Source organism: Ranitomeya imitator, chromosome 7 (assembly GCF_032444005.1).
Source record: "Ranitomeya imitator isolate aRanImi1 chromosome 7, aRanImi1.pri, whole genome shotgun sequence".
NCBI classification, from domain to species: domain Eukaryota; kingdom Metazoa; phylum Chordata; class Amphibia; order Anura; family Dendrobatidae; genus Ranitomeya; species Ranitomeya imitator.
Genome location: NC_091288.1, coordinates 104,415,352 through 104,487,440, shown reverse-complemented (window position 1 = coordinate 104,487,440; position 72,089 = coordinate 104,415,352).

Below are 72,089 nucleotides of genomic sequence, written 5' to 3'. Positions count from 1 at the left end.
ACTGTTCCGTGTTTGGTAAAATGGATAAAGCAGTTTTATTCTTCGGGTCAGTACGATTACAGCGATACCTCATTTATATCTTTTTTTATGTTTTGGTGCTTTTATATGATAAAAACTATTTTATAGAAAAAATAATTATTTTTGCATCGCTTTATTCTGAGGACTATAACTTTTTTATTTTTTCGCTGATGATGCTGTATGTTGGCTCGTTTTTTGCACTATAACATTGCCCGGGGGGGGGGGGGCATCATGTTATAGTGTAAGATCGCTGATCTGACACTTTGCTGTGCACTGTGTCAGATCAGCGATCTGTCATGCACAGCTCTAGGCTTCACAGTGCCTGCTCTGAGCAGGCGCTGTGAAGCCACCTCCCTCCCTGCAGGACCCGGATGCCGCGGCCATTTTGGATCCGGGCCTGCAAGGAGAAGGAGGAGGTAAGAGACCCTCGCAGCAACGCGAGCCCCCTCCCTGCGCGATGCTTCCCTATACCACCGGCACACCGCGATCATGTTTGATCACAGTATGCAGGGGGTCAATGTGCCGGGAGCGGTCCGTGACCACTCCTGGCACATTGTGCCAGATGTCAGCTGCGATAGTCAGCTGACACCCGGCTGTGATCGGCCACGCTCCCCCCGTGAGCGCAGCCGATCGCTATGACGTACTATCCCGTCGGTGGTTATACGTGCCCACCCCACCTTGACAGGATAGTATGTCATATGTCAGAAAGGGGTTAATGTGGTCTTGCTTTTAATTCATTTAGGAGGCCGTAATGGCACAGCAAATATAAAAAAACTTAGAGTAGGACTGCCACATTATTAGAATGCCTTGGCGTGGCGGGGTGGCTTAAACAATTGATCAATTATTTGCTAAATGTCTCATTTTGATATACAGTTAGAAATCAATATGTGCATGTGCACTTTATGTAATGCGTTCTGACCATAAGCAGCGCTGGCTTCTCCCCGTTTTATTTTCAAGTATATCTGGTACATCTTTTTAATATCATGAGTGACTGAATGTACTGGGCCTTTTAGTGTAAAAGAATCAAACACATAGCAGAATTTGTTCGGATGATTGATACACTATCGGGACATACTTCTCCTTTAAATCAGATGAAACAGTAGAGTAAGTTCAGGTCAATGGTGGTGACAAACTAAAAAAAATGCGATGAGCCAACAGACTATATGTAGATATTTCTCCAGAGATGACAGAGGCAGCTTGTATTTAGAACTGATTTTACTGGAGGTAATCTGGTAGATAACTATATACAGGTGTGTGAGGTAAACGGGTCAGCCTATTCCTTACAGATGAACATTTGCAGACAGGCAGTTTCTCAGTGTGATGTTGGCTGCTTTCAGGTTCTCTCTCTGTGGAGACCCTCACCCAGTTATATCTCAGTGGCTGAGCTGTTTTCTTCCTTCTGAGGCGACTTGCCCTCCCAGAAATGCAGTGAAAATCCTCTCACAATGGCGGCTGTCCGCTGCCTTCCCTTCTATCTCCCTGTGGCAGTGCTCAGATCCCTATAAAGGCCTGTCTCCTGTCAGAGTCTCACATACTAGTCCTTGCTGCCATCACCATCCTTTTCTGACGGACTCAAATCTTACGGCCTCATAACATTTAGCTCCTCCCCATAACATGTGACTTTCCGAGAAGCAGTCATTGGTTGACTGCACTGTCAATACTCCTTCCGATAAAACTCACTAAAACCTTTACTCATGTTGTCCCTGTAAGAAAATTCACAATTAAGTAAGACAAGCAAAGAAATGGGAATAACATATGAAAAACCACATACATTGAAAATGTAGAATAATGTAATAACAAAAATACTTCTATCTCAGAAACTTTATGTGATAGAGCAAAACTAAGCATATTTTTGGAATCAACTCATCAAACTCCATGAAATAGATATATAACCTTTGCTGATGATTTTTTTGTGTTGACCATTATAATTAATCAGATATAATTACTGGAAATTTTATTCCAAAATACCATTTGACTCTACAATCTTTTTCCAGCAGAAACTTGGACACCTTAATTAACCCCTTTCTGACATATGACGTACTATCCCGTCGAGGTGGGGTGGGCCCGTATGACCACCGATGGGATAGTACGTCATACGCGATCGGCCGCGCTCACGGGGGAGCGGGGCCGATCGCAGCCGGGTGTCAGCTGACTATCGCAGCTGACATCCGGCACTATGTGCCAGGAGCGGTCACGGACCGCCCCCGGCACATTAACCCCTGGCACACTGCGATCAAACATGATCGCAGTGTGCTGGCGGTATAGGGAAGCATCGCGCAGGGAGGGGGCTCCCTGCGGGCTTCCCTGAGACCCCCCGAAGCAACACGATGTGATTGCATTGCTGCGAGGGTCTCTTACCTCCTCCTCCCCGCAGCAGGCCCGAATCGAAGCTGGCCACTGCATCCGAGTCCTGCAAGGAGGTGGCTTCACTGCGCCTGCTCAGAGCAGGTGCCGGGAAGCCAGGAGAAGTGCACGTCAGATCGCTGATCTGACACAGTGCACAGCAAAGTGGCAGATCAGCAATCTTACACTATTACATGATGCCCCCCCCCCCGGGCAATGTTATAGTGTGAAAAAAAATATTCACATGTGTAAAAAAAATGTAAAAAAAATTAAAAAAATATATATATTCTTCCTATAAATACATTTCTTTATCTAAATAAAAAAAGAATAAAAGTACACATATTTAGTATTGCCGTGTCCATAACGACCCCACCTATAAAACTATATCACTAGTTAACCCCTTCAGTGAACACCGTAAAAAAATAAATAAAAAAAAACGAGGCAAAAAACAACGCTTTATTCTCATACCGCCAAACAAAAAGTGGAATAAAACGCAATCAAAAAGACTGATGTAAATAACCATGGTACCGCTGAAAACGTCATCTTGTCCCGCAAAAAACGAGCCACCATACAGCATCATCAGCGAAAAATTAAAAAGTTTTAGTCCTCAGAATAAAGCGATGCAAAAATAATTATTTTTTCTATAAAATAGTTTTTATCGTATAAAAGCGCCAAAACATAAAAAAAGATATAAATGAGGTATCGCTGTAATCGTACTGACCTGAAGAATAAAACTGCTTTATCCATTTTACCAAACGCGGAACGGGATAAACGCCTCCACCAAAAGAAATTCATGAATAGCTGGTTTTTGGTCATTCTGCCTCACAAAATTCGGAATAAAAAGCGATCAAAAAATGTCACGTCCCCGAAAATGTTACCAATAAAAACGTCAACTCGTCCTACAAAAAACAAGACCTTACATGACTCTGTGGACCCAAATATGGAAAAATTATAGCTCTGAAAATGTGGTAATGCCAAAAATATTTTTTGCAATAAAAAGCGTCTTTCAGTGTGTGACGGCTGCCAATCATAAAAATCCGCTAAAAAAGCCACTATAAATAGTAAATCAAACCCCCCTTCATCACCTCCTTAGTTAGGGAAAAATAAAAAAATTAAAAAATGTATTTATTTCCATTTTCCCATTAGGGTTAGGGCTAGGGTTAGGGTTAGGGCTAGGGCTAGGGTTAGGTTTAGGGCTAGGGTTAGAGCTAGGGTTAGGGTTAGGGCTAGGGTTAGGGCTAGGGTTAGGGTTAAGGTTAGGGCTAGGGTTAGGGTTGGGGCTAGGGTTAAGGCTACAGTTAGGGTTGGGGCTAAAGTTAGGGTTAGGGTTAGGGCTACATTTACGGTTGGGAATAGGGTTGGGATTAGGGTTAGAGGTGTGTCAGGGTTAGAGGTGTGGTTAGGGTTACCGTTGGGATTCGGGTTAGGGGTGTGTTTGGATTAGGGTTTCAGTTATAATTGGGGGTTTCCACTGTTGAGGCACATCAGGGGCTCTCCAAACGCGACATGGCGTCCGATCTCAATTCCAGACAATTCTGCGTTGAAAAAGTTAAACAGTGCTCCTTCCCTTCCCAGCTCTCCCGTGCGCCCAAACAGGGATTTATCCAAACATATGGGGTATCAGCGTACTCAGGACAAATTGGACAACAACTTTTGTGGTCAAATTTCTCCTGTTACCCTTGGGAAAATACAAAACTGGGGGCTAAAAAATAATTTTTGTGGAAAAAAATGATTTTTTATTTTCACGGCTCTGCGTTATAAACTGTAGTGAAACACTTGGGGGTTCAAAGTTCTCACAACACATCTAGATAAGTTCCTTGGGGTGTCTAGTTTCCAATATAAGGTCACTTGTGGGGGGTTTCTACTGTTTAGGTACATCGGGGGCTCTGCAAACGCAATGTGACTCCTGCAGACCATTCCATCTAAGTCTGCATTCCAAATGGCGCTCCTTCCCTTCTGAGCTCTGCTATGTGCCCAAATGGTGGTCCCCCCCCCCACATATGGGGCATCAGCATACTTGGGACAAATTGGAAAACAACTTTTGGGGTCCAGTTTTTCCTGTTACCCTTGGGAAAATATAAAACTGGGGCTAAAAAATAATTTTGGTGGAAAAAAAAGAAGATTTTTTATTTTTACGGCTCTGCGTTATAAACTGTAGTGGAACACTTGGGGGTTCAAAGTTCTCACAACACATCTAGATAAACAAAAGCAGGTATAGCGGGCACCACATCAATGTACACAACAGGGATCTACCAAGTGCATGTAAAACAGTACAGAGGAAAAAGAAGATAAAGGATATGCACACACAAGGAATCAACCTGAATATTATACTTTATTTAAATGACTTGTACAAAGAAAACAAAGGAAGGTAACAGATTTAAAAACATTTAAAAACCAAAAAAAGGGGCTAGATAGCCCAACCATAATCACCCCAAACGGACCCAACAATGCAATGATGGCAGTGCTAATACATGATATAAATAGGTTGAGTACAAATCTCCAAATATAGAAACTGTCATATATATCAAAAAAATACAATACAAAAGACTGCCAGCTGACCCATAAAAAAAAAATACTTTTTGCGTAGGACATAGGAGATATAGTGGTGGGTATCCTGTCCCCACAGAGTAAAACACCTATACGTCCTGCCAACCCTATATTATGTACAATTAAAGTGCACTACCAACAAAGCACAAGCAAAGTTGGGGCCACTGCGTGGAGCATCCTAACTGCCAGCATCTGGGTAAGGTTTATCTGGGCGCATTTGTATGTATGAATATATTCTTACTAGAGGCCCCCTGAGCCTTTGCGCATGGCTCAGCGTATTTGAAAAAACAATTGTTATGATTTATTTCGGACACCTTATAGTGCCTTGATCCTAGCCCAGGTTTGATTTGCACTAAGCACTTTAGGAAAGGATTTTTTGGCATTGGGTATATCTACGCAGTGTCTTTCCATCTTTTTGCTACCACCATCCCTCTTACTGTTGTTTTATGTTTATATGTAGTGTTTAAACTTGATGTACCAATATTAGTATTTGTGGTTGATAATTAATAAAAATTTGATAAATATTTATGGACATTAACTCCGATTCTTCATGGTTATTTCTGTATTGTGGAGTGTCCAGTCTATAATTGTGGCTCTCTCTGTGAGGCTCCCCCACTAGGGTTGTGAGCATGGTAGAGAAATCTGTTAAATATTTCAATTTGGTCTTTTTCTGTTGTACCAACAAAGCACCCCCTGGCATATAAGAAATAAAGAGTCATACTGACCCCAAATGTCACACAGATATTATGCCCAGTGAAATATGTCACAACCTTCCTGTGCACTAATAAGCACATGTGTATACCTAAACATAGTCCATGCGCCGGAATCAAGTGCGCTTGCGCATAGAATATTGGAACCAGTACCACAGCCATCACATACAGGGCAGATGACACAGCCCAAACTGAGCGCGCCTGTGTTCCAACAATAGGGGCAGATAAAGGCACTGCAATAAAAGAGACAGCACGCATCAAAGCAGTGGGAGGAAAAGAATATATAAAGGAGTATAAATGGTTTGTAACGCCTGGTCCATCCACTGCACACACACCGGGTCGACTAAAATAACCAATGCAAGCTTGAGTATTCAAATTCACATATCATGCAGCGGTCCCCCAAAGATATATACCTTGAGGTGCACTGTCCAGGACAATACAAATCCCCATGTGTAGTATAGAATCCTAATGACTATCAGTAATGAGGGCCCTGTAAGGATGCACTGGAATACCATTCATCCATGCAAACAGAGTCCCCATGGTGATGGAGGGCATCAGATTTTGCACCAATTGTGCCAAGAGGCACAACCATGCACATGTATACCACAAAGGCGACGCCATTAGACATTTGCTATTGCAGCGCCCCAGAGATCTGGTAGTTGCATTATGACACTCTGCCGCTAAGGGGAGTGATGGTACGTCTGATGGCACTGAAGGAATTCTACTGACCAGGTATCACCAGCACACATTACACTTCATACTCCGGCCACTAGGGGGAGAAAAAGGCTTTATTTATTGGGCCATTCCTCCCACTGGTAAAACTCGGGATTGGATAGGAAGTTAGTCAGAAGCTGACTGGGTTGGATTCAGGCAACATCCCGTGGCAGGGGGTGTTGCAGGGAGAAGACACAGGGGGTCCCTGTCAGGCGTGGGAACCTGGCAGGTGCCTAGCGAACAGAGCAGAATGTAACGGAACCGCGCCTGCACACCCCGTGGCGGTATCCTAAGAGAGAGACACGAAGGGAAGGATATTGTGGAACAGTGAGAAACGAGATCAAGCACAAAGGAGAACCAGTAGGAGTCGTGCCGTGAGACCGAGGCAACATCCTACTGAGGCGCGTAGCCGGTGGCCGGAACACCGCGGGACTAACTGACTAAGACATAGGGGGCAACGCGTGGAGAGGGGCGTCTCTAGGGTCCCGGAAGAGCTTCGAGCCTTCCCGTCATATGGGTGCGTCCTAGCCATAACATACTGGGGGACGAGAAACTAGTCCTTACTTCGAACTCCGCAGGACAGTTAATTATAGGTTGGCTGTCTACCTTAAATTTCCTACGAACATCTGGAACAAGCGAGAGAGAATTAGAAAGAACGAACGAACGAGAACAGCAGTTGTGAGGACTATTCTGAATGCTCAGCAGGGTAGCACTACAATACACAGGCGCTAGTGGTAGGCACTGATTTCCACCTGCAAAGGGAACTCTGGAAGTGCCCATCGGACCGGCCAGTCTCAGATAGCCCTGTTAAGCGTGCTCTGGATCGAGGATCCTGAAGTCTTCAGTAAAGAGGTAAAGAGACTGCAACCTTGTGTCCTCGTTATTGACTGCACCTCACACCATCACCATCCACCTTACTGGGAAGCCCTGGGGACATACTTCACCTGTGGGAAGGTATACCATCCAGCTGCCATTCCATCACCCCAGCAGACCCCACAGCAGCGTCGGTCACCTTGACCGAACACCACAGGTGGCGTCACAAAACCTTGACAGACTCCTATCACCTTTTATTGGACGCCCCTTAGCAGGGTCATGGACCGGGTCTAGCCACCGTGACAGCCTCAGAACCGAACCAGAGAGGCCCGGTACCGAGAACTCGTGGCCCTGTGTCTGGGGGAGCTCTAACTTGGCGTCACGAACAGGATCGTACTTAAGCCTGAGAAGCATGTCATGTGTGCCTTGGAATTGTGATTGAAACATGTTTGGACTGTGATTTATTGCAATGACTGTGTATTGCTATCTGCTGCGAGATTCCCGCCAAAACTGCCGCCATTGCCGTGCCACAGGGAGCGCAGGAGAAGAAGAAGGGCCTGGAAGTGGGCGTGAAAGAACTGAAGAGCGCGAAAGATAATGGCCGCCCAGTCTAAGTATTGTTGTATCCTGAGGGCGGGCCCGTCAGTCGCTGAGGTCCGCCTTCTAATCCTCTATGGAGGGTGGGGACAGTGGGGACGGAGCCGCCCCTGAAAAAGAGCCCGGGAAGAAGATCCAGAGGAGGGGACAAAGATGGCGACTTCCCGGCCACCACATGGAGACGACCCGGCCAGGCGCAGGCCTGCATCACCCGCAGCAACTCCGGAGTCACCGCCGCTGCAGAGATTGACAGTTGCAGAGTAGGGTTGAGCGACTTTCCTTTTTATAGGATCGGGTCGGGTTTCACGAAACCCGACTTTTTCAAAAGTCGGGTCGAGTGAAATCGGCCGATCCTATAGAAAAGTCGGGATCGGGGTCGGCCGAAACACGAAACCCAATGCAGTGCATTGGGTTTCTAATGGTTCCCAGGGTCTGAAGGAGAGGAAACTCTCCTTCAGGCCCTGGGATCCATATTTAAGTGTAATATAAAGAATCAAAATAAAAAATATTGATATACTTACCCTCGAACGCGCCCTGGTTCTCACCGGCAGCCTTCCTTCCTAAGAATGAGCGCCTGAAGGACCTTCGATGACGTCACGGCTTGTGATTGGTCGCGTGAGCGGTCACATGGGCGTCACGCGACCAATCACAAGCCGCGACGTCATCTAAGGTCCTTCAGGTGCTGATTCTTAGGAAGGAAGGCTGCGGGTTAGAACCAGGGCGCATCCGAGGGTGAGTATATACCTATTAGGAATATACTCACCCTCGGACGCGCCCTCGGACGCTTCCTTCCTAAGAATTAGCGCCTGAAGGACCTTAGATGATGTCGCGGCTTGTGATTGGTCGAGTGACGCCCATGTGACCGCTCACGCGACCAATCACAAGCCGCGACGTCATCAAAGGCCTTTCAGGCGCTCATTCTTAGGAAGGAAGGCTGCCGGTGAGAACCAGGGCGCGTTCGAGGGTGAGTATATCAATATTTTTTTATTTTTATTCTTTATTTTACAATTAAATATGAATTCCGATACCGATTCCCGATATCTTAAACATATCGGAACTCGGCATTGGAATTCCAATTGCAGATCAGAAGATCGCCGACCTCATGGCCGATCCCACACAGGGGTCGGGTCAGGTTTCATGAAACCCGACTTTGCCAAAAGTCGGCGACTTCTGAATCTGGCCGACCCGTTTTGCCCAACCCTATTGTAGAGCTGCCTGAGGGAAAACCCGGCGGACGGATGCCTGATGGCTGGGTGGCCGCCGCTGAGGCTCGGTGTCTGGCGCGCTGCCTGGAGGCACGCTCTCGGGTGAGTTCCCGGTTGGGCCACCCGACAGAGATCCGTCTCTCCCCCGTGTCCCCTCCTCTACCCACTCCAGCCGCGTCAGATCCCCGCACCCGACTAGGGAATCGCGCTCCGCAGGAGCCGGACCTGAGGATCCTGCCGGTGACTGAACACTAGTGACGCCTAGTGGCGTCATGGAGGAAACAGCCTCGACCTGTGACCATGATTGACCTCACAGAAGAGGAGAAGGTTCCACCATCACAGTGGTGGGTGGTGGTCTTCTATAACCCCAAGGAGGAGAGGGGAGTCATCCAGGAGATTGGAGAGCCCTTGCAGGTCTGTGTCAACCGGAGCCAGGTGGAGCCCTGTTATGGAACGGTCGATGAGGATCGTGACCTGAGACCTGGGGATGCTGTGACCTACACCCGGTGACGGAGGGAGACCGGCTGGGTGGCCAGGGGTGTCCAGAGGTGCGCAGTCCTTCAGGTTGCAGCTGAGGTTCCAGAGGGTGAAGCCCCTGCTGTGGACCACCAGACAGACCAGGCCCCACGTGTCATTGGGGGTCCCACCCGTTCTCGGCCGAGAGGGGTGGTCTGCGAGGTAAGACCGCAACCGTCGCAGCAATAAACCTCGAAATCCCGACAAATGTAAATAGTTAACTGTTTCCTACTTTTGCTGCCTTAAACCCGTCCAGGGTTATTCTTTAAAGGGATCCCTTTGTTGACCCGGGATCCCTATTGTTTTACATTTCTTTTTCTATTTTTGCAAAGACTGCCGGATCATGAACAGTGAATGATTCCAAAACTGTTTTGTACATAGTTTGCACCTTCTTAAAGGTGCTCCCTATTGGTTTTACAAAAGAAAGAAGACTTTGCGAAGATAATACTTCTGGACATGACGCAGAAGGTCTTGCTTTCATTGGACTTGCAGGCAGAGAGAATCTGCACTCAATCTTCACTACCTCCTAGAGACTCGGCTCCCTCCTAAAGGGAATGTTTACATGTTGCCTTGGGAAAGGTTGAAATGTTGATAATGTTGAAATTTAGAACAGTTTGATAATGTTGATAGAGATTGAGGACAGGAAAGATTGAAAGTGAACCTGTAGGGGTTAGAGAGAGAGTCCTCCTGAGAACCGTAGAACGACAGTTGGTTGTTGGAAGAGAGACAATGACAGTAGGCCCAGCCCGGGAGCTAGGCGGTCCTGCATTGGTGAAGCTAGAAAGAAAAGTTGAGTTATTTTATAATATTTTATAGTAGGCCTTTAGTGGGTTCAGCTTATACGCCCTTAAAGGAAAAGTTAAATTATTGGTCAGAATTTGCACTTAGTAGAATACCCGGCTGGGTAATGAGAGTTATTTATAGGATGTTATTTAAAAATATTTAACCTTGTTTTGTTTGTAACGTTCAAGTGTCCACACCTCCCATAAAGGGAAGCATTGTTCTATTTACTTGTTTTAAGCATTTCAAAAATTTTGTATGTCTTTTGCTGAAATGTATTGTTGTTCTTCTTCCCAGTCCAGGAGTACTGGATTTAACCGGGGGGAGTGCAGCACCCCAGAGATCTGGTCGTTGCAGTATGACACTCTGCCGCTAAGGGGAGTGATGGTACGTCTGATGGCACTGAAGGAATTCTACTGACCAGGTATCACCAGCACACATTACAGTTCACACTCCGGCCACTAGGGGGAGAAAAAGGCTTTATTTATTGGGCCACTCCTCACACTGGTAAAACTAGGGGTTTGAAAGGAAGTTAGTCAGAAGCTGACTGGGTTGGATTCAGGCAACATCCCGTGGCAGGGGGTGTTGCAGGGAGAAGACACAGGGGGTCCCTGTCAGGCGTGGGAACCTGACAGGTGCCTAGCGAACAGAGCAGAACATAATGGAACCGCGCCTGCACACCCCGCAGCGGTATCCTGAGAGAGACACGAAGGGAAGGATATTGTGGAACAGTAAGAAACGAGATCAAGCACAAAGGAGAACCAGTAGGAGTCGTGCCGTGAGACCGAGGCAACATCCTACTGAGGCACGTAGCCGGTGGCCGGAACACCGCGGGAGTAACTGACTAAGACATAGGGGGCAACGTGTGGAGAGGGGCGTCTCTAGGGTCCCGGAAGAGCTCCGAGCCTTCCCGTCATACGGGTGCGTCCTAACCATAACATACTGGGGGATGAGAAACTAGTCCTTACTTCGAACTCCGCAGGACAGTTAATTATAGGTTGGCTGTCTACCTTAAATTTCCTACGAACATCTGGAACAAGCGAGAGAGAATTAGAAAGAACGAATGAACGAGAACAGCAGTTGTGAGGACTATTCCGAATGTTCAGCAGGGTAGCACTACAACACACAGGCGCTAGTGGTAGGCACTGATTTCCACCTGCAAAGGGAACTCTGGAAGTGCCCATCGGACCGGCTGGTCTCAGATAGCCCTGTTAAGCGTGCTCTGGATTGAGGATCCTGAAGTCTTCAGTAAAGAGGTAAAGAGACTGCAACCTTGTGTCCTCGTTATTGACTGCACCTCACACCATCACCATCCACCTTACTGGGAAGCCCTGGGGACATACTTCACCTGTGGGAAGGTATACCATCCAGCTGCCATTCCATCACCCCAGCGGACCTCACAGCAGCGGCGGTCACCCTGACCGAACACCACAGGTGGCGTCACAAAACCTTGACAGACTCCTATCACCTTTTATTGGACACCCCTTAGCAGGGTCACGGACCGGGTCTAGCCACCGTGACAGCCTCAGAACTGAACCAGAGAGACCCGGTGTTAGGACTGGCGGAACGCACCAAGAAAGATGTTATAGATGCGTTCGCAGTCCGGGGTCCACCGTGCAGGAGAAACCCTGCTGCTAGTAAATAGCAGACTATATGGCGGTACACTAAAGTATATACACGTGGGTTCAACCTCACCCAGCGTGAAGGGAGCAAACCTGCTGCGTCACAGGATCGCAGCACCGCACCTAAAGCGCGAGCGAGCAGTCAGCGTACTTAACCCCAACTGGGATTGAAGTCCGATTAGACCCTCGCTGGCACTACACCACAACTGGGTGTGTAAGGAAACTAAGAATAAATATATAAATGCACAGGAGTGCGAGCAATGCCGCACTGACGGACGCCACCAACCACACTGGCTTGGGTATGGAAAGCGCAAGGCAAGCGCACGGCGCCGTACAGGCGGACACAGCAAGAGGACGCTGCAATGTGTGTTTCGTGCTGTTGGACAAGTCGGGCGCTAGATAGCAAACATACACCTTCCGCGAACAGACATTCAATAGGGAGGGTTATTTAAAGAGCGAGTTTCACTCACAACACACACACATATTTACAAGACAATACTAGTGCATGGCCGTGCGGTCATGCGCAGTTTATATAGTTGCAGCACAGGAAGTGGCCACAGGACTTTTGCCCTTCCAAGACCTGTCAAGAGGACCAATGGAATGTGCCGCAGAGCCTGAGCACATGACCCTCGATCTCCAACGGGAGATCTTACCCTGGGCATGCTCAGTATGCGCAGACAAGGACTTAGTCCCAGAGAAGTCCGCTCGCTGCTGACCAGTACTGGCTTTTAAGGCAGAGACTGGAGAAACAGCAGTAACTCTCAGAACAGAGTGAGAATGAGCAAGACGCTGGGACCGACGTCTTTGCTGAGCAGACTCCACTGCGGCTGGATAAGAATGGGAGACCACAGTGGAGGTGGCTCGAGATTCCCCCTGTGCAGAAGCGGGAACTCGACCCCTAACATTACCCCCCCTCCTAGGGCTTCCCCCTCCTTGGGCCTCGCTACGTTCGAAGGCAGCAATGAGCTGCGGAGCCCGGATGTGCTCAGCAGGCTCCCAGGATCTATCCTCAGGACCGTAACCCCTCCAGTCCACCAAATAAAATTTTTTGCCACGAACCACCTTGAACCCCAAGATAGCGTTCACCTCGTAATCGTCCGTAGACGAACCCGACGTCCCAGTAGAAGACTCAGAAAACCGAGACATGTAGACGGGCTTAAGGAGGGACACATGAAAGGTGTCGGTGATACCAAGGCGTGGAGGAAGGGCCAGACGGTAAACCACAGGATTAACCTGTTCGAGGACCTTAAAAGGACCTAAGTAGCGAGGTGCAAACTTGGTAGACTCAACTCGCAGCCTGATGTTACGGGCGGAGAGCCACACCAAATCGCCAGGAGCAAAGGTTGGAGCGGGGCGCCGATGTGCGTCGGCGGAGGACCTCATTCTCTCCTTGGAAGCCCGAATGGCATCCTGAGTGTGATCCCAAATGTCCCGTGCCTCCACAGCCCAGTCTGCCACCCTGGAATCGGCGGAAGACACGGGCATGGGCACAGGTACCCGCGGATGCTGACCATAGTTAAGGAGGAATGGGGTCTGTCCAGTGGAGTCAGCTACAGCATTGTTAAGAGCAAACTCCGCCCACGGTAGCAAAGATGCCCAGTCATCTTGCTTAGCAGAGACAAAATGTCGCAGATATGTGACCAAGGTCTGTTTGGCTCTCTCCACCAACCCATTCGTCTCGGGATGATATGCCGAAGAGAGATTTAACTCAATAGTGAGAAGATGACAAAGCTCTCTCCAGAACCGAGACGCAAACTGGGGACCCCGATCACTGACAATTTTGTCTGGCATACCGTGAAGACGGAAGATGTGTTTAATAAACAACGCTGCCAAGGCCCGTGCAGAAGGTAGCCGAGGAAGCGGCACCAAATGCAACATTTTAGAAAAATGGTCGGTGATTACCCAAATAATGGTACAGCCACGAGACTTGGGCAGACCCACCACAAAGTCCATCCCGACCATCTCCCAGGGCCTGTCTGCCACCGGCAGAGGGTATAACAACCCAGCTGGCCGTTGACGGAGAGACTTATTCTTGGCACAAGAGACACATGCCCGAACGTAGTCTCCGACGTCACGAACCATATGTGGCCACCAGTACATTCTCGCCAGCAACTCTGATGTCCTCTTTGCCCCAAAGTGTCCACCCACTCTGGACGAATGAGCCCAGGAGAGAACCTCCGGTCGCAAATTGATGGGAACAAAAGTCTTGCCCGGAGGCACAGACTCAAGCGAAACCGGAGCTACGGTTCTCAGACTCTCTGAAGGGACAATGAGCCGAGGCTCGTCCTCCTCCTCCTCTTCAGTTGACACAAGGGAGCGAGAGAGAGCGTCAGCACGAATGTTCTTCTCCCCGGCGAGATAATGTAGAGTAAAGTGGAACCGGGAGAAAAACAAGGACCATCTGGCCTGACGAGAATTCAGCCGCTGGGCTGTCTGCAAATAGACCAAATTCTTGTGGTCCGTGAAGACTTGGAATGGGAACCGAGCACCCTCCAAGAGATGTCTCCACTCTGAAAAGGCCAACTCATTGCCAGCAACTCCCTATCCCCGATGGAGTAATTTCTCTCCGCTGGTGTGAAGGTCTTTGAGAAGAAGAAGCATGGGTGCTTCCGACCTTGAGCATCCTTTTGATAGAGGACTGCTCCAGCACCAACGGATGAGGCATCCACCTCCATAAGGAATGGCTTATCTACATCGGGACGATGTAAGATGGGAGCGCTAGCAAAATGGGACTTTATAGAAGCGAAGGCCTTGGAGACCCCTTCGGACCACAATTTGGGATTCGCTCCCTTCTTGGTGAGGGATACCAAGGGAGCTACCAAAGTTGAGAAGTGGGGGATGAACTGGCGATAGTAATTTATGAACCCCATAAAGCGCTGCACCGCTTTAAGAGAATGGGGTTCCTGCCAGTCCATCACAGCCTGTAGTTTGGCAGGATCCATAGCCAATCCCTGGGCCGAGATGATATAGCCCAGGAAAGGTAAGGACTCCTGCTCAAACACACACTTCTCCAACTTTGCATATAAGGAATTCGCCCGTAGGAGTTTGAAGACTCTGCCAACATCTCTCCGGTGGGAGTCAATATCTGGAGAGAAGATGAGAATATCATCCAGATAGACTACAACCGAGGTGGAAAGCATATCCCGGAAGATATCGTTGACAAAGTCCTGAAAAACGGCTGGGGCATTACAGAGCCCGAAGGGCATCACCAGGTACTCATAGTGCCCATCCCTGGTATTGAAAGCCGTTTTCCATTCGTCCCCCTCACGGATACGAATCAGATTATAGGCACCCCGCAGATCTAATTTGGTGAATATCTTAGCTCCCCTTAGCCTGTCAAAGAGCTCCGATATCAGGGGCAACGGGTATTTATTTTTAATGGTGATAGCATTGAGACCCCTGTAATCGATGCAAGGACGTAACTCCCCGTTCTTCTTCTGTACGAAGAAGAATCCCGCCCCTGCCGGAGACACCGACTTCCTTATAAACCCTCTTGCCAAATTCTCCTGAATGTATTGAGACATAGCCTCCGTCTCTGGGAGAGAGAGGGGTTATACTCTTCCCCGAGGAGGTTCAGCTCCAGGCAAGAGATCTATAGGACAGTCGTAGGGGCGATGAGGCGGTAGGGTCTCAGCAGCCTTCTTAGAGAATACGTCTGCATAGCACCAATAGCACCTAGGAAGAGATGAAAGGTCTGCGGGTACCTCAGTGGTAGAAACCTGTAGACACTCACTCACATACCTGCCCATACAAGACTTACTCCAACCCAATATTCTCCCTGAGGACCACTCAATATGTGGAGAGTGGAAACGGAGCCAGGGTATTCCCAGCAAAATCTCATCCATTCCCTCGGGAAGAACAAGAAGGGAAATAATCTCCTGGTGGGAAGGGGACATGGACAGCATGAACGGAACTGTCTGGTGTGTGATCTGCAGTGGAAGTGTCGCCCCATTCACAACTCTAACTGTAACTGGTTTGGCGAGCATGACTAGTGGTATAGCATGGCGTAGAGCAAAAGCAGAGGACATGAAGTTTCCCTCTGCTCCTGAATCCACACAAAGCTCGACTGTTAGAGTGGAGGAGCCTAACAGGATTGTCCCTTTAAAGGACAGTTTGGAGGAAAATGCTGCTGTGTCTAGTGAACCTCCCCCAATGGTTACTAGACGCGATCGTCTTCCCGACCGCCGCGGACATTTATTGGCGTAATGTCCAAGTTGATGACAGTTTTTACAAACCACGGGTACTCGAGCGTGCTGAGACTTAGGTCCCGCTCGAGAAACCTCCATGGCCTCATGGGAATCTGACGCCAAGACAGGAGATTCAAGAGGTCTGGCGAAGGTAGGAGCCAGCCGAAACCTCTGCCTACACTGGGTCCGCTCCAACCTCCGCTCGTGAAAACGGAGGTCGATGCGGGTAGATACTGAAATAAGTTCCTCCAGTGTGGCGGGTATCTCCCTGGTGGCCAAGGCGTCCTTCACATGGTCTGCCAGTCCCCTCCAGAACACCGGAATAAGAACTTTGTCTGGCCACTCTAACTCAGAAGCTAGAGTCCGGAACTGGATGGCAAACTGGCTGACCACGGACGTGCCCTGAATAATAGTCAACAACTGGAGCGCGGTATCGTGGGTAACACGAGGTCCTAAAAAGACCTGCTTCAGAGTGTCCAAGAAGAGAGGAGCACTCTGTACCACACGATCATCTCGCTCCCAAAGTGGCGTTGCCCACTCCAACGCCCTGCCCGACAAGAGAGATAGAATAAATCCCACTCTCGCCCGTTCCGTAGGGAAACGTGACGCCAGGAGCTCAAGATGTATGGAGCACTGGCTCACGAATCCGCGACATTGTTTACTGTCGCCAGCAAACTTGTCAGGAAGTGGGAGACGGGATAAAGTCGGAGCAGGGGTGGCAGCGGACAAACTGGCTGCGGCTACACTAGCAGCCTGAACAGCTACAGCAGTGACATCCACAGCTGAGGTTGTACGCTCAAGAGCTGCCAACCTTCCCTCCAGCTGCTGGATGTACCTCTGTAAACGCTGGTCGTCCGCCATTTACTAGCCAGACCCTGGCGCTAGTATTCTGTTAGGACTGGCGGAACGCACCAAGAAAGATGTTATAGATGCGTTCGCAGTCCGGGGTCCACCGTGCAGGAGAAACCCTGCTGCTAGTAAATAGCAGACTATATGGCGGTACACTAAAGTATATACACGTGGGTTCAACCTCACCCAGCGTGAAGGGAGCAAACCTGCTGCGTCACAGGATCGCGGCACCGCACCTAAAGCGCGAGCGAGCAGTCAGCGTACTTAACCCCAACTGGGATTGAAGTCCGATTAGACCCTCGCTGGCACTACACCACAACTGGGTGTGTAAGGAAACTAAGAATAAATATATAAATGCACAGGAGTGCGAGCAATGCCGCACTGATGGACGCCACCAACCACACTGGCTTGGGTATGGAAAGCGCAAGGCAAGCGCACGGCGCCGTACAGGCGGACACAGCAAGAGGACGCTGCAATGTGTGTTTCGTGCTGTTGGACAAGTCGGGCGCTAGATAGCAAACATACACCTTCCGCGAACAGACATTCAATAGGGAGGGTTATTTAAAGAGCGACTTTCACTCACAACACACACACATATTTACAAGACAATACTAGCGCATGGCCGTGCGGTCATGCGCAGTTTATATAGTTGCAGCACAGGAAGTGGCCACAGGACTTTTGCCCTTCCAAGACCTGTCAAGAGGACCAATGGAATGTGCCGCAGAGCCTGAGCACATGACCCTCGATCTCCAATGGGAGATCTTACCCTGGGCATGCTCAGTATGCGCAGACAAGGACTTAGTCCCAGAGAAGTCCGCTCGCTGCTGACCAGTACTGGCTTTAAAGGCAGAGACTGGAGAAACAGCAGTAACTCTCAGAACAGAGTGAGAATGAGCAAGACGCTGGGACCGACGTCTTTGCTGAGCAGACTCCGCTGCGGCTGGATAAGAATGGGAGACCGCAGTGGAGGTGGCTCGAGATTCCCCCTGTGCAGAAGCGGGAACTCGACCCCTAACACCCGGTACCGAGAACTCGTGGCCCTGTGTCTGGGGGCGCTCTACTATCTTGTATAGAAATGATGGCAAAAAAAAAAAAATACATATATATATACACATACACATGTATCAAACCAATGTATAATAACATTGGTGAGCTAGTCTCGCCAATCAAACCATAGGTAGCCCCAATACGTTGTCGAGGTCACACCATGGAGAAACTCTACTGTCCTGAAACAGAAATAAGCCTATGAATTAGCAATGTAGGTACACACCACCTGCACCCCTCAAGGTATGTAGTACATAGGAACAAAAATTGATCTAAGATTAAACATAGAGCCCGTCCTCCAAGTATGCATGCAATATGTTTAGGAAAGGGTACGAAATATGGCCATACGTGGTGGGTACACGACCCCCCAACTTGTCGCCCTACATACAAGAACTTTCAAAAAGGGGGAAAAACAATATTCAAGCAGGAACAATTCAGTTCCCACACAAAAACAGGTACAGCTGGCAGCATAAAAAATACAGTGCATGGAAATAGACACATATCAGATATACACTTTATCTATCAAAGGCGATATAGAGGTCCAGATGTAGTCACACATGGCTTGCATAGAGGAGTCAATTAGGCATTGATAGTAGTTCAGTCTAGAAAAAATATAGGGACACAGATGGTAAGTAAAGAAAAAACGCTATACCAACACAACACTGATACTGTCCCACTTAGTCTGTTTGTAAAAGCCCGTGTGGAGCTCCTCATTAATACCTGCCGGGGCCAAGTTATGTAGATTATAAATCCATTTGGATTCCCTCCTCAAGAGGTCTAGGGAAATGTTGCCACCCCTGATATCAGGTTTAACTCCCTCAAGGCCCATGACCCTCAAACCCCTTGTGGAGCCACCATGGACCTGTAAGAAATGTGTGGCCACTGAAGAGAGCTTCTAACCCTTCTCTAGGTCCTTCCAGGCTGTGCTGATGTTAGAGAGGTGTTGCTGCACACGTCATCTCAATTCCTGTGTAGTATATCCAACATAGAGTTTAGGACAGCTGCAAATCAAAGCATATACAAGGTTCCTAGTGCGACAGTTAAAATACGCAGGTGGTTGAATCCTCTCTGGGACGTGTGGAAGGGATAAACTTTGTTCAGAGATCATATACCCACATACATTACATCCACCACAAGGATAGGAACCGTAAACATGGCGACCAGTTCCAATTTTAGTAGTTGCACGCCTTAAGTGGCTTACTACCAGTTCATATTTCAAATTGCGAGACCTTCTAGCCATTATCCTGGGAGTGGCAGAGATCCAAGGTGAAAGCTTTGGTTCCGTTTGTAAAATGTCCCAATTTTTCTTCAGGATCTCATATACCTGACCCCACTGGTTAGGGTATGTATTAATAAGATCAACTGTCTGCTTAGGACTTCTCCATTTAGGTCTCAAAGGTTCCTCCCGTGCCAAATTCTGAGAGTGCTTAAATGCCCGTGCTGCACAAAAACAAGAAAAAGCAGAGGCCATACAAAAAGAGGATCACCAAACAGCATGGATTTGTACAAAAAACAACACAGCTTTATTAAGGTGCAAATAATACAGGACAGATTATTTTAAAAACATCTAAAAACACTTAGAACAATGCCTATAATATGGCAAGTGCCTGTACACAAGGTGAAAGGGGGAAAACAGGAACACATACAGATATATATGTCAGTGACCTATATGGACAGCATATTAATAAAGTGCAAAAAACATGATAACACAAATAAGGCCTAAATAGCTAATAGAGCTGCACATGAAAAAATATACTGTGGTACAGGAAATGTGCTAAAATATGCAATATATGACAGTACTAAACATGGGATCCTGAGATCACTAGTAAGGCCCCATAGATAGATGGCACGTAACGCAGTACACATACATAAACAACACTATCTGAGTATATAAACTGCTAAGATATACAAAATGTGCTGAAGGCATACAGAGTGCCGACATGGGATCCTGAACTCAGTGGTAAGGCCCTATAGATATATGGCACAAAATGCAGTATGCACACACTGGTAACAGTACCTAAATTCAAACAGGAGAATGAATCCAACTATGCATAACAGGTGTATAAAGTAGAACAAGCATAGAGGCCCTATGTCCCATGGTACTCAGTAATGCACACCTAAAAATAAGCAAGTAGCAGTATAGTACTACAATCTTGCGCAAATAGCCCCTGGCTCGGAACCTATTTGTCAATTTCCGTGATTCCTCCAAAAAGTCCTTATGGGCTTAACAGTTCCTCTTTATTCTGAGAAACTGGCCCTTAGGTATACCATTCCGCAAATGAGCAGGGTGTGCGCTGGTGTAATATAGCAAACCGTTTGTTGCTGTCTCCTTCCTATGCAGGTTGGTGGTAACGCAGTTATCCGTTATGATGACCTTTAGGTCCAGAAATTCTACCATCGTGGAGGAAACATTGGATGTCAATAGGATTTTCCAGGGGTTGTCATTAAGATAGTCAATAAACAGATGACACTCATCCAAGGAACCAGTCCAAAAAAAAAAGAATATCATCTATGAATCTGTACCACTTGAGTACATGCTTCTGAAACCGACCGGTGGTATATACATGAACCTCCTCCCACCACCCCATAAACAAATTTGCGTACGATGGCGAACATCTCACGCCCATGGCGGTACCGGACGCCTGCCTATAGTAGGCACGATCAAAGAGTAGTTTTTTTCAAGAACTACCCTCAAAAGATCCAGCATAAATGAGTCGTGGTCCCTATCCCTACTTGATTTCTTATCCAAGAAATAAGCAATTGCCTCAAGACCTAGGTTGTGTTCAATATTGGTGTAGAGGGATTCCACGTCAAGTGTTACTATCAGGGTATTCATTGGTACTTTAAGCGGCTCGGTTTGTTCAATTAGGTGCATTGAGTCCCTAATATAGGATCCTAGGGAATAAACAAGAGGTTGGAGAAATAAGTCAAGATATATACACGGTCTCTCAAAGAGACCCCCAATCCCTGAAATTATGGGCCTACCTGGGGGGTTGTCCAACCTCTTGTGCACCTTAGCAGCATATAAAATGTAGGGACCCTCGGTGTGTCAATCATCAGGAAGTCCTTCTCCCTCTTGTTGATAATTCCTAGGCCAAAAACTGTCGCGATCAAACGGTCCAGTTGTCTCTTAAAGACATCCGTAGGGTCTGAAGGTAAAACCTGATAATGAGAAATATTTGATAACTGACGCTTAGCCTCCATCACATAAAGGTCCTTTGGCCAAATCACAATATTCCCTCCTTTGTCAGCCTCTTTGATGACAAAGGAGTCTTGTTTCTTGAGATGTTGGAGAGCACATATCTCCTCCTTGGTGTAATTGTTTGGACCATTGTGATGGGTACTAATTAGTGTTGAGCGATACCGTCAGATACTTGAAAGTATTGGTGTCGGATAGTATCGGCCGATACCCGAAAAATATCGGATATCGCTGATACCGATATCTGATACCAATACAAGTCAATGGGACATCAAGTATCGGAAGGTATTCTCATGGTTCCCAGGGTCTGAAGGAGAGGAAACTCTCCTTCAGGCCCTGGGATCCATAGGGATGTGTAAAATAAAGAATTAAAATAAAAAATATTGATATGCTCACCTCTCCGGCGGCCCCTGGACATCACGCTGGTAACCGGCCGGCTTCTTTGTTTAAAATGAGCGCCTTTAGGACCTGCGAATGACGTCGCGGCTTCTGATTGGTCGCGTGCCGCCCATGTGACGGCACGCGACCAATCAGAATCCGCGACGTCATTCGCAGGTCCTTAATTCCTAGAATTAGGAGTTTTGTGAATGAGAATGACGTCGCGGATTCTGATTGGTCGCGTGCCGTCACATGGGCGGCACGCGACCAATCAGAAGCCGCGACGTCATTCGCAGGTCCTAAAGGCGCTCATTTTAAACAAAGAAGCCGGCTGGTTACCAGCGTGATGTCCAGGGGCCGCCGGAGAGGTGAGCATATCAATATTTTTTATTTTAATTCTTTATTTTACACATCCCTATTGATCCGATACCGATACCCGATACCACAAAAGTATCGGATCTCGGTATCGGAATTCCGATACCGCAAGTATCGGCCGATACCCGATACTTGCGGTATCGGAATGCTCAACACTAGTACTAATGTTCCAAATATCCTTACTGACAGTGTCAAAAAAGACCTGAATGACTGGAAAGAGTGATAACATAGGAGTGGCCTGTGAGGGAATACGCCCCATAAATCTACAAGTCTTACCAGCTTCCCCTTCACTCTCCTTCAAGAGTTCCAGTAAAGGTACCGTCACACATAACGATATCGTTAACGATATCGTTGCTTTTTGTGACGTAGCAACGATATCGTTAAGGAAATCGTTCTGTGTGACAGCGACCAACGATCAGGCCCCTGCTGGGAGATCGTTGGTCGCTGAGGAAAGTCCAGAACTTTATTTCGTCGCTGGACTCCCTGCAGACATCGCTGGATCGACGTGTGTGACAACGATCCAGCGATGTCTTCACTGGTAACCAGGGTAAACATCGGGTTACTAAGCGCAGGGCCGCGCTTAGTAACCCGATGTTTACCCTGGTTACCAGCGTAAAAGTAAAAAAAACAAACACTACATACTTACCTACCGCTGTCTGTCCCCGGCGCTCAGCTTCTCTGCACTCCTCCTGCACTGGCTGTGAGCATCGGTCAGCCGGAAAGCAGAGCGGTGACGTCACCGCTCTGCTTTCCGGCCGCTGTGCTCACAGTCAGTGCAGAAGGAGTGCAGAGAAGCTGAGCGCCGGGGACAGACAGCGGTAGGTAAGTATGTAGTGTTTGTTTTTTTTACTTTTACGCTGGTAACCAGGGTAAACATCGGGTTACTAAGCGCGGCCCTGCGCTTAGTAACCCGATGTTTACCCTGGTTACCCGGGGACCTCGGGATCGTTGGTCGCTGGAGAGCTGTCTGTGTGACAGCTCTCCAGCGACCAAACAGCGACGCTGCAGCGATCGACATCGTTGTCGGTATCGCTGCAGCGTCGCTGAGTGTGAAGGTACCTTAAGTCACGAAACACCTGTTTGTCCTCGTCTGGTACAGTGTCAATCACTGATGGCTTGTGATAAAGGAGTTTGAACGTCAACTGTCTACAAAACAGGTACAGACCCTTGGTTAACTCAAATTTGTTAAGGGGGTGCGTGTGCAGTGGATGGACCAGGCGTTACAAACCATTTATACGCCTTTATATATTCTTTTCCTCCTACTGCTTTGATGCGTGCTGTCTCTTTTATTGCAGTGCCTTTATCTGCCCCTATTGTTGGAACACAGGCGCGCTCAGTGTGGGCTGTGTCATCTGCCCTGTATGTGATGGCTGTGGTACTGGTTCCAATATTCTATGCACAAGCGCATAGTTTTATATACGTCTGTATTTTCCTCCCACTGCCTCGATGTGTGCTGCTCTTTCTAAGTGGCCATCCTGCCCTTATTTCTGGAACGCATGCGCGCTCAGTGTGGGCTGTGTTATCTGCCGCTTTTTGTGATGTCTGTGTCACTTGCTCTAATATTCTATGCGCAAGCGTACTTGATTATGGTGCATGGACTATGTTTAGGTATACGCATGTGCTTATTAGTGCACAGGAGGGTTGTGACATATTTCGCCGCCATGGCCTTCCGTGCGCAGGCGCATTTTGGCTTATTTGCCATGAGAAAGAACACGCAGGCGCTTGTTAATGTGTGTGTGTGTGTGTGTGTGGGAGGGGGGGGTCAAGGGACTCACCCGGAAGCTTTTGCTGAGCAAAGATGGGAGCACTCTCCTGCACGCTGTCATACCCTCACAGGTGATGCTTATCTGAATGTGACTATTTCTATATAAATTCGGCACGCGTGGGGCCTTCTCACTCCTTCACGGACTGCACTTGGTATTGTGCTATTGCTCTGGCAAATCTGACCACCACTATGGAATTGGTATGCCGGCCGTTCAAACAGCCCTTGTGCTATTATTTGGGATATTTTTTCTAGGCTGGGCATTATATCTGTGTGACATTTGGGGTCAGTATGACTCTTTATTTCTTATATGCCAGGGGGTGCTTTGTTGGTAGTGCACTTTAATTGTACATAATATATGGTTGGCAGGACGTATAGCTGTTTTACTTTGTGGGGACAGGATACCAACCACTATATCTCCTATGTCCTACGCAAAAAGTATTTTTTTTTGATGGGTCAGCTGGCAGCCTTTTGTATTGTATTTTTTTGATATATATGAGAGTTTCTATATTTGGAGATTTGTACTTAACCTATTTATATCATGTATTAGCACTGCCATCATTGTATTGTTTTGTCCGTTTGGGGTGATAATGGTTTGGCTATCTAGCCCCTTTTTTTTGGTTTTTAAATGTTTTTAAATCTGTTACCTTCCTTTGCTTTGTTTGTATAAGTCACTTAAATAAAGTATAATATTCAGGTTGATCCCTGTGCGTGCATATCCTTTTTCTTGTTTTTCCTCAACACATCTAGATAAATTCCTTTGGGGGTCTAGTTTCCAATATGAGGTCACTTGTGAGGGCTTTCAACTGCTTAGGCACATCAGTGGCTCTCCAAACACGACATGGCGTTCAATCTCAAATCCAGTCAATTTTGCATTGAAAAGTCAAATGGTGCTCCTTCCCTTCCGAGCTCTGCCATGCACCCAAACAGTGGTTTACCCCAACATATGGGGTATCAGCATACTCAGGACAAATTTTACAACAACTTTTGGGGCCCAATTTCTCCTGTTACCCTTGGTAAAATAAAACAAATGTGAGCTGAAGTAATTTTTTTGTGAAAAAAAGTTAAATGTTCTTTTTTTTTAAACATTCCAAAAATTCCTGTGAAACACCTGAAGGGTTAATAAACTTCTTGAATGTGGTTTTGAGCACTTTGAGATGTGCAGTTTTTAGAATGGTGTCACACTTGGTTATTTTCTATCATATAGACCCCTCAAAGTGACTTCAAATGTGATGTGTCCCTAAAAAATAATGGTGTTGTAAAAATGAGAACTTGCTGTCAACATTTATCCCTTATAACTCCCTGTTAGGGTTGGCGGAACGCACCAAATATATAATTTATTAAATGGAATTGGTGTGTTCGCAACCCGGGATCCACCGTGCAGGAAAGCACCTGCTGCTAAATAATGGCGGCTCTATATGGCGGTATATACCAACTCTGTTAGCTTCACAGAGTAACCGCGAGAGGAAAGCTCTGTGCCCTGTTAGACTTTCACAGAGGCACAGGCCAACTACCCAGATGTGAGCAGTGAGTGGTCATGCATGCATACAAAACTCCTCGCCGGAGATGCCAGCATTCTAGGGGCTTATTTCAGCCGGGTCCCTGAACACACTTAAACACAATCTCCTCGCCGGAGGTGCCAGCATTCTAGGGGCTTATTTCAGCCGGGTCCCTGAACACATTCAAACACATGACCACATTGGCGCAAAGCATATAGCATAAGACGATACTAGCGCATGGCCGTGCAGTCATGCGCAGTTTATATAGTTGCAGCACAGGAAGCTGCTACTGAAGTTTTTGCCCTTTCAGGACCTTCCAGAAGGACCAATGGAAAGTGCTGCAGTACCTGAGCATGTTTTGCCCTTTCAGGACCTTCCAGAAGGACCAATGGAATGTACTGCAGCACCTGAGCATGTGACCGAACATGTGGCCCTCGACCTCCAATGGGAGACCCTGCCCTGGGCATGCTCAGTGTGAGTAAACAAGGACTTAGTCCCAGAGAGGCTCGCTCGCTCGCCGCAGATCAGTGCAGGGTACCATAGGAAAGCCAGAAAAGGCAGTAGTGACCCTATGCACCGAATCAGCCCCAGCGAGACGCTGGGTGCGACGTCTCCGCTGAGCAGAGCCCACTGCGGCCGATACCGAATGGGAGACCGCAGCAGACACGGATCGAGATTCCCCCTGTGCAGCAGAGGAAACTCGACTCCTAACATTACCCCTCCTCCTAGGGCCCCCCCCTCCTTGAGCCTCACTACGCTCAAAAGCTGCGATAAGCAGCGGAGCCCGAATGTGCTCCACAGGCTCCCAGGTTCTATCCTCTGGGCCGTGACCCTTCCAGTCCACCAGATAAAATTTCTTGCCACGTACCACCTTGCACCCCACAATAGCATTCACCTCAAACTCATCCGTGGATGAACCCGATGTCTCAGCAGATGACTCAGAAAACCGGGACAAATGAACGGGCTTTAAGAGGGAAACGTGGAAAGTATCGGTGATACCAAGGCGTGGAGGAATAGCCAAACGGCAGACCACAGGGTTGACCTGTTCCAGAACCTTAAACGGGCCAATGTAGCGAGGAGCAAACTTAGTGGACTCAACTCGCAGCCTGATGTTACGGGCGGAGAGCCACACTAAGTCGCCAGGAGCAAAGACCGGAGCGGGGCGCCGGTGTGTATCAGCCGAAACCCTCATTCTCTCCTTGGAGGCCCGGATGGCATCCTGTGTGTGGTCCCAGATGTCACGTGCCTCCACCGCCCAGTCTGCCACCCTAGAATCGGTGGATGACACGGGCATGGGCACAGGGACACGCGGATGCTGGCCGTAATTAAGGAGAAAAGGAGTTTGACCAGTGGAATCGGCTACGGCGTTGTTCAGGGCAAATTCCGCCCAAGGTAACAAAGATGCCCAGTCATCCTGCCTAGCAGAGACGAAATGTCGCAAATATGTCACCAGAGTCTGGTTGGTTCTCTCCACCAACCCATTCGTCTCGGGATGGTATGCAGAGGAGAGGTTTAACTCTATGCTGAGTAAACGGCAGAGCTCTCTCCAAAACCGAGATGCGAACTGGGGACCCCGATCACTGACAATCTTATCAGGCATACCATGCAAACGGAAAACGTGTTTAATGAACAACACCGCCAAGGCCCGTGCTGAGGGTAACCGAGGAAGCGGCACCAAATGCACCATCTTGGAGAAATGGTCGGTGACAACCCAAATAATGGAGCAGCCACGCGACTTGGGTAGACCCACCACAAAGTCCATCCCGACCATCTCCCAGGGCCTGTCTGCCACCGGTAGAGGGTAAAGCAACCCAGCAGGCCGTTGCCGAGGAGACTGATTTGGGGCGCAAGAAACGCACGCCTGAATATAGTCCTTGACATCTCGGGCCATATGCGGCCACCAGTATGTTCTCGCCAGAAGCTCAGATGTCCTCTTGGTCCCAAAATGCTCACCCACTCTGGAGGAGTGAGCCCAAGAGAGAACCTCCGGTCACAAGTTAGCTGGTACGAAAGTCTTGCCCGGGGGCACAGACTCTAGCGAAACCGGAGCTACAGTTCTCAGGCTCTCAGAAGGGACAATAAGCCAAGGCTCCTCCTCCTCCTCCGATGACACCACGGAGCAGGAGAGAGCGTCAGCACGAACGTTCTTCTCCCCGGAGAGGAAATGGAGAGTAAAATGGAACCGGGAGAAGAACAGGGACCATCTAGCCTGGCGAGAATTCAGCCGCTGGGCCGTTTGCAGATACACCAAGTTCTTGTGGTCAGTGAAGACTTGGAAGGGAAAGCGAGCTCCCTCCAAGAGATGTCTCCACTCTGAGAAAGCCAACATCATGGCCAGCAACTCCCTGTCCCCGATGGAATAATTCCTCTCCGCTGGTGTGAAGGTCTTGGAGAAGAAGAAGCAAGGATGCTTCCGACCTTGAGCATCCTTTTGGAAAAGGACTGCTCCAGCACCAACGGATGAGGCATCCACCTCCAAGATAAATGGCTTATCAACATCGGGGCGATGTAGGATGGGAGCGCTAGCGAAGTGTGACTTGATCGAGAGAAAGGCTTTGGAGACCTCCTCTGACCACAACTTGGGATTTGCTCCCTTCTTGGTGAGGGCAACCAAGGGAGCTACCAAAGTTGAGAAGTGTGGAATGAACTGGCGATAGTAATTAATGAACCCCATAAAGCGCTGCACCGCTTTAAGAGAATGGGGTTCCTGCCAGTCCATTACAGCCTGTAGCTTGGCAAGATCCATAGCCAAACCCTGGGCAGATATGATATAACCAAGGAAATGCAAGGACTCCTGCTCAAACACACACTTCTCCAACTTGGCGTAGAGGGAGTTTGCCCGTAAGAGGTCGAAGACTTTGCGAACATCTCTCCGATGGGAGTCAATATCTGGAGAGAAGATGAGAATATCATCCAGATAGACTACGACCGAGGTGGTGAGCATATCCCGGAAGATTTCGTTCACAAAGTCTTGGAAAACGGCTGGGGCATTACAGAGCCCGAAGGGCATCACCAGATATTCATAGTGCCCATCCCTGGTGTTAAATGCCGTCTTCCATTCATCCCCCTCACGGATGCGAATCAGGTTGAAAGCACCCCGCAGATCTACCTTTGTAAATACCCTCACTCCCCGTAGCCTATCAAACAGCTCAGATATCAGGGGTAGTGGGTACTTGTTCTTAATGGTGATGGCGTTAAGACCCCTGTAGTCTATGCATGGACGTAAGTCTCCAGTCTTCTTCTGTACGAAGAAGAACCCTGCCCCTGCCGGTGACACTGACTTCCTAATGAATCCTCTTGCCAGATTCTCCTGGATGTACTGGGACATTGCCTCCGTCTCCGGGAGAGATAACGGATAGACTCGACCCCGGGGAGGCTCAGCACCAGGCAAGAGGTCAATAGGACAGTCATAGGGGCGGGGAGGTGGAAGGGTCTCCGCAGCTCTTTTGGAGAACACGTCTGCATAGGGCCAATAGTGCTTGGGGAGAGAGGAAAGATCTGCGGGTACCTGTGTAGTAGCAACCTGAACGCACTCCCTCAGACATCTACCCTCGCAAGATTTACTCCAACCCAAAATTCTCCCAGAGGACCACTCAATATGAGGAGAATGGTAGCAAAGCCATGGTATCCCCAACAGGACCTCATCAATTCCCTCAGGAATGACTAATAGGGAGATTATCTCCTGATGTGATGGAGACACAGATAGCGTGAAAGGAATGGTTTGGTGGGTAATCTGTGAAGGTAGTGTTGACCCATTTACCACTCGAACGGTTACCGGCTTGGCGAGCATCACCAAGGATATTGGTGACGCTGGGCAAAAGCGGAAGACATAAAGTTACCCTCCAGAATCCACACAGAGCTCGACCATAAGAGTGGATGGGCCTATGGTAATTGTCCCCTTGAAGGACAACTTTGAGGCAAACGTCGCCGTGTCTAGTGTACCTCCTCCAACTGCCACTAGACGCTGACGTTTCCCCGACCGCTGAGGACCCTTGGAGGCAAGGTGTCCTGACTGCTGGCAAACATGACGGACCTTATGTGCACGGGCAGACTGAGACTTGGATCCCGCTCGTGTCACCTCTAAGGCCTCATGTGACTCGGATGCCTGGACTGGAGATTCCAAAGGTTTGGCGAAGGTGGGAGCCAGCCGAAACCTCTGCCTACACTGGGCTCGCTCCAACCTCCGCTCGTTAAAACGGAGGTCAATACGAGTAGATACGGCTATGAGCTCCTCCAGTGTGGCGGGAATCTCCCTAGTGGCCAAAGCGTCCTTCACATGGTCAGCCAGCCCCCTCCAAAATACGGGAATGAGGGTTTTATCTGGCCATTCCAACTCAGACGCTAATGTCCGGAAGTGAACAGCAAAATGGCTGACCATGGTTGAACCCTGAGTCAAAGCCAGCAGTTGGAGCGCTGTATCATGGGTGACTTGAGGTCCTAAAAAGACCTGTTTCAGAATGTCCAGAAACCTAGGAACACTCCGCACCACATGATCGTTGCGCTCCCACAGCGGCGTAGCCCACTCCAACGCTCTGTCCGACAGGAGAGAGATTATGAATCCCACCTTTGCCCGCTCAGTAGGGAAACGTGCAGCCAGAAGCTCGAGGTGTATACCACATTGGCTCACGAAACCCCTACAGGACTTACTGTCCCCAGAGTATCTCTCAGGCAAAGGAAGGTGAGATAGGGTCGGAACAGAGGTGGCAGTGGGTAAAGCTGCTGCAGCCACGCTAGCAGCCTGAACAGCTATTGCGGTAACATCCACCGCCGAGGTTGCACGCTCAAGAGACGCCAACCGGCCCTCCAGGAGCTGGATGTACCCCTGCAATCGCTGTTCATCCGCCATTACTTAGCCAGATCCTGGTGCTAGTATACTGTTAGGGTTGGCGGAACGCACCAAATATATAATTTATTAAATGGAATTGGTGCGTTCGCAACCCGGGATCCACCGTGCAGGAAAGCACCTGCTGCTAAATAATGGCGGCTCTATATGGCGGTATATACCAACTCTGTTAGCTTCACAGAGTAACCACGAGAGGAAAGCTCTGTGCCCTGTTAGACTTTCACAGAGCCACAGGCCAACTACCCAGATGTGAGCAGTGAGTGGTCATGCATGCATACAAAACTCCTCGCCGGAGATGCCAGCATTCTAGGGGCTTATTTCAGCCGGGTCCCTGAACACACTTAAAAACAATCTCCTCGCCGGAGGTGCCAGCATTCTAGGGGCTTATTTCAGCCGGGTCCCTGAACACATTCAAACACATGACCACATTGGCGCAAAGCATATAGCATAAGACGATACTAGCGCATGGCCGTGCAGTCATGCGCAGTTTATATAGTTGCAGCACAGGAAGCTGCTAATGAAGTTTTTGCCCTTTCAGGACCTTCCAGAAGGACCAATGGAAAGTGCTGCAGTACCTGAGCATGTTTTGCCCTTTCAGGACCTTCCAGAAGGACCAATGGAATGTACTGCAGCACCTGAGCATGTGACCGAACATGTGGCCCTCGACCTCCAATGGGAGACCCTGCCCTGGGCATGCTCAGTGTGAGTAAACAAGGACTTAGTCCCAGAACGGCTCGCTCGCCGCAGATCAGTGCAGGGTACAATAGGAAAGCCAGAAAAGGCAGTAGTGACCCTATGCACCGAATCAGCCCCAGCGAGATGCTGGGAGTGACGTCTCCGCTGAGCAGAGCCCACTGCGGCCGATACCGAATGGGAGACCGCAGCAGACACGGATCGAGATTCCCCCTGTGCAGCAGAGGAAACTCGACTCCTAACACTCCCTAGCAAAAAAAATTTTAGTTCCGTAAAGTAGTCATTTGGGAAATGTTACTTATTAAGTGTTTTGTGTGACATATCTTTGTGATTTAAAGGCATACAAATTAAAAGTTGGAAAACTGCAACATTTTCAAAATTTTCGCCAAATTTCTGTTTTTTTTTTTTACAAATAAACTCAGGCTATATCAAAGAAATTTTACCACTGTCATGAAATACAATATGTCACAAGAAAACATTGTCAGAATCATCAGGATCCATTGAAGAGTTCCAGAGTTATAACCTCATAAAGGGACAGTGGTCAGAATTGTAAAAATTGGCCCGGTCATTAATGTGCAAACCACCCTTGAGGGTTAAGGGGTTAATGACTTACAAAGATACAATTTTACATTTAGCCTGAAGACTGGAAAGTCTGGGTTACTTGCTGAAAAAGAACTGTGTTTAATTTAATGGACACCCTCTTTGTACAGTATAAGCTAAGAACTAAGAGTGGGCTGAATTTTTTAAGCTCAAATACACCAAGTTCACCGAATTTCCCCCCTTAAAATTTGATTGGTTATAAATAAATTTGCCATAACTTGCAATAGTAAAATATGTGTGTAACAACAGGTCTCCTAGGACTGTATTGAATCTCTTTTGATCTCTTTAGTGCAATGACATCAACCTATCCGGCTAAGGGAAAATGGATGGTAACTGTTGGTAACTAATAGCATTATTCACGTGGTGTGTATGGGTCTAATGTTGGACTATTACAACAAGTAAAAATAATTTTATTTCATGCACACTTTTTGAGGTAGATAGCAATGTTTTAATTTATGTATTATACTGTAGAGATTTTTTTTTAAATTATGGTTTGCCCATCTCACAAACCAGGTGGCACATTTTCTGTGACACACAAGTCTTGATTTTACTATTTGGATAAGCAGGAAAACTGGGAGAGAAGGGTGTTAAAAACCTCTCCTGTTGCAGTGCGTGAAGAATAACAAAAAGCTGTTCTTAAGGTGACGTCACTACAATACATCACAGATCAAAATTTTTGGATTATTATTCACAGACTGATACTATCACTCCCATTTTCAATTTGTTTTTGCACTAGTGAGTTGTACACCATAAACAGATTAGGGCATTTTTTATGACTTTGTGGAATGCACTTTGCGCTTATCTTTTATATTGGCTGTGATAGTCCCCTCTGATTGGCTTCGCTAGATAATGTGATATGATAGCTGCAGGGCATTATGGTAAGCCCCTACGACCATACCTAATGTTGGCTTACTTCCTGAGTTTTCAGCAGTATGAGATAAGGTGCGAGCAGAGGTGTATCTAGGTTTTCTGGCACCCTGGGCAAGAATTCAGTTTGGCACACCCCGCTTTCCCAAGTATATATGAGATTTGCACACTTAGTCACGAGTTGCTCTGCCTAATGCTCTCAAAGTTCAGTGAAAAACTGAGAGAAGCAGGAAGAGAAGCTCGTTGTCACAGGACCGCAAGTATAAAAGTTGCATACTAGTGAAGTGTCCATGTGATGACTACTGGAACCTGCAGAGCTGACTCCTGACATTGCTGAATTCTCACAACGAATGCACTACACACTTTTAGGATTCTCCCTTGCTGATGGCAAGAGTTGACGGTCATGCCAGCACAAGCATACGATTTAAATACTTCTGGCCACATTCCTACTAGACATGTCTGACCTCCTTCAGTTCATTTTCATTGAGTGAGGCCATACATGTCTAGTCAGTGGGTGATCGCATGTATGTAATTTGCCAGCACGAGAGAATCCTAACAGCGTGCAGTGAGCACTGTGAGAATTAAGAAGATTTCAGTCATGTAGAATGACTGCAGACTCATCACAAACCTAGACAGCCCCTTTCATGCTCCTAACATAAATAAAAAGGTGAGAATTAGTCAGCATCACAAATAATATTTGCATTCAAGTATCTTATAGATGACATCATCTCTGGAGTCGGTCTCCTTCTTGCCTTCATCTTGTCCAGATCCCATGATGAGTTTTCTCATCCACAGCCGTCTCTGCAGACTTCCATATTCTCTGGTATTCCATTGCAAATTTCCACATGATACCTTTAAAGATACCATTGTCATTATAATGCTCCTGAATAAAAATATCTGTCCTATGCTGAGCCCCTGAATAAATAATGGCCCCTCACTATATTCCCTGCTCAAAATATGACCCCACGCTATACCTCTTAGCGTACACTAGATGGTGCCCTATTCTAACGCATCGGGTATTCTAGAATATGCATGTAGTTTATTTATGAAGATTTAAGAATAATTCAATTAATACACAGGATTTTATGAGTAAAATATATACATTATCATTGTCGTGTGGCAGTTTGTTGTGGTGTCTCCTGTTGGCGACGTTGTCTGTGAGATTCCGCATCCTGGGCTTGTCTGGCGGAAGTTTGTTGAAGTGTCTCTTGCTCTTGACGTTGTCGTTGCCTTGCTGCTGCTTTTCTGTCATCCTCATTGGCGTATTTTCGCTTACGACCCATTGGAAGACAGGAAGCATAAATCGTGATAGCATACATTAAAGAAGTATCTGTTCAGCACGCTGTGACTGACAGAACATGTTCAATTACTGAACTACGTGACACTGTGACTGACAGAACTTATTTAGTAAACGTGAGTGAACTATGTCGCACTGTGACTGACAGAACTTATTCAGTAAACGTGAGTGAACTATGTTGCACTGTGACTGACAGTACTTGTTCAATAAACGTGACTGAACTACGTGGCAATGTGACTGACAGAACTTATTCAGTAAACGTGAGTGAACTATGTTGCACTGTGACTGACAGAACTTGTTCAATAAACGTGACTGAACTACGTGGCACTGTGACTGACAGAACTTGTTCAGTAAACGTGACTGAACTACGCACTGTGACTGACAGAAATTGTTCAATAAACGTGACTGAACTACGTGGCACTGTGACTGACAGAACTTGTTTAGTAAACGTGACTGAACTACGTGGCACTGTGACTGACAGAACTTGTTCAGTAAACATTGAGTGAACTGTGTGGCACTGTGACTGACAGAACTTGTTCAGTAAACGTGAGTGAACTATGTTGCACTGTGACTGACAGAACTTGTTCAATAAACGTGACTGAACTAAGTGGCACTGTGACTTACAGAACTTGTTCAATAAACGTGACTGAACTACGTGGCACTGTGACTGACAGAACTTGTTCAGTAAACGTTGAGTGAACTATGTGGCACTGTGACTGACAGAATTTGTTCAGTAAACGTGAGTGAACTATGTGGCACTGTGACTGACAAAACTTGTTCAGTAAACGTGACTGAACTACATGGCACTGTGACTGACAGAACTTGTTCAGTAAACGTGACTGAACTACGCACTGTGACTGACAGAAATTGTTCAGTAAAAGTGAGTGAACTATGTGTCACTCTGACTGACAGAACTTGTCCAGTAAATGTGACTGAACTACATCACACCGTGGCTGACAGAACTTGTTCAGTAAACGTGAGTGAACTACATCACGCTGTGAGTGGGGGTTAAATCCCGAGCCAATATAGTTGATTGGTTGCAACCAGCCAGGTGCGACCAATCAGCAAAGCGGGATTTAAATACCACAGCAATATCGCTGATTGGTCGTGCCCAGCCGGGCGCGACCAATCAGCCAAGCGTGATTCAAATCCCGCGTCAATTCGCGGCCGGACTGCGCCTGCTGCTAATTGGTCGCAGGCGGTTGGCGTGGCCAATCAGCGACACGGGATTTCCGTTACAGACAAACAGACAGAATTAGATGATTATATAGTAGATGCTCTTCACACTGACCTCTCCTTTCCATACTGGCCCCCTTACTCACACTGTCCTCTCACACTGTGCCCTCCTTATAGGGTCCAGTCTCTGTACTGTACCCTCTCATCACACTACCCTTTCCTTGGTATACTGTGCACTCCTGACTTTACACTTATACTGTCCCCCCATCCTACACCCCCCAATACTCAGTCTCTATTCTGTGCCCACCCACTTTCTTCCCTATTCTGTCTCCTCACACTGTTACCCTCCATCCTCATATTGTCTCCTCTCATATTCCCCTTGTTCCCCATACTGTCTTCTCAAATATTTACCCCTTCACTCTCTATACTGCCTACTCGCATATACTCCTGACTCCCCATTCTGTGTCTGCAAACATCCCATCACCTTCACTCCCCATACTGTGTCCACATGCATTTTCCCTTCGCTATTCATACTGTGCACCCATCCTCCATCCCCCATACTGTTTTCTCATCCATGCCCCCATTCCCCCATACTGTTTCCTTATACATGCTATGTATCTCCCCCTTTGCTCCTCATTTTGTGTCATCAAATCCACTCACACATTAAATCTTCTATCCCTACTACAAATCTCCCCACACATTAAATTTCCCCATCCCATTCCAAATCTCCCCACACACATTAAATCCCTCACCCCCACTCCAAATCTTCCCCCACACGTTAAATCCTCATCCATTAAATCCCTCCATTTCCACTCCAAATCTCCCCACACACATTAAATCCCCCATCTCCACTCCAAAACCCCCCACACATTAAATCTCCCATCCATTAAATCCCCCATCCCCATTCCAAAACCCCACACACATTAAATCCCCCATCCATTAAATCCCTCCATTCCCACTCCAAATCTCCACACACATTAAATCCCCCCATCCCCACTCCAAATCTCCCCACACACATTAAATCCCCCCATTCTCACTCCAAATCTCCCCCACATATTAAATTCCCCCATCCCCACTCCAAATCTCCGCACACACATTAAATCCCCCCATCCTCACTCCAAATCTCCCCACACACATTATATCCCCCATTCTCACTCCAAATCTCCCCACACACATTAAATCCCCCCATCCCAACTCCAAATCTCCACACACACAATAAATCCCCCAAACCCACTCCAAATCTCCCCACACACATTAAATCCCCCCATCCCCACTCCAAATCTTCCCACACACATTAAATCCCCCCATCCACAAGCTAAATCATCCCTGTGCACTTAATCTTCGGTGTCTTCAGCTCCACTGGAGCACTTGCATGTAAAGAAGCTGCGGAGACACCATCACGTGTTTCTCGACGCAAGCAGTGAATAGCCAGGCCTTTCCCCGGGAAGGAACAACCACGGGAAGGGCAGCATCCTATGAAGGAAAGCCACCTATGCCAAGCATGGTATTCATCCACAGACAGCTGTTTCGGGGTTTTGCCCCTCATCAGTGTGGAGTAGGAATCTGGCTATTAGGAGCAGTGCCTAGTAAAAAGGCTATAAAGGCACAGATGATTGGCCTCGGGGAGACCAAAACATCCAACACCACGGAGACACCATCACGTGTTTCTCAACGCAGTGATTCCAGAACACTGCCCCCATCCCTTATGGGAAATATGCAGATGCAGATGTTTTGGTCTCCCTGAGGCCAATCATCTGTGCCTTTATACCCTACTCCACACTGATGAGGGGCAAAACCCCGAAACAGCTGTCTGTGGATGGATACCATGCTTGGCATAGGTGGCTTTCCTTCATAGGATGCTGCCCTTCCCGTGGTTGTTCCTTCCCGGGGAAAGGCCTGGCTATTCACTGCTTGCGTCGAGAAACACGTGATGGTGTCTCCGCAGCTTCTTTACATGCATCTGCATATTTCCCATAAGGGATGGGGGCAGTGTTCTGGAATCACTGCGTTGAGAAACACGTGATGGTGTTTCCGCGGTGTTGGATGTTTTGGTCTCCCCGAGGCCAATCATCTGTGCCACTGGAGCACTTACCACCAATGTGCGCCTCTGCAGGGTGGCGAGTGACATCAGCAGCGTGATCACTGACCCGGTGGTCAGAGCTTCAATTGCACTCACATCTGCGAGTACAATTAGTCCCTGGGATCCGGCGCGCTACAGCTTCTCTGTGCCGGCTGTCAACTTGACTCCCAGTCCGGGGGGTGGCAGAATGCAGCCGCCGGGGACGACACTGTGGACCGCCGCATTAGGTGGCCTGACTGCGCCCTCTGCTCATGCCTTGGCTGCCCACACCTAGATACGCCTCTGGGTTCCAGGCATTTTTTGAGATCCTTGTAAATCTATATACAAAGTGTTTTTTTAATTTGTGGAGAACTATGAATTTGAGAAAATTCTACTTGAAGTTAATCCTCCAAAGATTGATTTGCTCATCTCTATTTAGAACATTTGACATTGACATAGACAGTGCAAAATTAGATCCTTTTTTGCAGATTTTTTGTTGTTGTAGAATATAATTTTACAATTTGACTTCTTTCTGTTTGACCACTGTGTGACCTTGCACTGCAGGTTTAAAAACTGAGTGAGATGTTGAAAGAAATACGCATAATATTTGTAAACCAGCTAGGATGGTTTCCTGAAAAACTCAGCCCATAAATTTGCAATCCGTGCCAGACAAATACTGCCTTGGGAGACTTCTGAAGTGCAAATCTTTGACAGTACAGAAGGCTTTCTTGACGTAGTTAGCGTTGTCGGAATCTATTATCAAAATGTTATCATAATAGATGCCATGTTCATTAACAGTTTTAACGACAGACTGGGCTCCTGTTGAATAATTAACATCTTTAAGAGTGCTAACATCTGCTAGGCAACACAAGATTTCTTCGATTGTAAAATAAAAGCTAGCCTTCGAATGCTTAAATGCATTTTCCTTCATGTTTATATTTATATGTATGATTACACTAGAGAGGAAATAGTAGTTATATGTGATTTATTACAGCAATATGTTTGATCTTCAGATAATAGAGGATTACTAATTGTATATGCCATTTAACTATATATTAACAGTGCTCATTTCTTGCCAGAATCCTAACACATTTAAACATCTCCAATTTTAGCACTGCTCAGTAAACATGAGTGGATCTAATAAAATTTGAATTTGTCAAATCACACAGATTTTGTTCAGTGTTTTCCTGATGTCTCATGAATGCTAAAATTAGCCAATGAGACATAGTCCATTAATTGTTTAGAGGCTTCCTTGAGTTCCTTTGTGTCCTCACAGACTAATTTGCAGTGCCTTTAAAAAGTATTCTAACCCTGCGAACTTTTCCACATTTTTCACCTTACACCCCCAAATTTAAATATTTATTTATTTTATGTGACAAATAGTGTTGAGCATTCCGATACCGCAAGTATCGGGTATCGGCCGATATTTGCGGTATCGGAATTCCGATACTGAATTCCGATACTTCCCGCGTATCGGATACCGGAATCGGAAGTTCCCAGAATTCAAATTGAACGCAGCAGCCAATGAGGAATGAATGAAAGTGTGGGCACATCCTGTTTAGCATGGTGGGCATGTAAGTACTGGCAAGGCTTGGATTGGCTGCTGAAATGATGTCACTCTGCACTATAAAAAAGCGCTGCCGCCATTTTGCGCTCACTCTGCTGTGATTTCAGTTAGGGACAGGACGCTGTGTTCTAACTGAGGGCCAGTTGAGCTAGCTAATTGCTTTATTTTCCTTTCCAAAGGCTAATTTAGCAAAACGCTGTGTGTTCTTCACTGTTCACCTTGCTCTTGCCTTGCAGCGCTGTTTTAACAGCGTTCTGCAAGGTCTCTGTGTGTGTGTGTGTGTGTGCAGCTCACTCTGTAGTCTGTGTGCAGCCATATACCCGGTTGTATTCAGCTCAGGGGGGGTTCACACTGCCTCACACAGTTGTTCTTTTTTGCTCTTAGTGCAGCCTGCTGCACATTTTTTCTCAAATTTCCTATTAGTGTTTTTCCACCAGTCTCCAGCTCTATTGTGGAAAAACACTACATAGGATAACCTAGAGGGGGGTTTTTGGGCCTTGCAGCGCCGTTTACGGCTGTCTGCACGGTCTCCGTGTGAGCCCAGCTCGCCCTGTAGTCTGTGTGCAGCCATAGCCGGTTGGATTCAGCTCAGGGTTCGTTACTGGCTCATACCTTGAGAAAAATTTTCCTTTTTTTCAAATAGTGCAGCCTGTTTAAAATTTGAAAAAAAAAATTCCTATTAGTGTCTTTCCACTCGTATCCAGCTAAATAGTGGAAAAACACTATATAGGATAACCTAGAGGAGGGTTTTTTGGCCTTGCAGCGCCGTTTACGGCTGTCTGCACGGTCTCCGTGTGAGCCCAGCTCGCCCTGTAGTCTGTGTGCAGCCATAGCCGGTTGGATTCAGCTCAGGGTTCGTTACTGGCTCATACCTTGAGAAAAATTTTCCTTTTTTTCAAATAGTGCAGCCTGTTTAAAATTTGAAAAAAAAAAAAATTCCTATTAGTGTCTTTCCACCAGTCTCCAGCTCAATTGTGGAAAAACACTACATAGGATAACCTAGAGGTTTTTTTGGGGGCCTTGCAGCGCCGTTTACGGCTGTCTGCACGGTCTCTGTGTGAGCGCAGCTCGCCCTGTAGTCTGTGTGCAGCCATAGCCGGTTGGATTCAGCTCAGGGTGCGTTACTGCCTCATACCTTGAAAAACAATTTCCTTTTTTTCAAATAGTGCAGCCAGTTTAAAATTTGAAAAAAAAAATTCCTATTAGTGTCTTTCCACTTGTATCCAGCTAAATAGTGGAAAAACACTATATAGGATAACCTAGAGGAGGGTTTCTTGGCCTTGCAGCGCCGTTTACGGCTGTCTGCACGGTCTCCGTGTGATTTAAACTAGCTCTGTAGCCCGATCTGCACCAAAAAAAAGGTTAAGTTCACCAAACACAACTTACACTTGTGTAGGCCACATTTGAAAAATAATAAAGTTTAGTCCACAATTTACAACATTAGTGTTTCTTACACCTGTTAGGAGGAGCATTACAGGAATAAGCACACTAAGGCCTTAGTACTTTTCTGCTTATCTTTATCTGTCAACCAAGATGAAGAGGGCAGGGAGTAAGGCACGTGGGCGTGGGCGCGGAGCAGGGAGAGGAGCAGGGAGAGGACGTGGTGATTCTGTGCCTGCTGCGGGCGCCGGTGACTCGTCGTCACTCAGTTTCAGCAGGGAACAGTCCTTCATGCGCAGCTTTGTCGGAGAGCGCCGTGCACCGCTGCTGCGTGAAGACCAAATTGAAGCCGTTGTCGGGTGGATGGCAGCTAACGCCTCGGCATCGACTTCAGTTAGTGCCACATCCTCTCAGGCACAGAGCACTGGAGAGCAGCCATCTGTCTCTTCACCACCTGCCAAATTGGCCAGGCAGTCAGAGAGCCCAGGACAGGAGCCGTCTCTACTTCTGTTCTCTGAATCTCTTGGCTTGGAAACAGGGGGCCAGCCAAGCAGCATTGGAGAAATGGAAGAAGAGGCAGTGTGCAGTGATGCCCAACACCTTTTTCTCTCTGACTCTGAAGAGGCAGGTGGGCCAGTGCCTCCGGTGACCACAGCGCAGTACGCATCTGATGATGAAACTCAGGTGCCGCTTTCTCGTGCGTACTGTGCTGCTGAGACTACCCAGGAGGAGCAGTTGGTGGCAGAGGGTAGTGGAGATGATGAGGTCCTTGACCCATCGTGGCGTGAGGAACAGGAAGGTGGTGGGAGCAGCTCAGAGGAAGAGCTTCCTCTTACGGGCCAAAGAGGGAGAGGGAGGGGGAAGACTGCGGAGCCTGTAGCCTCCACTTTGGCACCCGTTAGGAGCCTGTCTCTTTCCAAAGCCAAAAAGGGCGCTCCCAAGACTTGCAGTGCCTGGTCCTTTTTTGACACAGTTGCAGATGACATTTGTTTTGTCAAATGCAAGCTGTGTCATCATAAAGTAAAAAGAGGGAAAAATGTCAGCAACCTCAATACCACAAATATGTGGAAACATGTGCGGACCGGGCACGCGGTGGAGTTACAGAAACACACTGAAGATGTAGGCCAACCAACAGCGGCAGCTACCACCTCTTCAGCTCGTGTTGCCTCTTCCTCCAGCTCACGCACAGCTGGTTTGGCTTCCTCCCAGAGACCTTGTGTAATTCCACCCACAGCACCACCTTCCCAGTCATCCTCACACTCCCAGTCTACTCTACAGCCATCGGTAGTACAGGCATGGGAGAAAAGGCGGGCATTCTCGGCCAACCACCCCCGAGCACAGGCTCTGAATGCAGGCATTGCCAAACTGTTGTCCCTGGAAATGCTCTCGTTCAGGCTGGTGGAGACTGACAGCTTCCGTGACTTGATGGCATTGGCAGTCCCACAGTACAAGGTGCCCAGCCGCTTTTACTTCAGCAGGCAGGCTGTCCCTGCCCTGCACAGGCATGTTGAGGCAAACATAAAACATGCGCTACTGAACGCCGTCAGTAGCAAGGTCCACCTCACCACCGATGCGTGGACCAGTCAGCATGGACAGGGGCGATATGTTTCCCTCACTGCCCATTGGGTTAATGTTGTTGAGCCAGGTACAGATCGTGCGAGTGGCGCAGGACGTGTCCTGCCCACTCCAAGGATTGCAGGAATCCAGTCTGTACGCATCGACTCCTCCTCTTACACCAGTTCCTCTGATTCCTCTCTGCAGGATCCGTCACAGTCCACCCCCACATGGACCCGTGAACGTTTACCTATGACCGACATGAGCACAGCCGTGGCCAAACGTCAGCAGGCCGTCTTGAAACTAGTTTCATTGGGGCATCGAAGCCACACAGCGCAGGAGCTCTGGAATGCCATAAAGCAGGAGAGCGATGTGTGGTTACTGCCAGCGAATCTCCAGCCAGGCATGGTAGTGTGTGACAATGGCCGAAATCTGGTGGCAGCTTTGGCCCTTGGCAACCTCACTCACATCCCATGTCTGGCACATGTGCTCAATTTGGTTGTGCAGAGTTTTCTGAGGGACTATCCGGATCTTGATGCCCTGCTGCACAAGGTCCGCCTAGAGTGTGCTCACTTGCGGCGTTCCAGCTTGGCCAGATCCCGCATTGCTGCTCTGCAGCGCCGATTCCGCCTTCCGGAACACCGCATCATATGTGACCTACCTACCCGGTGGAATTCCACGTTACATATGTTGGAGCGGTTGTGTGAGCAGCAGCAAGCAGTTATGGAGTACCAGCTGCATCAGGCGCAAAGAAGTCGCAGTCAGCGCCGATCAGACTTCACAACCACAGAGTGGGCCACTATGAAGGACGTCTGCCAGGTTTTGCGTCCTTTTGATTATTCCACGCGGATGGCAAGTGCAGATGATGCACTAGTCAGCATGACTGTCCCCCTTATCTGCCTGCTTCAGCAAACTTTGCAAGGGTTAAGGGATGATGTGGTGGAAGAGGTGGAGGATGAGGAGTCACCTTTTCCATCAGCTTCTGGAGAGTCAGCGCCACGTGGTTCCTCACAAAGGGGTACGCAGGGGCCAATTTGTGAGGAGGATGAGGAGGAGTCAATGGAGGAGGAAGAGCTCCGTCCAGAGGAGGGAGCGACACAATTGTCCAGTGGTCAGTGTGTACAGCGAGGGTGGGGTGATGACGAGCGGGCAGAGATCATGTCTCAAGCAGGGGACAGCGTTTCTGGGCCGGTTGGCACTCTGCAGCACATGGTGGATTTCATGCTGCAGTGCCTGAGAAACGACCGCCGCATCGACCACATTCTCAACATGCCTGATTATTGGGTGTTCACCCTCCTCGATCCTCGCTACCGGGACAACGTCCAAAACCTCATCCCTGCGTTGACCCGGGAGCGTAAATTGCGGGAGTACCACGACACACTGGTGAATTCCATCATCTTCTCCTGTCCAACTGAGAGGAGTGCTGCTAGTGCTTTACAAAGCAGCTCAGTGCGTCGAGGCAGTGGGGGAGGCTCTGCCCAAAGAGGGAGCAGAAGCAGTGCCTCTGCCCAAGGCAAGCCCAGTATGGCACAACTCTGGCACACTTTTGTGTGCCCGCCCCAAATGTCTACACCATCACCGGCGGCTCCAGTCAGCAGGAGGCAACGGTTCCGTCAGATGGTGACAGACTACATGGCTTGCCCTCTTACTGTACTCCCAGACGGCTCTTCCCCGTTCAAGTTTTGGGTCTCTAAGCTGGATACATGGCCAGAGCTAAGCCAGTATGCATTGGAGGTGCTGGCTTGCCCTGCGGCTAGTGTCTTATCGGAACGTGTCTTTAGTGCCGCAGGTGGTGTACTAACAGACCGTCGCATGCGACTATCCTCCGATAACGTTGACCGGCTTACTTTCCTGAAAATGAACCAGGCCTGGATCTCGCAGGAATTTGCCACTCCTCTGCCTGATTAAGTAATTGGGTGTCATCCAGGTCTCCTGCTGTGTTCATCTTTCTACCACCTGAACTGCTATTCCTGGGCTCCAACACCGCCAGTTGCGGCTCAGAAGTGCAGGCTGCACAGTAAAAACATACGACCCAGTGTTATTGGGTTTCAGTAACGTCAGCTGATCCCCAGCTGTGTAGCCGGCAATGTGTCCTGCGACCGCCACGCTGGCACAACAACCTAAATGTAAGGGAACCTGTCCCCCCCCCCCCCCCCGTCGTTTGTTACTGAAAGAGCCATCTTGTGCAGCAGTAATGCTGCACAAGGAAAAGGTAGCTCTTTTTTTTTAGCTCTTTGCACACGCAGAACTTAACACTTATAAAATGTGTTCACTGATACCGTTATACCGTCCCGGAGCTGGGACTTTCCTTCGTAATGTGACGCAGCACAGCCGTCATTCCTACCCCCTTGGTGCCATGCGCTGCCTCCTCAGCGTTGTTTTAAGCTGTCACGGAGCCTGCGCTGTTCTGTTATCCCTTGGGCATGCCCTATTTGCGCTGCCTGTCTTCTGACATAATTTGGTGTCAGGCTGGCTGCGCCTGTGCGGCCGCGGTGCCCGAGATCCCGCCTCGCAGTGTCTTCTGATTGAGTCACACTGCGGGCCTGGGATCCATGGGCATGCGCAGTGCATATCTTCCCCTCGGGCTCTCGCTCATTTCCCTCCGCCTTCTTTAGACTGTGCGCCGTCAGCTGATCCCTAGCATGCCACGGCCGTGACACCGCACAGTCTGAAGAAGAGGGAAGGAGGGGAGTGAGAGTCGAGGTTATGCACTGTGCATGCCCATGGTTCCAAGGCCCGCAGTGGGATTACGTTAGATGAGACTGCGAGGTGGGATCTGGAGCAGCGTGGACGCACAGGCACTGACAGCCTGACACCAAATTATGTCAGAAGACAGGCAGCGCTAATTGGGCATGGCCAAGGGCTAACAGAACAGCGCAGGCTCCGTGGCAGCTTAAAACAACGCTGAGGAGGCAGCGCACGGCATCAAGGGGATAGGAATGACAGCTGTGCTGTGTCCCATTACGAAGGAAATTCGCACCTCCGGAACGGTTTAACGGTATAAAGGGACACATTTTTAGTGTTTACTTCGGTGTTTGCAAGGAGCATAATTAAAAGAGCAACCTTTTCCTTTTGCATCCTTAGTGCTGCACAACATGGCTCTTTCAGCTACAAACGTCTTGGGGGGGGGGTTAAAGGTTTCCTTTCAACTTGCTCCAATCAGGCTTCGGCCTACACTCTGTTCCTCTGCTCCTCCTGCTGTCCCTGGGCTCTAACACCGCCAGTTGGTGCCTGGAAGTGCTGTGTGCACAGTCAACAGTCGCTCCTCTGTTATTGGGGTTCAGTAACGTCAGCTGATCCCCAGCTGTGTGTGCGGCAATACCTCCAATCTGCTCCTCCTGCTGTCCCTGGGCTCTAACACCGCCAGTTGGTGCCTGGAAGTGCTGTGTGCACAGTCAACAGTCGCTCCTCTGTTATTGGGGTTCAGTAACGTCAGCTGATCCCCAGCTGTGTGTGCGGCAATACCTCCAATCTGCTCCTCCTGCTGTCCCTGGGCTCTAACACCGCCAGTTGGTGCCTGGAAGTGCTGTGTGCACAGTCAACAGTCGCTCCTCTGTTATTGGGGTTCAGTAACGTCAGCTGATCCCCAGCTGTGTATCCGGCAACGTGTCATGCGACCGCCACGCTGGCACAACTAAAATGTAAGGGGACCTGTCCCCCCCCCCCCCTAGGCGTTTGTTACTGAAAGAGCCACCATGTGCAGCACTAATACTGCACAAGGGAAAGGTCGCTCTTGAAATTATGCTCCTTGCAAACGCTGAACTACACACTCATGTAATGTGTCCCCTCACACCGTCCAACCGTCCCGGAGGTGGGACTTTCCTTTGTAATGTGACGCAGCACAGCCGTCATTGCTACCCCCTTGGCACCGTGCGCTGCCTCCTTAGCGTTGTTTGATTCCGTCATGGACCCTGCGCTGTTATGTTATCCCTTGGCCATGCACAGTTTGCGCTGCCCGTCCTCTGACATCATTTGTTGTCGTCCTGGCTGCGCCTGTGCGTCCACGCTGCCCGAAATCACACCTCGCAGTGTCGTCTAATGTGATCCCACAGTGGGCCTGGTATCCATGGCCATGCGCAGTGCATATACTAGCCTCTCACTCCCCTTCTTCACGCTTCTTCAGACTAGGCGGCGTCAGCTGATCCCTAATAGCATGCCACGGCCGTGACGCCGCACAGTCTGAAGAAGCAGGAAGGAGGTGAGTGAGAGGCGATGATATGCACTGCGCATGCCCATGGATCCCTGGCCCGCAGTGGGACTACATTAGATGACACTGCAAGGTTGGATCTCGGGCAGCTTGGACGCACAGGCACTGCCAGCCTGACACCTACATGATGTCAGAAGACGGGCACCGCTAACTGTGCATGGCCAAGGGATAACATTACAGTGCGGGCTCCGTGACAGAACCAAACAACGTTGAGGAGGTGGTGCCCGGCACCAAGGGGGTTGGAATGACGGCTGTGCTGTGTCACATTACAAAGGAAAGTCCCACTTCCGGGATGGTTTGACGGTGTGAGGGGACACATTATATGAGTGTGTACTTCAGCGTTTGCAAGGAGCATAATTTTCGGAGCCACCATTTTCCATGTGCAGTATTACTGCTGTACAAGATGGCTCTTTCAGCAACAAATGCCTGGGGGGGGGGGTTAAAGGTTCCCTTTCAACTTGCTCCACTGCAGGCTTCGGCCTACACTCTGCTCCTCTTTGATTCCCTGGGTTTCAACACTGTCAGTTGCCACCTGGAAGTGTTGTCTACACAGAAAAAAACACTAGGTGATGTGTCAGTGGGGTTCAGCACCGCCAGCTGTTCCCCTGCTGTGTAGTCGGCAACGTGTCCAGCACAAGCCACGCTGGCACAACAGAACAAAAGCTGCCACCAGTGCAGGCTTCGGCCTACACTCTGCTCCTCTCCTCCTCCTGCTGACCCTGGGCTCAAACACCGCTAGTTTTTGCCCGGAAGTGCTAGCTGCACAGAGAAAAACACCAGCCAATGTGTTAGTGGGGTTCAGCAACGCCAGCTGTTCCCCTGCTGTGTAGCCGGCAACGTGACCTGCAAACGCCATGCAGGCACAGGAACTGAAATTAAAAGGGAACCTGGCCCCACCCCCCCAGGTGTTTCTATGTATAACAGCCACCTAGTACAGCAGTACTGCTGCATTTGTACAAGGTGGCTGACTTTTTCTCCTTGCCCACATGGAACTCAACACGTACAAAATGTGTCTCATTGAGACCATTCCACTGTCCCTGAGGTGTGACTTTCCTTTGTAATGATACGCAGCACCCCCCTTGGTAGCGTTTCCCGTCTTTTGTCATCATGGTTAGCTGGCTGCGCCTGTGCATCCGCCCTGCTAGAAACAACGCCCCTCGTTGTCATATTTATTTTGTCAGCGAGGGTGTGGTTTATGGGCACGAGCAGTGCATATGTTCGCCTGTCTTAACTCATCTCCTTCCGCCTTCTTCAGACTGTGCGGCCTCCTGGCCGTGGTAGGCGATAAGGGATCAGCTGAGGCCGCCCAGTCTGGAGCAGGTGTAAGGACATGTGTAAGCGGCAAACCTATTTACTGCACAAGGCCACGAATCCCAGCCACGCAGTGTGATTTTTTGAAAACACACTGTGGGTCTGGGATTCATGTCCATCGCTAACCGCAACGGCCGACATGAAATGAGGTCAGAAGACAGGAAGCGCTCACAGCGCATGGCCAAGGGATCACAATAGCGCAGACTCCTGTACAGCAAATAACAACGCTCAGGAATCTGCGCCCAGTACCTAGGTGCAAATTTTGACACCTGTGCTGCGTCTCGTTAAAAAGACAAGTCACGCCTCCACAACTGTTTGACAGTATAATGGGGTAAATAGTGTACGTGTTTTAGTCAGCGTGTGCAAGGAGCAAAACAAATAGAGCAACCTTTTACTTGTGCAGCATTAATGCTGCACAAGGTGTGGCTCTTGTACCTTGCAACACCTGAGGGGGGGGTTAAAGGTAACCTTTGAAATTGGTTCAACTAGGCTTCGGCCTACACTCTGCTCCTCTACTCCTCCTGCTGACCCTGGGCTCAAACACCGCTAGTTTTTGCCCGGAAATGCTAGCTGCACAGAGAAAAACACCAGCCAATGTGTTAGTGGGGTTCAGCACCGCCTGCTGTTCCCCCGCTGTGTAGCCGGCATCGTGTCCAGCACAAGCCACGCTGGCACAACCGACCAAAAGCTGCCACCAGTGCAGGCTTCGGCCTACACTTTGCTCCTCTCCTCCTCCTCCTGCTGACCCTGGGCTCTAACACCGCTAGTTTTTGCCCGGACATGCAATCTGCACAGAGAAAAACACCAGTCAATGTGTCAGTGGGGTTCAGCAACGCCAGCTGTTCCCCTGCTGTGTAGCTTGCAACGTGACCTGCAAACGCCACGCAGGCACATGAACTGAAATTGAAGGGAGCCTGCCCCCCACCCACAGGTGTTTCTATGTATATCAGCCACCTTGTACAGCAGTACTGCTGCATTTGTACAAGGTGGCTGACTTTTTCTCCTTGCCCACGTGGAACTCAACACGTACAAAATGTGTCTCATTAGAGACCATTACAATGTCCCTGAGGTGTGACTTTCCTTTGTAATGACACGCAGCACCACCCTTGTTAGCGCTGCCCGTCTTTTGACATCATTGGTTAGCTGGCTGCGCCTGTGCATCTCCCCTGCTCGAAACAACGGCCCTCGGTGTCTTATTTTTTTGGACAGCGAGGGTGTGATTGATGGGCATGTGCAGTGCATATGTTTGCCTGTGTTCACTCATCTCCTTCCGCCTTCTTCAGACTGGGTGTCCTCATGGCCGCGGCAGGCGATAAGGGATCAGATGAGGCCGCCCAGTCTGAAGCAGGTGTAAGGACATGTGTGAGCGGCAAACATATTTAGTGCACCAGGGCACGAATCCCAGCACCGCAGTGTGATTTTTTAAAAACACACTGTGGGTCTGGGATTCATGTCCATCGCTAACCGCAACGGCCGACATGAAATGAGGTCAGAAGACAGGAAGCGCTCACAGCGCATGGCCAAGGGATCACAATAGCGCAGACTCCTGTACAGCAAATAACAACGCTCAGGAATCTGCGCCCAGTACCTAGGTGCAAATTTTGACACCTGTGCTGCGTCTCGTTAAAAAGACAAGTCACGCCTCCACAACTGTTTGACAGTATAATGGGCTAAATAGTGTACGTGTTTTAGTCAGCGTGTGCAAGGAGCAAAACAAATAGAGCAACCTTTTACTTGTGCAGCATTAATGCTGCACAAGGTGTGGCTCTTGTACCTTGCAACACCTGAGGGGGGGGTTAAAGGTAACCTTTGAAATTGGTTCAACTAGGCTTCGGCCTACACTCTGCTCCTCTACTCCTCCTGCTGACCCTGGGCTCAAACACCGCTAGTTTTTGCCCGGAAATGCTAGCTGCACAGAGAAAAACACCAGCCAATGTGTTAGTGGGGTTCAGCACCGCCAGCTGTTCCCCTGCTGTGTAGTCGGCAACGTGTCCAGCACAAGCCACGCTGGCACAACAGAACAAAAGCTGCCACCAGTGCAGGCTTCGGCCTACACTTTGCTCCTCTCCTCCTCCTGCTGACCCTGGGCTCAAACAACGCCAGTTTCTGCCCGGACATGCTAGCTGCACAGAGAAAAACACCAGCCAATGTGTTAGTGGGGTTCAGCACCGCCTGCTGTTCCCCCGCTGTGTAGCCGGCATCGTGTCCAGCACAAGCCACGCTGGCACAACCGACCAAAAGCTGCCACCAGTGCAGGCTTCGGCCTACACTTTGCTCCTCTCCTCCTCCTCCTGCTGACCCTGGGCTCTAACACCGCTAGTTTTTGCCCGGACATGCAATCTGCACAGAGAAAAACACCAGTCAATGTGTCAGTGGGGTTCAGCAACGCCAGCTGTTCCCCTGCTGTGTAGCTTGCAACGTGACCTGCAAACGCCACGCAGGCACATGAACTGAAATTGAAGGGAGCCTGCCCCCCACCCCCCCAGGTGTTTCTATGTATAACAGCCACCTTGTACAGCAGTACTGCTGCATTTGTACAAGGTGGCTGACTTTTTCTCCTTGCACACGTGGAACTCAACAAGTACAAAATGTGTCTCATTACAGACCATTACAATGTCCCTGAGGTGTGACTTTCCTTTTTAATGACACGCAGCACCCCCATTGTTAGCGCTGCCCGTCTCCTGACATCATTGGTTGGCTGGCTGTGCCTGTGCGTCCCCCCTGCCCGACACAACGCCCCCCGTTGTCTCATATATTTTGACTGCGAGGGTGTGATTGATGGGCACGAGCAGTGCATATGTTCCCCTGTTTTCACTCCCCTCCTTCCGCCTTCTTCTGACTGTGCGGCCTCATGGCCGCGGCATGCGATAAGGGATCAGCTGAGGCCGCCCAGTCTGAAGCAGGTGTAAGGACATGTGTGAGCGGCGAACATATTTACTGCACAAGGCCACGAATCCCAGCACCGCAGTGTGACTTTAGGAAAAGCCACTGTGGGTCTGGGATTTATGGCCATCGTTAACCGCACCGGCCAACATGAAATGAGGTCATGAGACGGCCTGCACTAACAGGGTATTGCCAAGGGATAACACAAGAGCGCAGTTTCCTGTACTGCAAATAACAACGGTAAGGAATCTGCGCACAGCACCTAGGTGTAAATTTGTACACCTGTGCTGCGTCTCCTTAAAAAGACTAGTAGTCACGCCTCCACTACTGTTTGACAGTATAATGGGCTAAATAGTGTACGTGTTTAATTCAGCGTGTGCAAGGAGCAAAATTAAATAGAGCAACCTTTGACTTGTGCATCATTAATGCTGTTCAAGGTGTGGCTCTTGTACCTTGCAACACCTGAGGGGGGGTTAAAGGTAACCTTTGAAATTGGTTCAACTAGGCTTCGGCCTACACTCTGCTCCTCTACTCCTCCTGCTGACCCTGGGCTCAAACACCGCTAGTTTTTGCCCGGAAATGCTAGCTGCACAGAGAAAAACACCAGCCAATGTGTTAGTGGGGTTCAGCACCGCCAGCTGTTCCCCTGCTGTGTAGTCGGCAACGTGTCCAGCACAAGCCACGCTGGCACAACAGAACAAAAGCTGCCACCAGTGCAGGCTTCGGCCTACACTTTGCTCCTCTCCTCCTCCTGCTGACCCTGGGCTCAAACAACGCCAGTTTCTGCCCGGACATGCTAGCTGCACAGAGAAAAACACCAGCCAATGTGTTAGTGGGGTTCAGCACCGCCTGCTGTTCCCCCGCTGTGTAGCCGGCATCGTGTCCAGCACAAGCCACGCTGGCACAACCGACCAAAAGCTGCCACCAGTGCAGGCTTCGGCCTACACTTTGCTCCTCTCCTCCTCCTCCTGCTGACCCTGGGCTCTAACACCGCTAGTTTTTGCCCGGACATGCAATCTGCACAGAGAAAAACACCAGTCAATGTGTCAGTGGGGTTCAGCAACGCCAGCTGTTCCCCTGCTGTGTAGCTTGCAACGTGACCTGCAAACGCCACGCAGGCACATGAACTGAAATTGAAGGGAGCCTGCCCCCCACCCCCCCAGGTGTTTCTATGTATAACAGCTACCTTGTACAGCAGTACTGCTGCATTTGTACAAGGTGGCTGACTTTTTCTCCTTGCACACGTGGAACTCAACAAGTACAAAATGTGTCTCATTACAGACCATTACAATGTCCCTGAGGTGTGACTTTCCTTTTTAATGACACGCAGCACCCCCATTGTTAGCGCTGCCCGTCTCCTGACATCATTGGTTGGCTGGCTGTGCCTGTGCGTCCCCCCTGCCCGACACAACGCCCCCCGTTGTCTCATATATTTTGACTGCGAGGGTGTGATTGATGGGCACGAGCAGTGCATATGTTCCCCTGTTTTCACTCCCCTCCTTCCGCCTTCTTCTGACTGTGCGGCCTCATGGCCGCGGCATGCGATAAGGGATCAGCTGAGGCCGCCCAGTCTGAAGCAGGTGTAAGGACATGTGTGAGCGGCGAACATATTTACTGCACAAGGCCACGAATCCCAGCACCGCAGTGTGACTTTAGGAAAAGCCACTGTGGGTCTGGGATTTATGGCCATCGTTAACCGCACCGGCCAACATGAAATGAGGTCATGAGACGGCCTGCACTAACAGGGTATTGCCAAGGGATAACACAAGAGCGCAGTTTCCTGTACTGCAAATAACAACGGTAAGGAATCTGCGCACAGCACCTAGGTGTAAATTTGTACACCTGTGCTGCGTCTCCTTAAAAAGACTAGTAGTCACGCCTCCACTACTGTTTGACAGTATAATGGGCTAAATAGTGTACGTGTTTAATTCAGCGTGTGCAAGGAGCAAAATTAAATAGAGCAACCTTTGACTTGTGCATCATTAATGCTGTTCAAGGTGTGGCTCTTGTACCTTGCAACACCTGAGGGGGGGGTTAAAGGTAACCTTTGAAATTGGTTCAACTAGGCTTCGGCCTACACTCTGCTCCTCTACTCCTCCTGCTGACCCTGGGCTCAAACACCGCTAGTTTTTGCCCGGAAATGCTAGCTGCACAGAGAAAAACACCAGCCAATGTGTTAGTGGGGTTCAGCACCGCCAGCTGTTCCCCTGCTGTGTAGTCGGCAACGTGTCCAGCACAAGCCACGCTGGCACAACAGAACAAAAGCTGCCACCAGTGCAGGCTTCGGCCTACACTTTGCTCCTCTCCTCCTCCTGCTGACCCTGGGCTCAAACAACGCCAGTTTCTGCCCGGACATGCTAGCTGCACAGAGAAAAACACCAGCCAATGTGTTAGTGGGGTTCAGCACCGCCTGCTGTTCCCCCGCTGTGTAGCCGGCATCGTGTCCAGCACAAGCCACGCTGGCACAACCGACCAAAAGCTGCCACCAGTGCAGGCTTCGGCCTACACTTTGCTCCTCTCCTCCTCCTCCTGCTGACCCTGGGCTCTAACACCGCTAGTTTTTGCCCGGACATGCAATCTGCACAGAGAAAAACACCAGTCAATGTGTCAGTGGGGTTCAGCAACGCCAGCTGTTCCCCTGCTGTGTAGCTTGCAACGTGACCTGCAAACGCCACGCAGGCACATGAACTGAAATTGAAGGGAGCCTGCCCCCCACCCCCCCAGGTGTTTCTATGTATAACAGCCACCTTGTACAGCAGTACTGCTGCATTTGTACAAGGTGGCTGACTTTTTCTCCTTGCACACGTGGAACTCAACAAGTACAAAATGTGTCTCATTACAGACCATTACAATGTCCCTGAGGTGTGACTTTCCTTTTTAATGACACGCAGCACCCCCATTGTTAGCGCTGCCCGTCTCCTGACATCATTGGTTGGCTGGCTGTGCCTGTGCGTCCCCCCTGCCCGACACAACGCCCCCCGTTGTCTCATATATTTTGACTGCGAGGGTGTGATTGATGGGCACGAGCAGTGCATATGTTCCCCTGTTTTCACTCCCCTCCTTCCGCCTTCTTCTGACTGTGCGGCCTCATGGCCGCGGCATGCGATAAGGGATCAGCTGAGGCCGCCCAGTCTGAAGCAGGTGTAAGGACATGTGTGAGCGGCGAACATATTTACTGCACAAGGCCACGAATCCCAGCACCGCAGTGTGACTTTAGGAAAAGCCACTGTGGGTCTGGGATTTATGGCCATCGTTAACCGCACCGGCCAACATGAAATGAGGTCATGAGACGGCCTGCACTAACAGGGTATTGCCAAGGGATAACACAAGAGCGCAGTTTCCTGTACTGCAAATAACAACGGTAAGGAATCTGCGCACAGCACCTAGGTGTAAATTTGTACACCTGTGCTGCGTCTCCTTAAAAAGACTAGTAGTCACGCCTCCACTACTGTTTGACAGTATAATGGGCTAAATAGTGTACGTGTTTAATTCAGCGTGTGCAAGGAGCAAAATTAAATAGAGCAACCTTTGACTTGTGCATCATTAATGCTGTTCAAGGTGTGGCTCTTGTACCTTGCAACACCTGAGGGGGGGGTTAAAGGTAACCTTTGAAATTGGTTCAACTAGGCTTCGGCCTACACTCTGCTCCTCTACTCCTCCTGCTGACCCTGGGCTCAAACACCGCTAGTTTTTGCCCGGAAATGCTAGCTGCACAGAGAAAAACACCAGCCAATGTGTTAGTGGGGTTCAGCACCGCCAGCTGTTCCCCTGCTGTGTAGTCGGCAACGTGTCCAGCACAAGCCACGCTGGCACAACAGAACAAAAGCTGCCACCAGTGCAGGCTTCGGCCTACACTTTGCTCCTCTCCTCCTCCTGCTGACCCTGGGCTCAAACAACGCCAGTTTCTGCCCGGACATGCTAGCTGCACAGAGAAAAACACCAGCCAATGTGTTAGTGGGGTTCAGCACCGCCTGCTGTTCCCCTGCTGTGCAGCTTGCAACGTGACCTGCAAACGCCACGCAGGCACATGAACTGAAATTGAAGGGAGCCTGGCCCCCACCCCCAGGTGTTTCTATGTATAACAGCCACCTTGTACAGCAGTACTGCTGCATTTGTACAAGGTGGCTGATGTTTTCTCCTTGCCCACGTGGAACTCAACACGTACAAAATGTGTCTCTTTGAGACCATTCCACTGTCCCTGAGGTGTGACTTTCCTTTCTAATGATACGCAGCACCCCCCTTGGTAGCGCTTCCCGTCTTCTGACATCATTGGTTGGCTACTTGCGCCTGTTCGTCCGCCCTGCCTGAATAAAATGCTCCTCGTTGTCTTAATTATTTTGACTGCGAGGGTGTGATTGATGGGCACGAGCAGTGCATATCTTCGCCTGTCTTAACTCATCTCCTTCCGCCTTCTTCAGACTGTGCAGCCTCATGGCCGCGGCATGCGAGAAGGGATCAGCAGAGGCCGCCCAGTCTGAAGCAGGTGTAAGGACGTGTGTGAGCGGCCAAAATATTTACTGCTCAAGGCCACGAATCCCAGCACCGCAGTGTGGCTTTATGAAAAGACACTGTGGGTCTGGGATTTATGGCCATCGTTAACCGCACCGGCCAACATGAAATGAGGTCATAAGATGGGCAGCGCTAACAGGGCATTGCCAAGGGATAACACAAGAGCGCAGACTCCTGTACAGCAAATAACAACGCTCAGGAAGCTGCGCCAAGCACCAAGGCGTTATTTTGGACACCTGTGCTGCGTCTCATCAAAAAACCAAGTCACGCATCCACTACAGTTTGACTGTAGAATGGGGTAAATTGTGTATGTCTTTCATTCAGCGTGTGCAAGTAGACAAATTAATAGAGCAACCTTTCACTTGTGCAGCATTAATACTGCACAAGGTGTGTCTCTTGTACTTTGTAACACCTGAGGGGGGGGTTAAAGGTTTCCTTTGAAATTGGTTCAACTAGGCTTCGGCCTACACTCTGCTCCTCTCCTCCTCCTCCTGCTTCAACACGGGCTCTAACATCGCTAGTTTTTGCCCGCAAGTGCTAGCTGCACAGATAAAAACACACGCCATTGTGTTAGTGGGGTTCAGCAACGCCAGCTGTTCCCCCAGTGTGTAGCCGGCAAAGTGTCCTGCAAACGCAACGCAGACACAAAGCTGCCTCCAGTGCAGGCTTCGGCCTACACTCATCTCCCCCTGCTTACCCTTTGCTCCAACACCGCTAGTTGGGGCTCTAGGAAGACAATCTTTAATAGGCAAGGCAACGCATCCGGGTTCCAGCACCGCCAGCTGGTTCTCGGCAGTGTTCTTGTCACAGGTACTCCCTCGTGCCAAGCCTGGTTTCAGCACCGTCAGCTGTTTCCGGGTTGTGTCAACTTCACTGAGACGCCTATGCTTGCCCCGTCGTGGGGCGGTCGAGTTAGCCAACTCCAGGGTGCCTCCAGTTTAGGAGCTTCCTATGTGGGCTGCGTGAACTGGTAGTCAAGGCTGGTTCTGTAGTGCCAGTAGGCCCAGCTCCCCCTGTAGGACTGTTGGGGTTCGGTAACTGCGGCTGCCTCGCGGCCTAGCTGTTCTCTCCTCTCCTGTGGGCCTTGGGGTCCACCACCTGGTTCCAGCACCGTCAGCTGGTTCCGGGCCGAGCCTTTGGCTTAGGTGCCTCCTCCTGGGTATCCGAGTTCCGCCAACGCCAGGCGGTCCTTGGTAGTGCTTTTAAGCGCGGGCACCTACAGCTTAGTAACCGGGTTCCAGCACCGTCAGCTGGTCCTCGGTCGTGCCATTGGCTCTTGCACACTGGGGCAACGCATCCGGGTTCCAGCACCGCCAGCTGGTTCTCGGCAGTGTTCTTGTCACAGGTACTCCCTCGTGCCAAGCCTGGTTTCAGCACCGTCAGCTGTTTCCGGGTTGTGTCAACTTCACTGAGACGCCTATGCTTGCCCCGTCGTGGGGCGGTCGAGTTAGCCAACTCCAGGGTGCCTCCAGTTTAGGAGCTTCCTATGTGGGCTGCGTGAACTGGTAGTCAAGGCTGGTTCTGTAGTGCCAGTAGGCCCAGCTCCCCCTGTAGGACTGTTGGGGTTCGGTAACTGCGGCTGCCTCGCGGCCTAGCTGTTCTCTCCTCTCCTGTGGGCCTTGGGGTCCACCACCTGGTTCCAGCACCGTCAGCTGGTTCCGGGCCGAGCCTTTGGCTTAGGTGCCTCCTCCTGGGTATCCGAGTTCCGCCAACGCCAGGCGGTCCTTGGTAGTGCTTTTAAGCGCGGGCACCTACAGCTTAGTAACCGGGTTCCAGCACCGTCAGCTGGTCCTCGGTCGTGCCATTGGCTCTTGCACACTGGGGCAACGCATCCGGGTTCCAGCACCGCCAGCTGGTTCTCGGCAGTGTTCTTGTCACAGGTACTCCCTCGTGCCAAGCCTGGTTTCAGCACCGTCAGCTGTTTCCGGGTTGTGTCAACTTCACTGAGACGCCTATGCTTGCCCCGTCGTGGGGCGGTCGAGTTAGCCAACTCCAGGGTGCCTCCAGTTTAGGAGCTTCCTATGTGGGCTGCGTGAACTGGTAGTCAAGGCTGGTTCTGTAGTGCCAGTAGGCCCAGCTCCCCCTGTAGGACTGTTGGGGTTCGGTAACTGCGGCTGCCTCGCGGCCTAGCTGTTCTCTCCTCTCCTGTGGGCCTTGGGGTCCACCACCTGGTTCCAGCACCGTCAGCTGGTTCCGGGCCGAGCCTTTGGCTTAGGTGCCTCCTCCTGGGTATCCGTGTTCCGCCAACGCCAGGCGGTCCTTGGTAGTGCTTTTAAGCGCGGGCACCTACAGCTTAGCAACCGGGTTCCAGCACCGTCAGCTGGTCCTCGGTCGTGCCATTGGCTCTTGCACACTGGGGCAACGCATCCGGGTTCCAGCACCGCCAGCTGGTTCTCGGCAGTGTTCTTGTCACAGGTACTCCCTCGTGCCAAGCCTGGTTTCAGCACCGTCAGCTGTTTCCGGGTTGTGTCAACTTCACTGAGACGCCTATGCTTGCCCCGTCGTGGGGCGGTCGAGTTAGCCAACTCCAGGGTGCCTCCAGTTTAGGAGCTTCCTATGTGGGCTGCGTGAACTGGTAGTCAAGGCTGGTTCTGTAGTGCCAGTAGGCCCAGCTCCCCCTGTAGGACTGTTGGGGTTCGGTAACTGCGGCTGCCTCGCGGCCTAGCTGTTCTCTCCTCTCCTGTGGGCCTTGGGGTCCACCACCTGGTTCCAGCACCGTCAGCTGGTTCCGGGCCGAGCCTTTGGCTTAGGTGCCTCCTCCTGGGTATCCGAGTTCCGCCAACGCCAGGCGGTCCTTGGTAGTGCTTTTAAGCGCGGGCACCTACAGCTTAGTAACCGGGTTCCAGCACCGTCAGCTGGTCCTCGGTCGTGCCATTGGCTCTTGCACACTGGGGCAACGCATCCGGGTTCCAGCACCGCCAGCTGGTTCTCGGCAGTGTTCTTGTCACAGGTACTCCCTCGTGCCAAGCCTGGTTTCAGCACCGTCAGCTGTTTCCGGGTTGTGTCAACTTCACTGAGACGCCTATGCTTGCCCCGTCGTGGGGCGGTCGAGTTAGCCAACTCCAGGGTGCCTCCAGTTTAGGAGCTTCCTATGTGGGCTGCGTGAACTGGTAGTCAAGGCTGGTTCTGTAGTGCCAGTAGGCCCAGCTCCCCCTGTAGGACTGTTGGGGTTCGGTAACTGCGGCTGCCTCGCGGCCTAGCTGTTCTCTCCTCTCCTGTGGGCCTTGGGGTCCACCACCTGGTTCCAGCACCGTCAGCTGGTTCCGGGCCGAGCCTTTGGCTTAGGTGCCTCCTCCTGGGTATCCGAGTTCCGCCAACGCCAGGCGGTCCTTGGTAGTGCTTTTAAGCGCGGGCACCTACAGCTTAGTAACCGGGTTCCAGCACCGTCAGCTGGTCCTCGGTCGTGCCATTGGCTCTTGCACACTGGGGCAACGCATCCGGGTTCCAGCACCGCCAGCTGGTTCTCGGCAGTGTTCTTGTCACAGGTACTCCCTCGTGCCAAGCCTGGTTTCAGCACCGTCAGCTGTTTCCGGGTTGTGTCAACTTCACTGAGACGCCTATGCTTGCCCCGTCGTGGGGCGGTCGAGTTAGCCAACTCCAGGGTGCCTCCAGTTTAGGAGCTTCCTATGTGGGCTGCGTGAACTGGTAGTCAAGGCTGGTTCTGTAGTGCCAGTAGGCCCAGCTCCCCCTGTAGGACTGTTGGGGTTCGGTAACTGCGGCTGCCTCGCGGCCTAGCTGTTCTCTCCTCTCCTGTGGGCCTTGGGGTCCACCACCTGGTTCCAGCACCGTCAGCTGGTTCCGGGCCGAGCCTTTGGCTTAGGTGCCTCCTCCTGGGTATCCGAGTTCCGCCAACGCCAGGCGGTCCTTGGTAGTGCTTTTAAGCGCGGGCACCTACAGCTTAGCAACCGGGTTCCAGCACCGTCAGCTGGTCCTCGGTCGTGCCATTGGCTCTTGCACACTGGGGCAACGCATCCGGGTTCCAGCACCGCCAGCTGGTTCTCGGCAGTGTTCTTGTCACAGGTACTCCCTCGTGCCAAGCCTGGTTTCAGCACCGTCAGCTGTTTCCGGGTTGTGTCAACTTCACTGAGACGCCTATGCTTGCCCCGTCGTGGGGCGGTCGAGTTAGCCAACTCCAGGGTGCCTCCAGTTTAGGAGCTTCCTATGTGGGCTGCGTGAACTGGTAGTCAAGGCTGGTTCTGTAGTGCCAGTAGGCCCAGCTCCCCCTGTAGGACTGTTGGGGTTCGGTAACTGCGGCTGCCTCGCGGCCTAGCTGTTCTCTCCTCTCCTGTGGGCCTTGGGGTCCACCACCTGGTTCCAGCACCGTCAGCTGGTTCCGGGCCGAGCCTTTGGCTTAGGTGCCTCCTCCTGGGTATCCGTGTTCCGCCAACGCCAGGCGGTCCTTGGTAGTGCTTTTAAGCGCGGGCACCTACAGCTTAGCAACCGGGTTCCAGCACCGTCAGCTGGTCCTCGGTCGTGCCATTGGCTCTTGCACACTGGGGCAACGCATCCGGGTTCCAGCACCGCCAGCTGGTTCTCGGCAGTGTTCTTGTCACAGGTACTCCCTCGTGCCAAGCCTGGTTTCAGCACCGTCAGCTGTTTCCGGGTTGTGTCAACTTCACTGAGACGCCTATGCTTGCCCCGTCGTGGGGCGGTCGAGTTAGCCAACTCCAGGGTGCCTCCAGTTTAGGAGCTTCCTATGTGGGCTGCGTGAACTGGTAGTCAAGGCTGGTTCTGTAGTGCCAGTAGGCCCAGCTCCCCCTGTAGGACTGTTGGGGTTCGGTAACTGCGGCTGCCTCGCGGCCTAGCTGTTCTCTCCTCTCCTGTGGGCCTTGGGGTCCACCACCTGGTTCCAGCACCGTCAGCTGGTTCCGGGCCGAGCCTTTGGCTTAGGTGCCTCCTCCTGGGTATCCGAGTTCCGCCAACGCCAGGCGGTCCTTGGTAGTGCTTTTAAGCGCGGGCACCTACAGCTTAGTAACCGGGTTCCAGCACCGTCAGCTGGTCCTCGGTCGTGCCATTGGCTCTTGCACACTGGGGCAACGCATCCGGGTTCCAGCACCGCCAGCTGGTTCTCGGCAGTGTTCTTGTCACAGGTACTCCCTCGTGCCAAGCCTGGTTTCAGCACCGTCAGCTGTTTCCGGGTTGTGTCAACTTCACTGAGACGCCTATGCTTGCCCCGTCGTGGGGCGGTCGAGTTAGCCAACTCCAGGGTGCCTCCAGTTTAGGAGCTTCCTATGTGGGCTGCGTGAACTGGTAGTCAAGGCTGGTTCTGTAGTGCCAGTAGGCCCAGCTCCCCCTGTAGGACTGTTGGGGTTCGGTAACTGCGGCTGCCTCGCGGCCTAGCTGTTCTCTCCTCTCCTGTGGGCCTTGGGGTCCACCACCTGGTTCCAGCACCGTCAGCTGGTTCCGGGCCGAGCCTTTGGCTTAGGTGCCTCCTCCTGGGTATCCGAGTTCCGCCAACGCCAGGCGGTCCTTGGTAGTGCTTTTAAGCTCGGGCACCTACAGCTTAGTAACCGGGTTCCAGCACCGTCAGCTGGTCCTCGGTCGTGCCATTGGCTCTTGCACACTGGGGCAACGCATCCGGGTTCCAGCACCGCCAGCTGGTTCTCGGCAGTGTTCTTGTCACAGGTACTCCCTCGTGCCAAGCCTGGTTTCAGCACCGTCAGCTGTTTCCGGGTTGTGTCAACTTCACTGAGACGCCTATGCTTGCCCCGTCGTGGGGCGGTCGAGTTAGCCAACTCCAGGGTGCCTCCAGTTTAGGAGCTTCCTATGTGGGCTGCGTGAACTGGTAGTCAAGGCTGGTTCTGTAGTGCCAGTAGGCCCAGCTCCCCCTGTAGGACTGTTGGGGTTCGGTAACTGCGGCTGCCTCGCGGCCTAGCTGTTCTCTCCTCTCCTGTGGGCCTTGGGGTCCACCACCTGGTTCCAGCACCGTCAGCTGGTTCCGGGCCGAGCCTTTGGCTTAGGTGCCTCCTCCTGGGTATCCGTGTTCCGCCAACGCCAGGCGGTCCTTGGTAGTGCTTTTAAGCGCGGGCACCTACAGCTTAGCAACCGGGTTCCAGCACCGTCAGCTGGTCCTCGGTCGTGCCATTGGCTCTTGCACACTGGGGCAACGCATCCGGGTTCCAGCACCGCCAGCTGGTTCTCGGCAGTGTTCTTGTCACAGGTACTCCCTCGTGCCAAGCCTGGTTTCAGCACCGTCAGCTGTTTCCGGGTTGTGTCAACTTCACTGAGACGCCTATGCTTGCCCCGTCGTGGGGCGGTCGAGTTAGCCAACTCCAGGGTGCCTCCAGTTTAGGAGCTTCCTATGTGGGCTGCGTGAACTGGTAGTCAAGGCTGGTTCTGTAGTGCCAGTAGGCCCAGCTCCCCCTGTAGGACTGTTGGGGTTCGGTAACTGCGGCTGCCTCGCGGCCTAGCTGTTCTCTCCTCTCCTGTGGGCCTTGGGGTCCACCACCTGGTTCCAGCACCGTCAGCTGGTTCCGGGCTGAGCCTTTGGCTTAGGTGCCTCCTCCTGGGTATCCGAGTTCCGCCAACGCCAGGCGGTCCTTGGTAGTGCTTTTAAGCGCGGGCACCTACAGCTTAGTAACCGGGTTCCAGCACCGTCAGCTGGTCCTCGGTCGTGCCATTGGCTCTTGCACACTGGGGCAACGCATCCGGGTTCCAGCACCGCCAGCTGGTTCTCGGCAGTGTTCTTGTCACAGGTACTCCCTCGTGCCAAGCCTGGTTTCAGCACCGTCAGCTGTTTCCGGGTTGTGTCAACTTCACTGAGACGCCTATGCTTGCCCCGTCGTGGGGCGGTCGAGTTAGCCAACTCCAGGGTGCCTCCAGTTTAGGAGCTTCCTATGTGGGCTGCGTGAACTGGTAGTCAAGGCTGGTTCTGTAGTGCCAGTAGGCCCAGCTCCCCCTGTAGGACTGTTGGGGTTCGGTAACTGCGGCTGCCTCGCGGCCTAGCTGTTCTCTCCTCTCCTGTGGGCCTTGGGGTCCACCACCTGGTTCCAGCACCGTCAGCTGGTTCCGGGCCGAGCCTTTGGCTTAGGTGCCTCCTCCTGGGTATCCGAGTTCCGCCAACGCCAGGCGGTCCTTGGTAGTGCTTTTAAGCGCGGGCACCTACAGCTTAGTAACCGGGTTCCAGCACCGTCAGCTGGTCCTCGGTCGTGCCATTGGCTCTTGCACACTGGGGCAACGCATCCGGGTTCCAGCACCGCCAGCTGGTTCTCGGCAGTGTTCTTGTCACAGGTACTCCCTCGTGCCAAGCCTGGTTTCAGCACCGTCAGCTGTTTCCGGGTTGTGTCAACTTCACTGAGACGCCTATGCTTGCCCCGTCGTGGGGCGGTCGAGTTAGCCAACTCCAGGGTGCCTCCAGTTTAGGAGCTTCCTATGTGGGCTGCGTGAACTGGTAGTCAAGGCTGGTTCTGTAGTGCCAGTAGGCCCAGCTCCCCCTGTAGGACTGTTGGGGTTCGGTAACTGCGGCTGCCTCGCGGCCTAGCTGTTCTCTCCTCTCCTGTGGGCCTTGGGGTCCACCACCTGGTTCCAGCACCGTCAGCTGGTTCCGGGCCGAGCCTTTGGCTTAGGTGCCTCCTCCTGGGTATCCGAGTTCCGCCAACGCCAGGCGGTCCTTGGTAGTGCTTTTAAGCGCGGGCACCTACAGCTTAGTAACCGGGTTCCAGCACCGTCAGCTGGTCCTCGGTCGTGCCATTGGCTCTTGCACACTGGGGCAACGCATCCGGGTTCCAGCACCGCCAGCTGGTTCTCGGCAGTGTTCTTGTCACAGGTACTCCCTCGTGCCAAGCCTGGTTTCAGCACCGTCAGCTGTTTCCGGGTTGTGTCAACTTCACTGAGACGCCTATGCTTGCCCCGTCGTGGGGCGGTCGAGTTAGCCAACTCCAGGGTGCCTCCAGTTTAGGAGCTTCCTATGTGGGCTGCGTGAACTGGTAGTCAAGGCTGGTTCTGTAGTGCCAGTAGGCCCAGCTCCCCCTGTAGGACTGTTGGGGTTCGGTAACTGCGGCTGCCTCGCGGCCTAGCTGTTCTCTCCTCTCCTGTGGGCCTTGGGGTCCACCACCTGGTTCCAGCACCGTCAGCTGGTTCCGGGCCGAGCCTTTGGCTTAGGTGCCTCCTCCTGGGTATCCGAGTTCCGCCAACGCCAGGCGGTCCTTGGTAGTGCTTTTAAGCGCGGGCACCTACAGCTTAGCAACCGGGTTCCAGCACCGTCAGCTGGTCCTCGGTCGTGCCATTGGCTCTTGCACACTGGGGCAACGCATCCGGGTTCCAGCACCGCCAGCTGGTTCTCGGCAGTGTTCTTGTCACAGGTACTCCCTCGTGCCAAGCCTGGTTTCAGCACCGTCAGCTGTTTCCGGGTTGTGTCAACTTCACTGAGACGCCTATGCTTGCCCCGTCGTGGGGCGGTCGAGTTAGCCAACTCCAGGGTGCCTCCAGTTTAGGAGCTTCCTATGTGGGCTGCGTGAACTGGTAGTCAAGGCTGGTTCTGTAGTGCCAGTAGGCCCAGCTCCCCCTGTAGGACTGTTGGGGTTCGGTAACTGCGGCTGCCTCGCGGCCTAGCTGTTCTCTCCTCTCCTGTGGGCCTTGGGGTCCACCACCTGGTTCCAGCACCGTCAGCTGGTTCCGGGCCGAGCCTTTGGCTTAGGTGCCTCCTCCTGGGTATCCGTGTTCCGCCAACGCCAGGCGGTCCTTGGTAGTGCTTTTAAGCGCGGGCACCTACAGCTTAGCAACCGGGTTCCAGCACCGTCAGCTGGTCCTCGGTCGTGCCATTGGCTCTTGCACACTGGGGCAACGCATCCGGGTTCCAGCACCGCCAGCTGGTTCTCGGCAGTGTTCTTGTCACAGGTACTCCCTCGTGCCAAGCCTGGTTTCAGCACCGTCAGCTGTTTCCGGGTTGTGTCAACTTCACTGAGACGCCTATGCTTGCCCCGTCGTGGGGCGGTCGAGTTAGCCAACTCCAGGGTGCCTCCAGTTTAGGAGCTTCCTATGTGGGCTGCGTGAACTGGTAGTCAAGGCTGGTTCTGTAGTGCCAGTAGGCCCAGCTCCCCCTGTAGGACTGTTGGGGTTCGGTAACTGCGGCTGCCTCGCGGCCTAGCTGTTCTCTCCTCTCCTGTGGGCCTTGGGGTCCACCACCTGGTTCCAGCACCGTCAGCTGGTTCCGGGCTGAGCCTTTGGCTTAGGTGCCTCCTCCTGGGTATCCGAGTTCCGCCAACGCCAGGCGGTCCTTGGTAGTGCTTTTAAGCGCGGGCACCTACAGCTTAGTAACCGGGTTCCAGCACCGTCAGCTGGTCCTCGGTCGTGCCATTGGCTCTTGCACACTGGGGCAACGCATCCGGGTTCCAGCACCGCCAGCTGGTTCTCGGCAGTGTTCTTGTCACAGGTACTCCCTCGTGCCAAGCCTGGTTTCAACACCGTCAGCTGTTTCCGGGTTGTGTCAACTTCACTGAGACGCCTATGCTTGCCCCGTCGTGGGGCGGTCGAGTTAGCCAACTCCAGGGTGCCTCCAGTTTAGGAGCTTCCTATGTGGGCTGCGTGAACTGGTAGTCAAGGCTGGTTCTGTAGTGCCAGTAGGCCCAGCTCCCCCTGTAGGACTGTTGGGGTTCGGTAACTGCGGCTGCCTCGCGGCCTAGCTGTTCTCTCCTCTCCTGTGGGCCTTGGGGTCCACCACCTGGTTCCAGCACCGTCAGCTGGTTCCGGGCCGAGCCTTTGGCTTAGGTGCCTCCTCCTGGGTATCCGAGTTCCGCCAACGCCAGGCGGTCCTTGGTAGTGCTTTTAAGCGCGGGCACCTACAGCTTAGCAACCGGGTTCCAGCACCGTCAGCTGGTCCTCGGTCGTGCCATTGGCTCTTGCACACTGGGGCAACGCATCCGGGTTCCAGCACCGCCAGCTGGTTCTCGGCAGTGTTCTTGTCACAGGTACTCCCTCGTGCCAAGCCTGGTTTCAGCACCGTCAGCTGTTTCCGGGTTGTGTCAACTTCACTGAGACGCCTATGCTTGCCCCGTCGTGGGGCGGTCGAGTTAGCCAACTCCAGGGTGCCTCCAGTTTAGGAGCTTCCTATGTGGGCTGCATGAACTGGTAGTCAAGGCTGGTTCTGTAGTGCCAGTAGGCCCAGCTCCCCCTGTAGGACTGTTGGGGTTCGGTAACTGCGGCTGCCTCGCGGCCTAGCTGTTCTCTCCTCTCCTGTGGGCCTTGGGGTCCACCACCTGGTTCCAGCACCGTCAGCTGGTTCCGGGCCGAGCCTTTGGCTTAGGTGCCTCCTCCTGGGTATCCGAGTTCCGCCAACGCCAGGCGGTCCTTGGTAGTGCTTTTAAGCGCGGGCACCTACAGCTTAGCAACCGGGTTCCAGCACCGTCAGCTGGTCCTCGGTCGTGCCATTGGCTCTTGCACACTGGGGCAACGCATCCGGGTTCCAGCACCGCCAGCTGGTTCTCGGCAGTGTTCTTGTCACAGGTACTCCCTCGTGCCAAGCCTGGTTTCAGCACCGTCAGCTGTTTCCGGGTTGTGTCAACTTCACTGAGACGCCTATGCTTGCCCCGTCGTGGGGCGGTCGAGTTAGCCAACTCCAGGGTGCCTCCAGTTTAGGAGCTTCCTATGTGGGCTGCGTGAACTGGTAGTCAAGGCTGGTTCTGTAGTGCCAGTAGGCCCAGCTCCCCCTGTAGGACTGTTGGGGTTCGGTAACTGCGGCTGCCTCGCGGCCTAGCTGTTCTCTCCTCTCCTGTGGGCCTTGGGGTCCACCACCTGGTTCCAGCACCGTCAGCTGGTTCCGGGCCGAGCCTTTGGCTTAGGTGCCTCCTCCTGGGTATCCGAGTTCCGCCAACGCCAGGCGGTCCTTGGTAGTGCTTTTAAGCGCGGGCACCTACAGCTTAGCAACCGGGTTCCAGCACCGTCAGCTGGTCCTCGGTCGTGCCATTGGCTCTTGCACACTGGGGCAACGCATCCGGGTTCCAGCACCGCCAGCTGGTTCTCGGCAGTGTTCTTGTCACAGGTACTCCCTCGTGCCAAGCCTGGTTTCAGCACCGTCAGCTGTTTCCGGGTTGTGTCAACTTCACTGAGACGCCTATGCTTGCCCCGTCGTGGGGCGGTCGAGTTAGCCAACTCCAGGGTGCCTCCAGTTTAGGAGCTTCCTATGTGGGCTGCGTGAACTGGTAGTCAAGGCTGGTTCTGTAGTGCCAGTAGGCCCAGCTCCCCCTGTAGGACTGTTGGGGTTCGGTAACTGCGGCTGCCTCGCGGCCTAGCTGTTCTCTCCTCTCCTGTGGGCCTTGGGGTCCACCACCTGGTTCCAGCACCGTCAGCTGGTTCCGGGCCGAGCCTTTGGCTTAGGTGCCTCCTCCTGGGTATCCGAGTTCCGCCAACGCCAGGCGGTCCTTGGTAGTGCTTTTAAGCGCGGGCACCTACAGCTTAGCAACCGGGTTCCAGCACCGTCAGCTGGTCCTCGGTCGTGCCATTGGCTCTTGCACACTGGGGCAACGCATCCGGGTTCCAGCACCGCCAGCTGGTTCTCGGCAGTGTTCTTGTCACAGGTACTCCCTCGTGCCAAGCCTGGTTTCAGCACCGTCAGCTGTTTCCGGGTTGTGTCAACTTCACTGAGACGCCTATGCTTGCCCCGTCGTGGGGCGGTCGAGTTAGCCAACTCCAGGGTGCCTCCAGTTTAGGAGCTTCCTATGTGGGCTGCGTGAACTGGTAGTCAAGGCTGGTTCTGTAGTGCCAGTAGGCCCAGCTCCCCCTGTAGGACTGTTGGGGTTCGGTAACTGCGGCTGCCTCGCGGCCTAGCTGTTCTCTCCTCTCCTGTGGGCCTTGGGGTCCACCACCTGGTTCCAGCACCGTCAGCTGGTTCTCGGCAGTGTCTTTTGCTCTTGTACCTTCTGCTCCCCATCCTGGTTCCAGTACCGTCAGCTGGTTCCGGGCAGAGCCTTTGGCTTAGGTGCCTCCTTCTGGGTATCCAAGTTCCACCAATGTCAGGTGGTCCTTGGTAGTGCTTTCAGGCACGGGTACCTCCTGCTTAGTAACCGGGTTCCAGTAACGTCAGCTGGTCCTTGGTAGTTCCATTGGCTCTTGGACATTCGGCTACCCATCCGGGTTCCAGTACCGTCAGCTGGTTCTCGGCAGTGTCTTTTGCTCTTGTACCTTCTGCTCCCCATCCTGGTTCCAGTAACGTCATCTGGTTCCGGGCAGAGCCTTTGGCTTAGGTGCCTCCTTCTGGGTATCCGAGTTCCGCCAACGTCAGGCGGTCCTTGGTAGTGCTTTTTAGCACGGGTACCTCCTGCTTAGTAACCGGGTTCCAGTAACGTCAGCTGGTCCTCGGTAGTTCCATAGGCTCTTGAACCTTCGGGTAGCCATCCGAGTTCCAGTTCCATCAGCTGGTTCTTGGCATTTTCTCAGCCTTCTTGTACCTTCTGCTACATTTCCAAGTTGAAGACCCTAACGTCGACAACCCGGAAGACCACCCCGATGACGACGACCCGGAAGACCACCCCGATGACGACGACGACGACGACGGCGGAGACGACGACGGCTGAGACGACGACGGCGGAGATGACGACACTGGAGACGAAGACCCTGGAGACGACAACATGGAAGACCGAGAAGCAGAAGAACAAGAGGCTGCAGAACAAAGAGCAGAAGAACATTAAGCATAAGACTTAATATCAGAGCAAAAGATATTATCTAAATTATATGCAGAAGAAGACTAAGCAGTGTATGGGGGTGAGTCCGTTCCTCCTCGTGGTGCCCCTGGATAAAGCCTGATGCTGCAGGCCAAACTGAACGCGGACAAATGTAACTTTTGTGACTGGCAGAACGGAAGGTGTAATCTTCCAACTTTTATAGATAACAACTACGGGAATGCCTGTCACAAATGAGAATATGATGAAGAAGTAGAATAGGAAGAATAATAACAGTGGAATAAAAAGAATATGTAGAATAGGAAGAATAATAATAGTTGAAGAAAATGAATATGAAGAATGTAATAAAAAAAAAAAATAGGTAGAAGATGAAGAAGAAGATGAATAAGGTGAAGAAGTTGATGTCAAGGATGCTGATGATGATGAAGATGAAAGTGTGGGAAAAGAAAAAAAAAAAAGAAAAAAAAGAAGGGGAAGGGCGTGGAATAGTGAAACATCAATATCTGACAAAATAAAAAAAATTTACATACTCAATATCTTTTTCAATCCGAACGTCTTTAAAAAAAAAAAAAAACATGCTATTCTATTTGATTGGACTAATCCTCATTGCTTTTAATGTCTCCGCCACCTCCCCCATACATCCTACATTATTCTTAGTTGTTTTCCTTCAGGTAGAATGAACCTACAAGGAAAGAAAGGGTTTATTTTAATTCCGATATTTTGGTCCCATTGACTTGCATTGGGATCGGGTATCGGTATCGGCGATATCCGATATTTTTTGAATATCGGCCGATCCAAACCGATACCGATACTTTCCGATATCGGAAGGTATCGCTCAACACTAGTGACAAACCAACACAAAGTAGCAAGTATTTTTGAAGTGTAAAGGAAATGATACATGGCTTACTAAATATTTTAAAAATATAAATCTGAAAATTGTGACATTAATTTGTATTCAGCCCCCCTGAGTCAATATTTTGTAGGACCACCTATAAGATACCTGTCCTTGGTCTGAACTGTGCTCCAATTGTCCCTACCTTCATATTGAATCTGTGACTGACTTGCAGTTTGTGTGCACAGCAGCCTGGCTGTGGGCTGCAAGTCGCATCCTGTAGAACAGCAGCTTCTAGTGCTTTTTCCTAGTTGTCTGAGTATAGTAACTCTGAAGTTTGTCAGCTACCTGTCCCAAGGTCAACCTGGACCTCTTCTCAGCCTGTCTGTTGGTTTTAGGATGTCTTCCTGGCTGTACACAGCTACCTTGCTCACTTTCCCATTACTCCAGAGTTTTAGCTGCTACCTGCCAGCGATTTCCTATGAAATATGGGGTATGAATACTTTTCAAGGCACTGTTTGGCTTGCTCTTGGAGTAATCTGTATTGGTCAGCCACTCCTAGGGAGGATCATATTGGTCTTAAATTTTCCCAATTGGTATGCAATCCGTATGACTGTGAATTGGTGGAATTGATGCTCATTATAGATGGTTTTCCAATCTGATGAGAAATCTGCGTAGTTCATGCCATGATACACTTTCTCAAAAATGTGTTATGAAAATCAGACTATGATAAATCTTTAAAAAAAAAATAAAATAGGTAGCCTACTAAAACCTAAATTTCATCCCATTTGATGAAAATACCAGACTCTAACTTCATACACAAAATATCTGCTAATTCTAAACATTTAATTATATTTGTCACTCACAGATATGTGATATTGGACCATTTTCCTCACTGACTAAGTCTAATATTTTTTACTTATTTGTTTGATTTGGATCTCTTTATCTACTTTTAGGACTTATGTGAAAATATGATGTAGTTTCTAGATAAATACTGTAAATACTCGAGTGTATGCCGAGATTTTCAGCCCATTTTTTTAGGCTAAAAGTGCCCCTCTCGGCTTAAACTCAAGTCATTGTCCCAGGGGATAGCGGGGGAGGGGAAGTGGCTGGAGTGGCGTCTGTAACATCATACTCACCTTCTCCCGGTGCGGTCTCTGCACTTCCCTGCTTCTCCGATGGCCTCTGGCACCTGCAGATCTTCCTGTGTTCAGCGGTCACATGGTACCGCTAATTAAAGTATTGAATATGGATGCGACTCCACTCCCATAGGCGTGGAGCGCATATTCATTACTTTAATGAGCAGTACCATGTGACTGCTTGAACACAGGAACAAGCTGCTGGCGAGCGCCTGACACCATTGGAGAAGGGAGGCCTTCTTCCACCTCTCATCATTTTTCACCACTAGATCACCAGTGTTCACGTGTTCCGTGCTGCTACAGGCAGTCTTTTCTTTGGCAATGGTGTCTATGATGCCCATAGCATATTTTTTAAAAATTTAGCCCCAATGGAGAAATGTTTGTCAGCCCATGCACTTAGTGTATGGGCATTACGAGTCTAGGAGACCTGCTCCTTTTTAATGGGACAGTTTTTTTTATGAGGCCCTCCTCCATATTTCTTCCAAGGGGGGTTGGGGTGCGTGCAAATTTGGGTCAAGGCGGCCCTTGCATTCAATGCATAAGGAAACAGTATGGCAGGACCAACTGAAGACTGTGAAGTGAGTTTTCCTGTGGCCATCCAGTACCTGCATTCAAAGGCTTATTGGGATACATATGACTTGATAGCAGGGTGGACCTTGCAGTTAGTACATGAAAAAACAGTATGGCAGGACCAACTGAAGAATGTGAAGTGGGCTTTCCTGTGGCCATTCGGTACCTGGTTCAAAGGCTTATTGGGCTACATATGACTTGGTAGCAGGGCAGGCCTTGCAGTTAGTACATGAGAAAACAGTATGGCAGGACCAACTGAAGAACGTGAAGTGGGTTTTCCTGTGGCCATCCAGTACCTGGGTTCAAAGGCTTATTGGAGCGCATATGACTTGATAGCAGGGCAGGCCTTGCATTCAATGAAACATTTTTTCAGGAGACCCTCCTGTACCTCTCATGAAAGGGGTATTGGGGTGCGTTGTAACTCTTGGCAGCCCAGCCACTCACTGCATAGCCAATAACCGCATAGGAGACCCACTGTTTAATAATGGCCCTTTAAGAATACTAATGCCGCCTGAGGCCCCTCTAAAAATAGGCTTTGTGACTTTAAGAGTCCCTCCTTCAGAAATGAAACACGATGTGTCTGCGAATGTGTCACACACCACATGGCCAGCTAGGGTTGTTAAATGTTACAATGACATTTCCCAGTGAATGCATTTGTATTGGTTGAAAGCAATGTAAAAGTTGAAAAGCGCATCAAATATGCTGCGTGTGAACATAGCCCAAGTGGTGGAGGAACATTTTGGTTTGGGGTAAATTATTTTGCCTTATATAAAAGTCATTAGCCTGGAAAGGATGTACCTTAACATATTTCCCAGCAAAATTTTGATTTTGTTTTTGTATGTTTTTGGGTGCACCTGTAAAAATGGCGTGTACAGTGTTCATTTTAGGACATGGTCACAAATCAAAGTCAAACATCAGAAATACTCTGTCTGATACCTCATTCTGATACTTGACTCTTATACCTGACTTTCACACATGGTCACAAATCAAAGTCAAACATCAGAAATAACATCAGAAATACTCTGTCTGATACCTCATTCTGATACTTGACTCTGATACTTAACTCTGATACTTGACTCTGATACCTAACTCTGATACCTGAGTCTGATACCTAACTCTGATACCTGAGTCTGATACCTAACTCTGATACCTGAGTCTGATACCTAACTCTGATACTTGACTTTGATACCTAACTCTGATACTTGACTCTGATACCTAACTCTGATACCTGAGTCTGATACCTAACTCTGATACTTGACTTTGATACCTAACTCTGATACCTGAGTCTGATACCTAACTCTGATACTTGACTCTGATACCTAACTCTGATACTTGATTCTGATACCTAACTCTGATACTTGACTCTGATACCTAACTCTGATACCTGAGTCTGATACCTAACTCTGATACTTCACTCTGATACCTAACTCTGATACTTGATTCTGATACCTAACTCTGATACTTGACTCTGATACCTAACTCTGATACCTGAGTCTGATACCTAACTCTGATACTTGACTCTGATACCTAACTCTGATACTTGACTCTGATACCTAACTCTGATACTTGACTCTGATACCTAACTCTGATACTTGACTTTGATACCTAACTCTGATACTTGACTCTGATACCTAACTCTGATACTTGACTCTGATACCTAACTCTGATACTTGACTTTGATACCTAAATCTGATACTTGACTCTGATACTTAACTCTGATACTTGACTCTGATACCTAACTCTAATACCTGAGTCTGATACCTAACTCTGATACTTAACTCTGATACCTAACTCTGATACCTGAGTCTGATACCTAACTCTGATACTTGATTCTGATACCTAACTCTGATACTTGATTCTGATACCTAACTCTGATACTTGACTCTGATACCTAACTCTGATACTTGACTCTGATACCTAACTCTGATACTTGACTCTGATACCTAACTCTGATACTTGACTGTGATACCTAACTCTGATACTTGACTCTGATACCTAACTCTGATACTTGACTCTGATACCTAACTCTGATACTTGATTCTGATACCTAACTCTGATACTTGACTCTGATACCTAACTCTGATACTTGACTCTGATACCTAACTCTGATACTTGACTCTGATACCTAACTCTGATACTTGACTCTGATACCTAACTCTGATACTTGACTCTGATACCTAACTCTGATACTTGACTCTGATACCTAACTCTGATACTTGACTCTGATACCTAACTCTGATACCTGAAATTAGTAAAATTAGTAAAATTAGCTAAAATTAGCACCTGGGAGATTGTGGTGCAATGGTAAGGCCAACGGCTGTAGTCTCTAGACGCAGGATCCGTTTTTTTACCGCCGATCCTTTTTTTTTCCGCCAGATCGGTTTTATTTTTCTGCCAGATTAGTTTTTGTCGGCCGGATCCGTTTTTTTTCCCACCGGATCCATTTTTTTTCTGACGACTCCATTTTTTTTGCGCAGGATCCGTTTTTTTTTTCTGCCGCATGCGTTTTTTCTGCCGGATCCATTTTTTTGCGCAGGATCCGTTTTTTCTACCGGATCCGTTTTTTTCTGCCAGATCCGTTTTTTTACGCAGGATCCGTTTTTTTGCCGCATCTGTTTTTTCCGCCGATCCTTTTTTTTCCGTCGGATCCGTTTTTTTCTGCCGGATCCGTTTTATTTGGCGCAGGATCCGTTTTTTTCGCCGAATCTGTTTTTTTTCCGCAGGATCGTTTTCTTTTCCGCCGATCCATTTTTTTTCCGCCGGATCCGTTTTTTTTTTTTGGCCGGATCCATTTTTTTTGCGCAGGATCAGTTTTTCTTCTGCCGGATCCGTT